Below are 63,338 nucleotides of genomic sequence, written 5' to 3' on the forward strand. Positions count from 1 at the left end.
TATCCTTAATTATATATAAAAGGTATAAATCATATATTGATTATACTATCTTAAAAGTATTAATATAATATTTATAATAGATACTGAATCAATTATTATTTATTTCTAGAATACCATATAATAGTTATACAATTTATAGAATAAAGCTTTTAAAAACATTGATTTTTATTAATGATTGTATATAAAACTTTTGAATCAAATTAAATATCAATTGTATATAAAATTAAATAATATTATTATTATTAATAATAAAATATATTAACTAATATATTATATAATAAATGATTATATTAAAATAGTATTCTTTTCTTAATCTTTTTATACTTATATAACTAATTGAAACTTTGAGAATACTTTATTAATTCCTTAATTTTTAGTCTCATCAATAAACTATAAATTGAATATTCTTATATTTCCAAATATATTTATAAGTTTAATAAATCGAAATAAATTATTCTTTATTAATCTATTAATCTTTTTTTGTTTTGATTTAATAAAAATTATAAATATTAGAGATACAATAAATATTATATAATATTTAATATATTCGATATTATTAATTTCATCTTTATTCAAAAGATAGAATATTAAATTTGATAATATTTTATATTTTTTATTCTTATTAAAGAGAAATGCTTGGATATTTATATAAGCTTATAGTAATTATATTAATAGAATTCTGATTTATAAAAGACTACAATTTTATAGGTCATTAATTTCATTTGAAAGGGGTTTCTCAATATCAAAAGGAAACTATATAATTTTGTAAACTTTTTACAAAGTTATATTATTAGAGTTTTCTTATAAAATAATTCCTTTATTCTTTTATTATACAAATTCAATATATTCAAATTCTTTTTGGAATTCATTCTATTCTTTTTTAATATAAGATTTAATTTAAATGATATAAAAATTTATTAGTTTATTTGATAATCTTATAATATATATTTGATTTTTAATATTTAATAAATAATGTGGTTTTATTCAATCCTTGTATTCTCTTTATATTCAAACTTTCGAATTGCTAGATAGATTTTATAGAATCATTGTAAATGATATATTGTATTAGTTTAAAGTATTTGAGATTTATTATATAGCTTGTAATTTATTGATTTTGTTTATTGCTTTTTTAATTGTAAATTGTTATTACAAAATTGTAAATATTGATAGATTAAAATTAGTTATTTAAGAATATAATTCAAAAGATAAAAATATTGAAATCAATTTATTTGGGTTTATAATATTATTTATTATTTTTATAATTATTTATAATAATATTTACTTTATTATTGAACTATTTAATTTGTTAATAATAATAGTGTATATATATTTAATAATTGTATAATATTATTTAATTATATTGATTAATTAATAAACTTTTATTAGAATATTTTTTGTTTTTGTTAATATAATTATTGTATATTGAATAAATTCCTTATTAATAAAATTCTTTTTAATATTATATATAATATAATTCGATAAATTAATATATATATTTATTTAATATTTCTTAAATATATCAAATATATATTTTATATTGATATTCATTAATCATTATACTATTTGAAATTATATACCTTTATTAATAATATATGGAATTGAATTAATATCGATATATATTATATTCATTATAATAGAATAATTGAAATTGATATTATCTTTTAAATTGAATTTAAATTAATTGAAAGATTTATTATATTTTTAATAATATTAATAGAATTTAATAAATTTGTTGATTTTTTTATTATAAGATATCACTATAACCAATTCATTATAATATTTATAAAAATCTTTAAATTAATAAATAATCAAAACAATAATATAAATATTACAATTGTATATTATAAATATTACAATTGTATATTAATAAAATAGTATTTATTATTATCAATAATTTGTTATATAAATTATTATACATTTATATATTACAAAAGTATCATATACTTATTTCAATAAATATATAAGAAGCTCCTCTCTATCTTATTCATTATTATTATATCAATAATATTATAATAATATATATTAAATTTATTTATATCTTTAAATAACAATAAAAAGTAATATCTTTGTATTTATAATATAGAATTCAATAATTCCCAATAATAAATCGAAATAAAATAAATCTATTAATTCAACTCTATCAATTTCAAATATTATATTAATAATTTCCATTTTACTTTTATTTAATAGTATATTATCAACAATTATTTTATATATTATATACTACTTATAATCAATTATAAACTATTCTATAATAATTATATCAATAACAATACTTTAGAATTTTCTTACATTATATTTACTAATATAAATCATTCTTTCTTTACACATTCGATATATCAATATATATTCGAAAATCTTATTATTTAAATTCATTATAAACTATTCTCTTCTATTTCTTTTATTATCATTACCTCCACTATCATTATTAAAACCACTATTATTATTATTCAGTTTTCTATTTAAATATCTATCTCAATATATATATTATTGATTCGAATTATATTAATGATAATATTATTTTCATTATTAAAATGATTATTGTAATAATAGATTATTTTATTAAATAAATAATATTATTAAGAATTAGTTAAGATTGATTTGAAATAGTTTCAATAATAGATTGATATAATTTTGATATATTAAAAAAGAGGGTGATTTTTTAGAATTATAATACTGGTATATAATTGATTTGTTTTTAAATACAAAACTTAAAAATTATAGAAATATCTTTGATTATAAAAATATCTTTAATTATAATTTTATCATTATTTCATATTCAATATTCATATCTTTATTTTTATTAACTTTTTACAATTATTATAATATAAAAAATAATTATAATAAAATATATATATTGAAATCTAAGAGATTAATATATAAATCTTTTATTTAACACATTTCGAAATCTTTAAATAATATATATAGTTTTTCAATTACAATTCTTTATTATATACTTCTTAATTAAAATATAAATTCCTTTTCAAAAATTGTTTCAATAATTTCTTTAGATATTTATATTCTATAAAGTAATTGAAATATATCAATTAAATTTTTATAAATTAATCGAGCTATATATTCTTTTAATTTATCGATATATATTTTATATGAATATAATTTAATTATATCTTTTGATTATAATATTTCTAATATTAATATTTATAAATCTTATATTTTATAAAATTTCTAATTTTTTTTATATTTGTATTTTATCTATTAATAAAATAACCTATTTATCTCTATAATAACTTTTTATATATTTCAATTATAATAACTAATATTATTCTTAATTCAATACTTAAAAAAGGATTTCTAAAATTATCTTTTTTTATTTAAAAGAATTATAAATAAACTTTTATCATTTGTAAATAATAAATAAATAATAATAAAAAAATTCAATAATATAAATATAAATAGAAATGTAATTTATAAAAGTTTATAAAGTTATATTATATATAATATTATTAGATTCGAATTAATATTATTGATTTTTATTTTTTTAATATATATTATAAGAAAGAATTGAATATAAATTAAAGTTAATATAAAAATCATTATTATATTGTCAACTTTTTTTAATAATATAAATATTAAACTATATTGAATTAATATTTATATAAGAATTACTATTATATTACTATCAATTCTTATTTATACGAAAGCAAATATCAAACTATATTGAATTAATATAAAAACTTATACCTTTTCGAAAAAATATCAATCTTAATTACAAATACATATTATATTTGAAATTAAAATATTAGATTTCTAATCTATAATATTATTGATTAATATTAATATCATTATAGAAATAATAAAGTCAATATAATATTATGATTTATATTGTTGTAATATTGCTTAGGGTTTTAAAAGCTAGGATTATAAAATGTATTGTTGTAATGCTGAAAGACACTAATGCAAGCGCTAGTATGGTTATATAATCCCTATCTCGATAACTATATATTATATTATAGATTTCTGTTTTATATCAATTCTTATAATTCTTAAAATCCCAATCCCCTTATTAATCAATATTTCTTACCCCCCAATCTATTAATAACCCTAACCCCTCAATTTAATAATAAATTAATCCCCTTTAATTAAATAAGTTTCTTAATTTTACTTTCTTTTACTTTCTTTATTTTCTTTAATTAATAGATCTTTATCTTTTTTTTATTCCTAAAATATTTTTTATCATTTAATAAAATAATAATTCTAATGCCCTAAAAATTATTTCTAATTTTATTTTTTATATAATATAAAAATTTATTTCTTTTTTAATTTATGTTCTTAATTTTATTTACTTTAATTATATCAATTTTTTTTTTTAAAAAATATTTAATAATTATATTAATTTATTATATTTTTATATCAAATCTCGTAACTCTAAAAACATATCTTAATTATTCATTTTTATTTTCAATACTCAAAAAAATCTATTAATCCCTAAAAATAACTAATATTTCTTACATATATGTATCTCTAATTCTTTTTTTTTCTACTTTTTTTTTAAAAAAAAAAATTAAAACTATCCCTAAAACTCTTTTAATATTTTATATATATATTCAATTTTAAATTCTTTTTTATTTATATATTGTTTCAATTTTATTATTTAAAATACTATCTCTTCATCATATTTATAACTTTAATTCTTTAAATAAATAACTTTCTTTATTTTATTTATTCCTAAAACAATCTTATTATTATTCTAATTAATTTAGTTTCCTTATTCCTAATTTATTTCTTTTTTCTTTTTTCTTTTTTCTTTTTTCTTTCAAACTTCGAAATAATATCTTATATTATACATATTCATTTATTCTTTTTATTTCATTCCTTTAAATGTTGAAACGAATAATAGTAATGAATCAACTAGTATAATAATAGTTTCAAGACTTTTTATTGATTCTTTTAACTTATAAAATTATATAATTTATATATATATGCGAGTACTCCTTTAATATATAATAAATCTAAAGGGCTTATTATTATATATCTTGAATTTATTATTTTTATTTTATAATAGGATTTTCTTTTTTGTATTTTATATTTCGAAAAATGATTGCTTCTATTCTATATATTTATTTGAGAATGTATATTGTATTGCTATATATTATATTTCTGATTTTGTATTATATTCTAAACGCAATTTCTGATTTTGTATTATATTCTAAACGCAATTTCAATTATTGTTTATATATTATAAATAAAATAAAATAATAATAAATAATAATAATAGATAATAAATAATAATAAATAATAATAAATAATAATAAATAATAATAAATAATAATAAATAATAATAAATAATAATAAATAATAATATTCTCTATATGTTTATTACTTTATTAATGAATTATTATTAATTCTTTAAAAAAGGTATGTGTTTATTTAATATAATACTATTGTATGAAAGTGCTTTTTTCTATTCTTCGAAAATAATTTTATTATAATCTATTATTTCAATTGCGATTATTGATTGATTAATAATAGCTTTTACTATTCTAATCATTTTAATTTGTTTTCAATACTCTAAGCGAATTACTATTTTGATATGGATTCCATTATTAAATACAATTATTATAATAAATAGAAAAAAGTCTGTCTATTAATATTTTCCCCGTTTTATTTCTAATATTAATCTTTTATATTAAATCTATATTTTTTAATATTTTATTTTCAATAACAATTAGAAAAAAATTATTATTATAATAATTTATTAATATAATTAATGTATTAAAATTATAGAATCTTTTATTCAAAAGGAAATTGAATAAAAGAGAATTTATAAGTTACAATTTATTAAAGAATTCTTTTTTTTATAATATTCAAGTTTAATAAGATTAATAATCTTATAAAGTATTTTATAAATTCCTATCAATTTGTTATTGATTATTCTATTTCAATTTCCTTATATCTCTTATAATTAATAAATCGAATTTCTAAAATAGCCTACCTGTATTGAATCTCGTTATTTCAAATCCTATTATATAATTAATCACTATTATAAATTCAAACAATGAAAGAGAATTTATAGTTTCGATTATATATTCTTATATAGTATATGATATTATTTTGTTATTGAGAGGTTAAGTTTTATTAGAATTTCTAGGTGGTAAGTAGAATTTGAATATTATATTTAGGTTTTTGAATTACTATTATACTTCCGTTTTTTCGAATCAAGTGAGTATTATTAGCTTTATAACAATTCAATAAGGATTTTGAAAAGGCTTTACGAAATTGAAAAAAAGTAAGTTAATAGAATTCAATGAATTTAATAAATTTGCTTTTGATAAAAGTAATATAATAGGGCTATATTATTGAATTATTAATATCTTATATCACTTTTGTATTATAAGCTTTTTTAAATCTCATAAAAGAGCTTTTAATATTATTCGGTAAATTTATATTAATAAGTTTAATAGTTAAATAGATTTGTCTTAAAAGCTTTATTCTAACCACTCTAATATTAAGTAATGTTTTAAAAAATAATAAATGATTATTAATATTTCAATAAAAGCTCGATTTGTTATTGATATTTATAATAATAAAAAGAAGAAAGAAGTGAATATTTAAAAGGAAAATAAGAAAGAAAAAGAGGAGATTTATTAGATCATATTTATAGATCTCAAAGGATATATTATAAATAAATTTTTCATTTTTATTTTTATTAAATATCATTCAATTAAATATTTATTCGTTTTTTTAAAAAAAAATCAAAAAGTTTTAAATTGGAAATAAAAAAGATAATAATTAATCAAAAGGTTTTAATAGTTTTTTATAAACTATTATTTCTTTATCTTTCATAAATTATTATAACTTGTTTTCAATCTTATTAACATTAAGATTATTTTAATTTGATAAAAAAGTTTTAATATAAATGATATTTTTATTTTTATTCTAATAAATATAACTCAATTGAATTTCTTTTTTTTAAAAAAGAAAATTCAAAAAGTTTTAAATTGAAAATAAAAAAGGTAATAATCAATTAAGAAATTTTAATAGTTCTTTATAAGTTATTATTTCTTTATTTTTTATAAATTATTATAGTTTTTTCTTTCAATTTAATATAAGAGCTTTAATTTCAGAAATATTTCAATTTTAATTTCAAATAAATATAATTCAATTGAATCTTTATTCACTTCTTTTTTCAAAATTTCAAAAAACTTTAAATTAAAATCAAAAAGGATAATAATCAATTAAAAAGACTTTTATTAAATCATTATTCTTTTATTGAAATAAATCAATATCAATTATTTAAAGATTCCTAAAAATAATAATCAAATTAATCCTTCAAATACAATAAACTCTATTAAATTACTTTTTAAGGAATTTTATCTATTTTTATTTTTATACTTATTCTTCTTTTATTTTTATTCTTATTCTTTTCTTATTTTTATTTTTTTTATAATTCTAAAAAATTTAATTGAATAATTCAATTACCTTATCGTTTTTTATTTAATTATTATTTTCTTTATTCTTATAAATTAAAACTTTTATAAAATAATATAAATTGATTAATTTAAGAAATTATTTAAATCTATTTCCAAAATTGAATATATAAAAGAAAATAAATTCTGATTTCGTATAAAAGATTAAAAGATTAATAGATCTTCTATTATAAATTAAAGTTAAAATGATAATTAGATTGATTTATTTTGTAAATCATTATTCCCTTTTATTTTCAAAAATTACTATAACTTTTTTTCAATTTTCTGAATCTCTTAAAAACTAATTTTATTTCAATTTAATGTAAAAGCTTCAATAGTAATAATATTTTAATTTTAACTTTTAATAAATATAATTCAATTAAATCTCTATTTATTTATTTTTTTAAATTTTCAAATATCTTTAAATTGAAATTAAAGAGAACAATAGTCAACTAAAAAGTTTCAATAATGTTTTATAGATTATTATTATTTTTCATTTTTATAAATTATTATAGCTTTTTTTCAATCTTATTAAAATTAGAATCATTCCAATTCGATATAGAAACTTTAATTTCAAAAATCCTTTAATTTTAATTTTGAATAAATATAATTCAATTATTTCTCTATTGATTTCTTTTTTCAAATTATCAAAAAAGTTTTAAATTGAAATCAGAAAGAATAATAATCAATTAAGAAATTTTCGTTGAATCACTACCCCCCTATCGAAATAGATCAGCATCAATACTAACCACCAAAAAATTCCTAGGAATAATAGATATCTATTTTTCTTAATTACTGTTTGTTTATTTGATTACCTTTTCCCTCAGCGACCTTTTCTCCTTATAAAGATATCATTGAGATAATGAGATTTAATACTAAATGCATAGCTGTGTACTTTATTTATTTATCGATATTAGATTGTAAGGAATAGATACTAGGTAAGATAGAGGCGGAGAAACGCCAACTAAATAGGATGCGAATGTCTAAGGCATATATATAACTACGCTTTGAACCCGTGACACATATAGGGTACTCGGATAGATATCTTTATATCAAAATTTAGTATAAAGGTACTTATTATAAGTTCTTATAAATCTATAGGGATTCCACACATAGGGGAGCGGATAGCCTCTAGCATTGAAGTCAAACTGTTAAAATTGGCCGCTACGATCTTGCCACTTAATAGCCCCTTTTCTTAGCACGTCTAGGTACTCCAATAGAGGTCCAAATTAGACGTTAATTAATTTAAATAAATAAACATATTAAAGCAGAGGGAATCGAAAGACAAATTACGCTCAGACTGCATTCAATTCACCTCGAAAATCAATGAGATCAAGCAAAAGATATCGTGCGACTAGAAAAAATTCATAGAGACTATATTCTTCTAATTGCACAAGTCTAAACCTCTAGGGCTATTACCTATACAGGAATCAATGGACAATCACCTTTCATTTCACTGCTTCTTCTTCCTCAACCGCTCCAAAAGGATAATCCGTATACCCTTCACTCTCACTCCCAGCCTCAACCACAGGCGCATAAACCGTCTTCAAATTCAACTTAGTCAGTCTTTTACCCAGCCTAATCTTCTCCACCAGATCAGGGTTACTGATAAACCACCTCCCGAACGTGACCGCATCCACCTCCCCGTTTTCTACCTCCTCAAAGCAATTCTCGCCATTGTAATTCCCATTTACTAATACTGGTGTCGTCTTCAGCAGCTTTAAGAAGTGTTTAAGATGAACATCCTCGATCGTAGCGGCCACTTTTCCTTCCTTGACAGCTTCGTATATATTTTGTATCTTAGTCTTCTCTTCGAGTAGAAGATCGGCCCGCGGCTGAGTGAGGCATACATATGCGACTCCACGCTTCTCGACTTCGCTCAGCACATACTGGAAGTTCGCTATTGGATCTGTATCCAATGGCAACCAAACCGTTCCCCATGGGCTCATTCGGATGGAAACCTTGGATGCCCCTATAGCGGCGATCACCGCATCGAGGATTTGGAGCGTGAATCGAGCTCGATTCTCTTTATTTCCTCCATAATCATCAGTGCGCAGGTTGGTGTTAGTATTGAGGAATTGGTCGAGCAAGTATCCATTCCCTGACGCCTTTGTTTCATTAGCTTCCAGTTTTATTTCCAAGGGGATACTGTCTTACAATCTCGACACAATCAAACCCGGCCTCAATCGCGCATTTCGCAGCATGAACATGGTCATCAACTGTGTCCTTGATATCCTGCAATGTCATCGGCTTGGCTGTCTCATGGGGATATTTGACGCCTCCACGCGTATTCATATTGAAATAGCCGATGTTGGTTGCGGAAGAGCTCAATGGCTGGCGGTCTCCGAGCGAGAATGAAATTGCAAATCGTCCGACCTGACATAATCTCAGATTAGCACCTGGGGCTTGACATAGAAATTAGGAGGAACTCACATGCCACAATTGACAGGCCATGAATGCACCCTTAGCATGCACAGCATCCGTCACCTTCTTCCACTACAGCGTAATCAGCACTGATCTCTAGAAACATCCAAAAAGCTAAAGCACAATTCCGGGAGTTATTTCACCAGATATATATCATGATAAAGAACTCCTGAGAAGTAAAAGGAACAGCTTGTGATCTATACATACAGCCCTCACATGCTCGGGTGCAAACATGCCTGGTACGCCATAGAAACCTCCAGCCTGTGTCACTATTAGCCTTCACTCATTCCTATCTATCACAAAATGATTTTCTCTAAGTTGATTAATATTCGGGACGGTAGGAGTGACGAACCATTAAACTTGGATGCATACCCTCAGTAATTAGCAGCCCTCCTTTCGTCGCTCTCTGAGTATAATACTCCGTAACGAGCGGAGTCGGCACACTACCAGGACAGCGTAGGCGCGTTAGTGGCGACATGATGACTCGATGTTCGAGATTCATTGTTCCGAGACGGAGAGGTGAGAAGAGTTTACTGCTCTCGCGGGGAAGGGGGGTGGAACTCATAATGCTGAATGGCGTGTGTTGTACGATTTACTGTAGGCGAGTTGGTGAAGCGTTGTAGTTTGCAAGAGTCTCAGATAGAGGGGGTGATAATGCGGTATCTATCATATTCTGTGACTTTATAACGGGGGATTCAGCGATATTAATACTATTCCAAAGCTCAAACTCTCGCAGCTTCAAACAATATGTTGAGGTCTCCTCACCCTTCAAGTGGGATTCTCTCAACATTCTCGGCTCTTGCTTCTCAACGCATCGATCTGTTGGGTACTCAGGTATCTCAAAACACTTTTCGACTTAACTTTGTCTGTTTGACTTTCGTCCAAGGCGGACGCCTTTCAAGCCTGCACCCAATGAGAGTAGGCGAAAGCCCGCCCTTGACCCTGCATCTGCATTCCCGTACTTGCATAAAATCCGAAAGCTTAGTTTTAGTGGGGTGGCTCGTTCAGTCATGTATCCTCAAAAGAACCCGACATGATTAGTGATCTCGAAGTTGATGTGAATTGTATACACGTATATAGTTGGCCCAGCCTCTATCGCTGTTCAATTTCCCCCGACGCCGAATGCTAGGACGTCTTGATAGAACTCTCGTGTTTAAGTTCAGTACTCCACTTTCGAACTACTTCTCTTTTAGACCATCTAAGAATTTATTTCGTTTTAAATATTACCTTCTAGTTTTATCTTTAATAATTCAATAACTTTATGTTCGATCAACATTAAATTTCAATATACTATTAATTAAATTACAATAGAGAAATATAAAGTGATGTATAGTAAATCGAGTTATATAAGTAACTAGGTTATTTATTACGAGGTCATACAGTAATGCGACATGTACCCACTGAATCGATGTATTAGTGTTTAATTGGGCTAATACGTTTGTAGAAAACTTACCCCTTGTGCACGGGGCTTTTTCCAACGGGAAAAGTGTATACGGCCGTTTTCCATACAGGAAATTGACCCTAAGACCCCACACGCGCCCCGCTTTCCAATGGGAAAAGTTTCGATAGGAAAAGTGTTTTCTCCCTGGCCCCTTTTGGGGTCTTTCGCAACCTCTCCTCCATCAGAAATGGCATCATCTTTATCCAGCATAGCGAGCGAACTCGCTTACAACGATACACATCGGGTTCTGATCTGTACACAATGTCAGATATATATCATCCCCAAAGCCCGAAGTATTAAACAACACCTTCGAAATAAACTCTATCATTTATTAGAGGACATATTCAAGACTCAATTGATCTATACTAATATCTTAATTCTGAAAATGAAAAAGGAATTGCAAAAACAGAAACCTTTTAATAATACTTTTTGATTAAAGTATTTTAAGATCTTTTGAGATTGTTGGAGGTTAAAACTTATATTATAATAAATAATAATAAATGTTATAATATAAATGATTCTGAAAGACTTAATCGAATTTAGCTTATATGAAACAACTCGAATATATAGTGAATTGAAGTCAAATTGTATATTGAGATTAAAATAATAATTAATTTGCTTATTTTTCTAGGGTTTCTTTAAAGAATATTCTAGGTTTCTATAGTTTATATTGAAATTCTAGTATATTCTATGCTTATAAATAAGATCGATTTAAATCAAATCTTATAGAATTATTTTATATAATAAAAAAAAAGTTGATTAATTAAATTTAATTAATTTAGTGATAATCTTTTATATGCTTTCATTTGGTTTTGTTTTATTTTATTTTATTATAAATCAATTTGATAAGAGATATGATTATATTATGATATTATGATATAAATATATAATATAATAATAATAATATAGTATATTAATAATTTATTCTATAATTAAAGATTATATTGATTGTTTTTGAGTTATAGAAAAGATAAAGTTTTATAATAAAAATAAGAATAAGATTTATTTGATATAATTGAAATAGTATTTAATTAATAAGATTGAATAAAATATATTAAATATTGAAAAGGATTCTTTTAAGAAATTTAGTATCATATAGAATATTAAAGAATTTCAATTTGAGAGAGTATTATAATTATATAATATTATCAAATTCTTTTTTTATTCAATCAACTTAAAATATAAGAAGATTTAGATTTTATATAAATTATTATCAAAAAAAAAAATTAAGTAAAGATTTTTTTAAAATAAAAAACCTTTAATTTGTTTATATTCTTAATATTATTAAAACTATAATACAAAATATTTTTTAATTGTATTCTAATATATTTCTTAATTAAAAAAATTTATTGATAAGTTATTATAAAAGCAATTTCTAAAATCATATAAGGTATTTAAAGATCTTTTGAAATAGTTTAAATTACATTTCAAATAAAAATTCAATAAAATTATAAGTGATTATAATTCTTATAATTATAATATAAAACTAATAATTGTTTTTAATATAAAACTTTACATTATAACAAAACTTATTCTTTTATATAAATCTTTATTCTTATTTAAATAATTAAAAAAACTAATCTTTTCTAAAACACTATCACTTTAGATCTATTTATTATATAATATCAATTATATGACTTTCAATAATACTATTATTTATCTAATCTATAATTATTATATAACTTATATTTACTATCTAATATATACTTACTTTTTAATTTTTAACTATTATTTATTTTATATTTATTATGATATTAATATTAACAAAAAATAAATACCTATCTTTTAATTTTTAATCATTTATCTAATCATTACTATCTCTAATTACGTTTTAATCCTACTATGGTAGCAGACATGATAGTGTGGAAGTTGTAGCATATGAATTGGTCACTCTTCTGTATCAATCGCTCTCATTCTTTATTCTACCTATCTAGGCAATTCATCAAGTGAGAAAGGGAAAGAAATCCGTCTGAAAGCCTGAGCCTGGAAAACGTCTCTCCTGTTCATGATGGAGAGGCTACAGATTTTAGACTTGTTTGACTTGGCTAGTCTCTAGCATTTCCTTGGCTCAGCATAATGCTTCTAGTGATTGCATATCTATGCAGTGACTCGTTTGATGAGGCGAGTTGTTCTAATTTCCATATATTAAAAGAAGTTGGGGTAGGTGGACGCATGCTGGGGAAGTTGGCTTGTGATGTATGATTATAATGATTGAGAGATGAAACTCGAGTTTCTGTCCATCCGCGTTAAGGAATCATGTATACAAAACTAGTTTAATCTCCAAATACTTATTATGAATAGTAAGCTCAATAATTGTTTGTCTTACAGCTTTCTGAAGGAGCAAGATCACTGCTTATTATTGCATAAGTTTCTTTTCCTTCTGCTATCGATGATTGAGATACCTCGCCTATTTTCGGCTGTCATGACAACTTCGACCAAATCTTTCCTACACAACCACTTACTGTGAGGGAGTCCATTTTGATTCAAGCTACATGATTTCAATAAGACAAAAAATTTGGTCTTTTGTTATTTCTTTCTTAGCAGTCATCACCTGATTATGAATATTCCCGTTTATCCCCATCCGAATCCTCAAAGGAAGCTAGTAGTAATCGGAAAAAGGCCGGTGTTAGGAGGAACACCAAGGGGAAGGAGACCACAGGAAAGAAATACTATAGGAGAGAAGATCATAGGGAAACAAGGAAATTCTAGTGTGAAAAGGAATAAGGCAACGTAATGTAATGTTTTGGTTCGGTTTCAGTTGTAGTGATTTATGAAGGGTTGGTTGGGGATTATTGTGGTACTAAATGATTATCATTCATGAGATTGGAAGTGGGTTGAGATAAGGTAGTTCTTGTGTCAGTAAAGTAGAGAAAATTATGAAAGAAGTCGTGCTGATAGCTATTTGCCTAGCGGTCGGTGATCGATTGCCTAACAACACAATCATCTTAACATCTTCGATTTCTCATTCCTGTTTCAATCTTCAATTCTTTCCCTTTCTTCCTCGCTTGCAACACATGCACTAGCAGTACTTTCACCCAACTCTCCCGAAACTCAGATCTACATGCTCAGTATCTCTGCGTCTCAGGGGCCAGTTGTCATTATTACAGACCTGAACCAAGGAGTACCACTGCAGAATACTGAACCACATTCTGAAATCCTCGGGTTTTTTGCGTTGTCTCAATTGCCAAGTTAGACATTAACTTTGTGTGTATGTTTCCTAACAACTTCATCTCCATCTCAAAAATTTCTTTTTTCTTCCTTACTGAATTTTTCGTCTTGTTTCGGTGATATTGCTCAGGAAATCCATATCGTTTTCCATTGTAGGCAGGTGAATGTGTGCTGATATGAGTTAGTCTCACTAATCATCAATGAATATTTATCGCTTTATTCATCGCTTCATTTACTTATTCTTATCTTGTGATTCTGAAAAACGCATATTAATGATTAATGTTTTTAAAAGAACCTTTATAAATACTTCAGTCTCCCTAACTTTTCAATCTTACAAATGAGGGAGTGGGATCCAGCAAGAAAATCCTTAGAATAATAGTTAGGGCCAAGAATACACGAGGCGGAAAATAATTCGGAAATGGATGTGGATAGTGATAATAATCATGGACAATCACAACCACAATACTCACAACATCAAAATCATCAAAATCGGCAAGATCTACCACACACTCCCCCTGCCACACCAGTCCCGTCCTTCTTTTCAAATTTAGATGAAGGTCGTGAATAGTTACAAGGACAGTTACAAGAATAGGCAAAACAAAATTTTCAAATGAGTTTGTATATGTATTTAGAGGGAATGCATCCGGTGGCTAGTGAGAATGAGGTTAAGGGGTTGGTGGTGGGGTATATTGATGGTATGGGGATTTTTACATAGGGTGGGAATGAAGGAGATGGGTGAATGGGATGAATTAGAGAGGAGTTCAGGTTACATGATATGATTTAGATTAGGTAACAAACTGAGATTGAATCGATGTCATATATCTTATATCTCGCTAATTTATCCTATGGTGGCAAATTTAATATTTTCGATGAAAAGAAATTCAATATAAATCTTTATATAAATTTTTATTTGTATATCATGATTATAATATATTCATTTCGTTATTAATGATATAATTAATTTATTAGTAATAAATGAAATCAATATAGTGTGAGATTCGTTTAATATTGATTTTTAATAGAAAAAAAGAAAATGAGGGTTTTGAAGAGTTTTAGAGATTTCAGATTTCAATAAATATTAGAAAAATGAATGAAAAGGCAGTAAGTATAAGAGTTAGGAGAAAAAGAGGAGTAAATATAAGAATTAAAAAAAGGAGGGAAATGAATATAAGAACTAGAAGAAGAGTGAAAGGTATTAGTTGAAAATTTAAAAAGGAAGGGGAATAAAAGATATATTATTTATATCATTTTCAATTCATTTTTTAATGAAAAGTTTTATTATTGTATTATATTATATAGAATATACTATAAAAATATAAATATTATATAATTTTAATTTATATATTTATAATGAATTCAATTACTCAGCGAATTTAATAAAAAAAAATATTGATTATTTTAAATTAGAATTTAAGAATTTTATTAAATTTCTTTAAAATAAGATTTTTTAATTATTTATAAAAAAATTATTTGTTTAATCAATAATTAAAAAACGCTTTTTTCAATTCATTATAAAAATATTGAATATTTTTTTAAACTAATAAAACAACTACTTTGTTAATTACAGATTCTATTATTACAAATATCACGGGTTTAATAGCATAGTCTTATAAATGTTTTAAGCATTTATACCCTATATAGTCGGTGTTTATTCAGTGTTTTCTTTCATTCTTATAAAATATTATACATTTCATTTAAATTCTATTCCTTACTTTATAATAGTATATTCTATTCTTTAAAGATTTCATTATTATTATTATAACAATTCGATTTGATAAAATCAATTCTTCATTTTTTTTATTGATTTTATTTTCAACTTTGTTTTCATTTTCATTTTCGTTTTCATTTTCAATTAATATATTTGATATACCTAATTTATTTTCAATAGAATTTAAATTCGAAAAACTTTATATTAATATTTACATATTGTTTATTGATTAACAATATTTTATCAATGAATTATTTAAGATCATTAATATTGATTTTTGTTTATCTTATATTTTTATTATATTAGAGGAATAAGAATACTTTGTTTATTTTTATAGAATTATCAATTATACTTTTAACTTTTTGAGAAAAGTTTAGAATCAATTAAATTATAATTTATTTATTGAATAAATTGTTATTATAAATCTTTATATTCAAATTGAAATATATTTTCAATTTAGTTTTCTTTTGTATAATTAATTTGATTAAGTTATAATTATACAATTGTTGAATAATATTTTATATTGATAAATCTTTTAGAGTCTTGATTCTTTTAAAGTTAAAAAGAATATTATATTATTTCAATAGAATGAATATTTTATATAAAAATAAGATTTTCAATATTAAAAAAAAGAAAATATATTATATAATATTATTAATAAAAAAAATATATATAATAAAAATAACAAAAAGATATTAATAATATTTTAAATAATAGATTTCTATATAAATTTATATTTTAATTTTTAAAAAATTTGATATCTTTTATATTATAATTAATATTGAATATATAATAATAATATAATTTAATAAACTTAAAATAAATAAAAAATCATTTTTTATTTTTTATATTACTTTTGATTATTTAAGAAAACAATATTATTATAATATAAGAAACTTGATTTTAATATTAAAATTTAAAATCTTCAATAAATTGAAGATTTTTATATAGACAGATTTCAATTTATATAATCTTAATGATTTCGATAATTAAATATAAAAGTTCTCTAATTGATTTCAGAATTATAAAAAGAATAATTATTATTTGAATTCTATTTATAAAGATCTTAAACAATTAATATATATTTAGAATAATCAAAACCTTCGATAATATATATATAATCAATTTAATCAATTTTGTTTTATTAATCTATAAATATTATTATAAATCAATAATGATTTGAAAAGGATTTAATGAAATTCTTGAATTCTAATTTGAATTCTAGTTTAAAATGATTAATACTTTATTTATATTAAATTTGATTAATAATTGAAATAAATATGAATATATAAATTTAAGCTAGATAAATAATATATATAAATAATATATTTTGTATAACATAATACAATAATAAAGTTTTTGATTGAAAAATAAATTGAAAATGATACTAGTCGTCGGGGAAAAAGAATTTTTCAGACTATGGATTCATAGAAGTTTTTTTATTTTTTTAATTTTTGAGATATATAAAATTTTAATTTTAATTCTTTAATCTTTATAAGAGCTAGCCCCTAGACCCCCGATCCTTGCTACACTTGAGATTTAATTATAAATAATAATAATAATAGTTTATAAATTTTATTAATCTTTTACTTCTAATATACATAAAAATATTAGAAATGTAATTAAATTTTAAAACCTTAAAATCTTATAATTCTCTTTTGTTTTCTAATTCTCTTTTGTTTTCTAATTCTCTTTTGTTTTCTAATTCTCTTTTGTTTTCTAATTCTCTTTTGTTTTCTAATTCTCTTTTGTTTTCTAATTCTCTTTCTAATTCTCTTTCTAATTCTCTTTCTAATTCTCTTTTTAATTTTAATTCAAATTTTAATTTAGATTTTAATTTAGATTTTAATATTGAAAAACGTTTAAGGTAATTGTGTTTTAGGTATTATATATTTATTTATAAATATATCTTTAAATCTATTTTTATCGATTTTTTCAATTCAATTAATTGATTTTATTATTATTATAGATTTTATTGTATGGCAAATTACTCTCATACCCTTCAAATTTTATTTAATTACTTTTATATCCTAAAATTCAGAAATAATTTATTATTATACCTTTTAAATTCTATAATAGAATCTATAATAGATTTTATGATTAAATAAATAGATTCTAATCTTTTGAAACTAAATTCTATATTTGAAAAAAATATAAAAATTATAAATTACTTTATTATAAAATCTATTTTATTATTGTTTAATATAGAATTTATATTTTTAGTTATAGAATCTATCCTTTTATTATTTATTATAAAATTTATATTTTTAATTATAGAATTTATCTTTTCATTGTATATTATAAAATCTATATTTTTAGAATCTAATTTAAAATAATTAGATTTTATAATTTTAGATTAGATTTTATAATAGATTCTATTATAGAATTTAAGAGGTATGAGAGTAATTTCTTTTCAAATTTTAGGGTATAAAAGTAATTAAATGATATTTGAGGGGTATGAGAGTAATTTGTCGTTTATTATAAAACTAATTAGATTATTAGAAAGCTTTTAATTGTTTTAATTTAATTATTTCTTTTTCAATCGAATTTTTTTTTCTTTTAAGGTTGTGTATTGAATTGAAAGAATTTTATAAAATCTATGATTTTATTTGATTGGAACAATTTTACCCTAACATCGGTGTATTATTTATGATCAATCAGAAAAGGTTTTATAAATCTGTAAATATAAAAATGACCTACTATATAGATATATGATTATATAATATATCAATACTTTTCTATTTCGTTTGCTTTTACAAATCCATAAATGATTTATCTCTTATTCCCTTTCCTTTTAAGCTTTCGATTAATATTTTTTATTTATATTATAGTTCTTATACTTGCGCCCTTTCTCTTTCTAGCTTTTACACTTACTCCTCTTCCATCTATCTTTTCTAAAACTCTAATATTCATCGATTCTGAAATCTCTAAAACCCTTTAAAACCTCTATTTTCTTTTTTTCTATTAAAAATCAATACTAAACAGATTTCATTCTATATCGATTCTATTTATTATTAATAAATTAACTATATTATTACTAACAAATTGAATATATTATAAATATAATATATATATAAAAATTTGTATAGAGATTTATATTGAATTTCTTTTCATCGAAATTATTAACTTTGCTATTACAGGGATGCATTTGTAAGTAGCAGGTAAAGTGATGCCTGAGGCACATATGACTTGGACGTTTTTCGACATAAGAATCTCTCAACTACTTGTCTTGTCTTTTAATTACTCAATCACTCAGTTAATAAATGTCTCGCCTTGTCTCTTTGTTACTTGTCTCTTCTCGTCCCTTCTCATCTCTTCTCGTCTCTTCTTCACTTGTCTTGTCTCAGTCACTCGTTACTCAATTTCTAAAGGTTACGAGTTTTGACTCTCCAAAGATAAATCGACTTTTACTATATATGGGATCTACTTTTACCTACTTAGATAAGCATAAACTACTGGCCAGTACTTACTTATAAAGAAATTAGGACTCACATATAAGGCTGAGTTATATGTACAGTTTGTATCCAGCCTCCTCTGTAGTGTAGATCGCGCGGCATGGGCCTTCACTGTAGAATTCTCAGTGCTCGCAATGGTGCGGCCGGATTGAATAAACCAGGAGATGGTTTGGATTGGGTTGCGTTAGGTAGTGACCCGTAATTGTTTGGTTGGATACGGTTGGGTTTTAGCCGAAGAGTCTCATAAATGATTTGGGTATTGTAAGGTATTATTGGATGGATTTTGGTGAAGGCTCATAAAGTTTCTCATATCAAGCCTCGATTTCAAGCCTCAATTTCGATTTTTATAAGAATTACCCATGAGTGTTATTGAGCTTTTTCTAGTCAATCAATGGGCTGAGTCATAAGCGACTTGATAGCCCTTTCTGGACTAACAATTTGATTTGAATCTTGCAAAAATAAGTATGTTGTTCAAAACCCACACAATGCGAGACAGGTTGTTGTCAGAGACACTTGACTCTGAAAAAAAAACGATGAGAATGAGAATGAAAAAGGAAAGAAAAGGTTAGAATAGAATAGAAATCCAATCAAAGTAGAATGGAGAAAAAAGAAGAGAAGAGGAAAGAAAAGAAAAGAAAGGAGTTGTCAGATTAAATAAATAAACTCTTCTTCCCTCCTTTTGACATCATATTATTGATAGATTAATACCTCAATACCTCAGTTCCTCGGGTTTTCAGTCTCTCCAAGATGTCTGGTTTTAACTATGAGGGTAATGGTAGTGGTAGTAAAGTTTTAATTTTCCCCCTCTCTCAACTTTGACAGTGAAGAGTAGCTAGCTAACAATTTTTACTGATCTGTATAGGGCCATCACCACCTCAAGACCAATATGTACAAGATGTAGTTCTACCGGATCGTTTGATTGATCTCCAAAACATCATTTCCGATTTAAAAATCAAAGTAAAGTTAAGGGACCATCAAATCAAATACTTGGAACAGCATATCCAGGAACTCGAGGAAGCGAACAAACCCAAAATTTCCGCTCTCGAAACTGAGAACGCGGTTGCGAAGCGTGAGATCGAGTTGTTAAACGATAGTCTCCGCGATTGCAAGCAAGAAATGAGTAAAGTCTTGCAAGGTGTATATGAACGCGAATATGGAAGAGGAAAAGTCGACAAGATAATCTTCGTGTTGGAGCATAAATTAAAGAACAAAGATGCAGATTTGGCCAGAATGGAATCAAAATACTTGAAGCTAGAAATAAAACACCGGGAGCTCGAGGCTATAAAGTTAGAGTTGGTCCATCAATTGAATGAACAGACGAAAGTAAATGACGATGCTGAGAAGAAAATCGACAAACTTCAACGACAGTATCAAGAACTCCTAGAAAATGACCTACGAATGAAAGAACTTGACAACATCAAAATACAGAACCTCAGCGATGACAGGGGTTACTTCCGACAACAGGTCAATACCAACGATAACATTATTATGACTCTTCGGGATGAGATCAAGACCAATCTTGAAAATATTTCTACTCTCGAAAGACGAGAAAGATCGTGGAGAAAATGTGCCGAGGCTTTATTTGAACGTTTGAATATGGAGAAAGATTTATGGATTAAGTTTCCGGTGAGTATCTATCCTTTCCCTTATACTTTAGAATCGTACTTATAATATTCCAAAGGGTGTCTCAACCGTTTCGAACTGGTGGAATATTCAAAACACGAAAGATGTTGAGTCTAATTGGTACAAGTTTCTGGTAGCAAGGGGAATCATTACCCCTGAATAGTACTCTGTACTGCAGGTATTCATAAGTAATAGCTGTGCAAGGGACACTTGTGGGGCGGGTTTACTGGAAGATTTCAGGGGGGAAGAGGGTCGAATTGAACAGCAAGGGAATTATTAACAGATACCTGTAAGGGTAGTATTTTTTATGTACAATCTAGTACTTGAATTTAAGCTTCATTGCCACAGAGCCACAATATGTACCATGCATGCCTGTGCATCGGGCAACAGAAAATAGAGACCTCTGAGGTTCTCCGCAGCTCGAATGTAGATATATAAAGCATAATTCTAATCATCTACCTTAAATTGATAGCATGTGCTCCTATGAGGTATCAAGTAGACAAGATGTACGTGCCGCTAGAAATGCAACTACGGAACTAACATGTACAATACACATGGACTATAAAATGCCTACTCAGGTAAAGAGCAATATATGGAGTAGATTGTACCTAACAAGAATAAAATCAACCCCACTTTTTAATCATTTATGCATTGATTGTTATATATCATTTACACATCATCTATCTAAACTACAACTCACAACTGAGTCAACTCCTAATCTCTAAAGATGACGGCCGTTTCCAATGCTGATATTGCAAAGATATTGTGTTTCTCTCCAACATAAAATGGGCCGAGCTTTCTAAGGATTAGCATGTTCTTCTCATCCGGGTCATGAGTGTCCAAGTCTTCCTCCTCCTCTTCATTTTCATTATAATCATTAACATAATCACCATCATCATCATCCCATTCGTTCCCTCTTCCTCCTCTTCCTCCTCTTCCTCCTCGTCAAACCACACCTCATTCCTCCCATCATTTATATATTCAACATATCTCATTATACATTCCGTTAGTTGTTGCGATATATAAATAGAGACTTGATAACCGATGCGAATTGTAAAAACTCTCGAAGTAGGAAAAAGACTGGCATACCTGGACTCATAAACTTTCCCGCCAGAGCCAAACCATAATTGTTATATCTGAGCCACTCTGCTGAAACTCGATATTCGTGGGTTTATAACGAATTTGAATTCGGCACAGTAGAGGGAAAGAGAATTGGAAGATACAGCTAGCATTCGAGAGAGAAGTGATTCTTTTTCTTCTTTTTCTTCTTCGACTTGAACAATCTTGCCTCTCACATTAGCTTTGCCTATATTCTCATTCTCATCGTTTTACTCATCCATCGGTTTTTTGAAAGCTATTATTCTTTTCATCTCATCATTCCTTTTTCGTCCGCTGCTCTATCATATACATATCCCACCCTCCTAGCATTGGGGACGAAAGCATCGACCTTGGCTGTGTACTTCCAACCACCGTCACCAAATTGATATGAAAGTCGTTTTGGGAGTATAGAATATATTCGAATGTCGTTATTTTCCTATGATATAAATTTCGTATAATAATGATCTAGATTCAAATGCAATGTTGAAAAAAACCGCAAACCATAGTTGTTACATGTGTTTCATTATTGTATTCATACTTCTTTCTAGATTCAGATTATTCATTATCATTGTTGATCGAAGATGAAAGTTTATCTTTGGATTTGACTCTAAAGTTGATACATATACAAAGACATATTTCCCCTTTAATAAATAAACTTGCATTATTCAAAGATGTTATTGTATATAGTGTGTAATCGACAATTCTTTCTTCTTACAATATTCCTAATAACAATAATGATAATTCACAAGTCATATAATCTACATAAGCATGAAATTTATTGAGAACTGGTTTTCTATTGATATATGGATTTGTAAATACGATAGTTTTTGATTTTAATATTTCGAAAGTTAATTCTAAAGCGATTATAAATAAGAAAGGTTTACTAGCGACGGGGGAGCATTTACAAATCCTGACTGGTATCTGATATCGGGAACTCGATTCTTTAAAGGACATGTAGGAAAGAGGTCCTGTTAGTGGCGTATCCGAAGCTAATTGTTCCATCAAAGGTTCCTGAATTTTTGTAAAAGTGGATAATAATAAGATTTCTGTTGCAAACTTACTTTTTACAATCTATCTGAAAACTCCTATTAACGATTCAATATTATATATTTACTTTCAAGTAAAATTCCTTTAACATTCTTAAGTGCTTTTCCTTTGAACTTGTAAATAATATATAAGAATACTTGATTATAATATTGATTTAAATGAGGGAACCTCACTCTCCCTAAGTTTTATTATTATTGAATTCAAAGAATTATTTCAATCTATTATAATTATAATCATTATTAATTCATTTACTCTATAAAGCTATATATATTTATGAATAAAAGCTACCACTTGTGTTAATGAATATAACTCCCTCTATATAATTATATGATTAATATCTCAATATTTTCTAATATTATCATAAAAAGAGAGATATGTTTTCTTATCTTTAGGCTTTGAGATAGTAATAGTAATAAAAAAGAGCAGATTATTAATATAGAATAATACAAGTTCTCTAATATATTCTCTTTTCACTTATCCCTTTCAGTGCTTCATAATTTTAAATATAGTTTGAAATATAATATCAATTGATATAAGATATGAGATATAAGGAATAATAAAAAACAGATATAATTACAATTTGGAAATCTATTCTTCATTTCAATTCACTAACTTACAAACTTCCAGGCTTATCTTATTTGTCTTTTTAATGATTCTTAAGTTAGATCTATTCACTACATTCGTATATTCAAGAGAAACAAAGAGAAGATAAAGAAGACTACTAGACTACCTTAACACCTAATAGATGCCTAACCTTATTCTTATCCTTATCGTTCATCTTTATTATCAACTTCAATATCAATCATTTTACTTATATCAGCTATACATAGCATATTTGAGGTGAGCCTCATAGCTTGTTACCTTGTATATACATCTAGCTTCTGAGATGTACACTGTCTAAAAAACAAGTAGCTGTTATAGATAATTTATTTATACTATACCCCAAGAGCGCAGGCTACGAAATTAGTCCACTAGTGAGTGCACGGACTCACGGGACACTCTGTATAACTTCAAAAAACCCAAAATGAGATAATATTATAATTAAATAATTAATAACTATTATAATTTCGATTGTATATATTTCTTATTAATATTAATAAGAGTTCTATTATTTCTTATTAATATTAATAAGAGTTCTATTATTTCTTATTAATATTAATAAGAGTTCTATATTTATAGGATAATTTTATATATATTTTTTGAATTTTTTTTTATATAATCTTATTTTATTTGTTTTATATAATCTTCTTCAATTTATTTAATGTTTTCTATTGTTTTTTTAAATTTATTGTTTTAATATATTCTAAGTATCTTTTATTGGATTTAGATTAAGTGAATTAAAAGAGTGAAATAAATTTTCGATATTATATATATTTCTAAGTTTTTGAGTAAAGTTATATTTAAGGAATTTATAAGAATTATTATTATTTTTTATTAAAAATTATTTATATATAGAATCTTTTATTTATAGTTTTTGAATTTTATTTATATAAATAAGAAGTAATTATTGAATATAATATTTTTGTATTATAGTATTATTTTAAGATTTGATTTTTTTGAGATGTGATTTTTCATTTTTTTATATAAGGATTTGCTTTTTGTAATTTTCAAAGCTTTTAGTTTTGAAATGTTTTTTAGATTTAGGAGTAGAAATAGGTTTATTTGTATATTTCTTTTTGTTATAATAGAATTCAAACTTTTTAGTTTTTTTTATTGAAAACAATTTATATTTTATAATGGATTTTATTACTTTTTAATAAAAGGTATTTTATTATATTCTTTGATTTATATTGAATCCTAGCTTTTTTTAATATCTCTTTTTTTTTATAAAGATAGAATTTATATATATTTCATTTGTATATAAAATATATTTTCAAAATCCTTTTATAATATGATATTTATATATTTTATTAAAAATAATATATTTTTTATAATTTTGATTATTAAAATGTTTTTTTAAATAAATAGTTTTGTAATGTTGATTTTGATTTATGAATTTCTTTAAATTTCTTTATAACATATATTGTTTTATTTTTAATTTGAAATAATCAATTATTATTTTATAAAATTCAATTTATAATTTATTTCGAAAAAATGAAATAAGTATTTTATAAATGTTTTTATTAATTGATATAGATTCTTTTAGATTCTTTAAAAGACTATAAATCTTTTTAAAGATTTGCTTTTTTAATATATTTCTTTTTTGAAGTTATTAATGAATTATAAAATTTGATATATTTAATTGAATGAAAATGAAGTGTAGGATTTCTTTTATATAATATTGATTAAATTTATTAAAAAAATATACTTTTTTTAATGAATTATATTCTTTATATAATTTTTTATTAATAGAAATAATCTTATATTTAATTGATTATATATTTGATAGCATTTTGGAATTGAATTGATTGTTTATATTTAGGATTGTTTATTTTGAGAGTATTTTCAAAAAACGCGTGTCCTGTGAGTCCGTGCACTCACTGGTGGTCTTAGCCTTTAATCGCACAACCCTGCAGCCCTACAGCCCTACAGCTCCACCTTATATTTTTACGACACACACTAGGCCAGAAAGTATACAACTCCGAAGCTGAATGCACGCATCACAATATAGTAAATTACAAGAAAACCAACCTGGTTTTCTTAATTTCGGAGTTGTATAATTTATAGCCATGCGATTAGACAGGTTACATATTAAATAAAATCAAGTACATAGTACTAATATTTGAAACAAATGAAGTATAATTAATTTAAATAAAACACTCATATAAACTCTTTTAATAATAATTATTGAATACATTGCTTTGTATAATTGATAATACATCATTATATATTTATATATATTGATAATATTAGGTAAATTAGAAAGTGAATAAATTCTTGAAACTAATCTAGACAATCTTACTTCGAAATCTCAATAAAAGAGAGAACATTCATATTACTCGAAATTTATATAATATTATATGTTCTTATTTATTTTAAATAGTAATTGCCTATTTTATTAATAAAACTATAATCTCAATCAAAACAAAGATTATAACTTTTATATAAACAAAAGCAAATATTAGTATAGGCTCAAAGTTTACCTAGTACACTTTCACATTAACAAACTTATTAGAAATAGACAGTAAGATTATACATATTTTATAATATATTACTATATAGTTAAACCTATATATTCGAAAAGCTTAAAGAAAAAGCTTTATAATAATGTATACATATCATATACATATCATATATATAATTTTCAATATTCTTTTTATAATAGAATTCTATTATTAAATCATCTAATCTTTATATATATATATATATATATATTTATAAAGAGTTTTATTAAGTTTTATAATAGTATTAATATTCAAAATCATCTATAATATTTATATCTTCAATAACTTTCAATAATCTTATAATATGTTATTATATTTCAATATAAATTTTTTTGAATTCAATTTCCTTTATCTATAATGTGATTTATTATCATGTAAACTATATTACTATGTAAGCTATTTTCATTTCAATTTACACTTTTCTTTTTCAATATATATTTTATTAATAATCTATAATGAATTCGAATAATCAGAAAGTTTGTTTATTTCTTATTATCGAAGTTATTTCGAAAAATAAAAAATTAAGTATTCGAAAAATCATTAAAATATATAATATTCTGTATATAATATTATAATATAAAATATTAATATAAATCTTATAATCTTTCAAAGTTAAAAAAAGATATCATTATTGAATATATATTTAATATAAATTCGAAAGGTTTTTCATTTAAATTCAAAAATGTAGAAGATATAGTAAATTATATTTTCGAATTAAAGAGTATAAAGAATATTGGAAAGTTTTGAATATATTGATTTATAAAATATCGAATCGAATTAAAGATATGTTTTAGTTGTATTTATAACTTTTAAAAAGCTTTTTATAAGGATTTTAAATTTATTGAAAAGTAATTTTGATTAATTACAAATATATAAATGAAATATAATATTTTGAATAAAGATTTCTATAATTTCAATAAAATAGGTTTTATAATAGGAATTATATATATTGTAATGATTGTTATTAATATTGAGAAATATAATAGAAATAAATTAATATAATTAGATAATTGAGAATAAATAATAATAATAATAATATATAGAAATGAAGAGAATAAAACTATTTCTTTATTTCTAAAAATTCAAAAACAAATTCATCTTTTCAATTAGTATATTAAAACAAATCTTTTTATAAAATAAATTATTGAATTTATATTTAATAAATAAATAAATTGTAGCACGTAGCGCCACGATAGCGCAGCTTATATAACGGTTTTCTCTATATCCCCTTTTATAATACAACACCGCAATATAAGGATCAAATTAATATGATTTAAAACACTCATCACAAAAACTAAATATACATAATATATTCTTTCTTTTTCTTATAATATACACTCTACAAAATTCATATCTGATATTGATCGACATTTTAACAATACAAATACCCTTTGTATACCATCGAATATAGATTGATAAAATCGATATCTATAATATTATTATCTTTGTAATATTTTTTCTTTCTTTTTATATACTTTGTATCTACTAATTATAATAAGGAATACAATTATATTACATCAACTCGAAACTAAACAAATACAACTCTATAATTTATATTTCTTTACAATTTTCCATCAATTATATTATATATTTTCCATCAAAACTCATATATCGCTATTATATCACTTTAAACATTACAAAAGCAAACCTATATTCGAATAAAATACAGTAATTTTATTTGTTTTTAATAATATAATAATATTTATTTAAATAATATTATTCTTTTATAAGAAAGTTTAATTATACAAATAAAACTATAATAAAACGATTCGTATATATAAATAACGAAAATGTTATCACGTTCTTTAAATCAAAAGAGATATAATATACAACACTATAATAATACAGCTTATATAACAATTATACAATAAAAACTTATAAATAATATAATCTCTCTAAATAATAATAAAACAGCTTTTACAACCTTATTATAATCTGCCCTATATAAATAATAAAATAGATTTAGAAAAATTGGAATATTTTTATAAATATATTAAAAATCAAAGAAAGAGTAAATATTGAATATTGATATTAAATAAATATGAAAATCACAAATTAACAGTTTTTCAAATATATTATAAAAAAATGATATTATATATTTACATTTACTATTATATTCCAATCATTTCATTCAATCATTTAATATTAATTGTTTTAACTGTTTAAAATATTCATATAATAATCAAATTGATAAATTTATCAAAGTATATATCAATTATATTTCGAAAATTGAATTCTTTATAGCTTTTAAAATTATATATAAAAAATCAATTACTTTTCAAAATATAAAATTAGAATTCCAAAAAACAACTTTAATTTTATTTAATTTGAAAATTATATTTTTGAAATTAAATATCCAAATTTACATATCTATTTTTTTGTTTTATAATCTAAATCAATAAATCTTTCAAACCTTTTATAATTTAATAAATTTAATAGTTTTTATTAACTTTATTAATATGATTGATTAATAAACTTAGTTAATCGAACTTGATATGTTTAATTAATTAATTAAATCAATTAAATTGATTGAATTTATAATTAATGCTGATTGATGTATTTTTATTCTTTTTTATTATTATTTTAGATTTAAATCTAAATCTTTTTTATAAATTATAAAGTTTAGGTATGTTAATTGTTTTATAGAAATGATTATTGTTTGTTTACATTTTGAGATTTAAATAATATATAATCTTTTTAAATCAATTATATCTCTTTGAATATAATACTAATATATATTGATATATTTTATTTTTGTTATAAAATTTATTCTCTTACATTTAATTAATTTTATTTATATTGTTATAATATAAAGTAGAAATAAAAAGTTTGTTTTTAGAATGTTTTCCTGAATCTTTAGTTAGCTTTTTATCTAAATAATTTCTTTTGCTTCTTTGTTGACTAACGTGATTTTAATCTTTATTATATTTTAAAAGATTGATTTCTATTTCATTGAAAACTATATTATAATACTATTATATCTTATAAAAACTATACTCTGAATAGATTTTATATTAACTACAAATCCTCAAATTGAATTTATATAAATCTAATATTTATACAAAAATATATCTAATTGATTCAAATAGATTATTCTAATGGAATATATATTAAACAGATATTAAAACAAATGTTTTACAAATACGAAATGCTTTTTCTTTAATATTTATATAATATGAATAAATTTGTCAGGGTTCTGTAATAGGGAATATATCGGATAGGTTTTCAATAAGGGATAAGGGCCTTAGGCAATTAAGTGTATTTCAATTCAATCAAAAATTAATTATATATTCTAATCAAATCTAAATATATACTGGATTTTATATAGTTGTTTATTTATATTAATTCCTTTTTATTAATTAATTCAATAATGTTTCGATTTCTTAATATTGTATTATTGATATTTAATTTTTCAAATCAAATTTGTAATTCTTTTGAATAAGAGTTCTATATTTATTTAAATTGTAAATCCTTGGTTTTCGTTTTGGGTTAGTTTGAGTTTGTTTTGGTTTAATAATTATATCCCTATAATATAATATTCTTTTTTGTATTTTTGTTTTTGAAGGCTTTTTTGTTTGATTTTATAATTCCTTTGTTTTATTCTTTTGATCTTTGATTTATTATATTTAAATCCTTTTTGAAATATAAATTTGTTTCATTTTTTATTAACTCATTATTTCTATATTTGGTTATTAGATTATAATATTGTATTGTTTTAATAGTTTCCTGAATGTAATTTGAGATTCTAGTTTGTTTTTGTTTGTTTTTTTTATTAATAATTTTTGTAATTATAGTAGTTTATAAAGTGATTCTTTTATAAAGCTTTTTTGTTTTCCTTATTTCTTTTTATTTTTTAATATTTCCTTTTATTTTATAATAATTGTTTTACAAAATTTGTTTATTATATTGCAGCATTTCTTTTTCATTGATTTTCTAATACAAAATTATTGTTTTTATTATATCAAATATTTATTTTTCAATTCGAAATATCTATATATTTCAAATATAAATTAAATATATATATATTATATTATATAAAATAATATTTATAATAAAATATAGGAAATACTAATCTTTTCTAATTTTTTTATTTTATTTATTAATTTTTAGATTTCCTTATAATACAGATTCCTTTTTCCTTTATAATTACAATTCAGAATATTATTACAATTATAAATTTATTTAATAATTGAATTATTATTAATACTATTCTTTCTATATTTCCCTTAAATTTTATCAATATCAATTCGATTATAATATATCAAAATCCTTAAAAATTAATTTAATATATTAAAGATTATATTAATTTATATAATAATATTATAACTCCTTATATTACTTTTATTAAACAACTTTATAAAAAGATAATTAATAAATAGAATTATTTTAATAATCTTTTTTAATAGTATTGAAATTTATATAAGATTTCTTAATATTTTCTTTAGATATTATAAATCCTATTTGTTTTCATTATTATTAATATCAAAAGAAAAAGGATTATTCCTTTTTAAAAGGCAATTCTATTTCGAATTGATTTTTTGATATATAAGTTGTAAATATAGAATATTTGATTTTATTGAAATATAAATTTCCAGATTTTGTTTAATATTGTTTTTGAGATTATTGATTTTCCTTATTCAAATAAATAAGACTTATAATAATAATTCCCTTATAACTATAAAGATTCTCTCATTTTTTATAGATTAAAAGTATATTTGATCTTTAAATTAATTTAAATTAAAGATTTCTTTTTATAATAAATATTAGATTTTCTTTAATCTTTTTTTTTTCATTTGATTGTTTCGAATTCTTTCCACTTTTGTTTCTAATTATACTATTTGAATATCTCTTATAAATTTTTTAAATTCAAAAATGCTAGTAATTATATATTGTAATCTTTTGATTATTCTTATTATTGAATTAGATATTCTTTTTCTGATTTCTTTATTTTATATATAATAATCCTTTTTATTTTCTATTCCTTTTCATTTTTCTTTTTTAATTTTAGATATTCCTTAATAGAATAATAATTTAAATTTATTTTTTTTATTATTTTGTATTTCTTTAATAATGAAATATAGAATATATTATATAATTTCTTATATAGATTTAAAAATTTTAATTGATATATATATTCTTTTTTGATATTCTTTATTCTGAATAATCTTATTATATAGAATTCCAATTTTCATTTTGTATTTTTTTCTTTTTGTATTTCCTTATTTTTGATTTGAATATTTTTTATTAAGAGTAATACTCAATTGTTTATTACAAAATGTATTTGTTTATATTTTTTATTATAATATTTCTTCTAGTTTTATTATATTTTGTTTTATAAATTCATAAAATCATTTTGAAGCTTTTATAATTGTTATATTTTTTCTTTTATATTTAATATCTCTTTTATAAAATCTATAGTTTTATAATTCTATAATATTTTTGAATTATAGTTATAATATATAAAGAAAAATGAATATTTTAGATTTGAATATATTAAATTATTATATATAAATTCTATTATAATTAATTTTAGATTTCATTTTCCTTATTCCTTTTCAATATATACTTATAAATAATATTTCAATATTTGATTTTACTTTTTTATTTATTTATTTATTTGAAAATAAAAAGCTATACTGAAATATTTTTTTATTTTTATATAAAAGCAAAAGATTAATCAAAAAGTATTAATAAAAACTATTCCTTTATTGAATACAATATCCTTAAATATTTCAAACTTTGAAAATACCTCAAACTATAATCGAAATACTAATTCTATAATATTTAATATTTTATAATATAGAATATATTTTATTATTTTTATAAATCTATTTACAATTATTAAGATATTATTAAAAGATTGATTCTTATCTTCTTTATTTTTGATAAGTAATAGATTTATTATAAAATCTATTAATATTTCAAATTAAAACTAGATTGAATGTAATAAGTTTTCTAATTGTTTATATAGTTTATATTATTGTATTTTGTTATATTGATAGAAATTATATTTCTTTATATATTTTCTATATTCTTTTTATATTTTTTATTATATATAATTTCGTTTCAATAATTCTATTGTTTTTTCTTTATCAAAATACTTTATAAATATATTATTATAATATAATTGAAAAAGCTTTACTTTTAATATAAAATTATTAAATATTAGAATTCAATTATTCATATATAATATTTCATTTTTTAAATTACATTTCTTTTTTGAATTGATATTTACTTTAAACTTTATATATTCCAAATTCATTTCCTAAATAACCTAAATGATTTCCAATAACAGCTTTGTTTTAATCTCATAAACAATTACAATTGCAATAATCATTCTAATTTAAACTCTTAGAATAACTGATATACTTCTTATTAATAATTATAAATTATAATCAATAAAATTCTAATCCTTTTCATTCTCTTTCTTTTCTCAAATATTAAAACTAATTACAATATTAATCTACATTTATTCAAATAATATACTACTATTTGTAAACCCCCTAAACCCCAAACTTTTAATACAATCTATTATATAACTAACAATTAATCCCTCTAAAATATTACTAGAAATAATTTTAATAAACTTTATAAACTTCAATTCTTTATTAAAACCCTTTTCATAAATTTCTATTATTTTAATATATATTTCTTCTTTTATTTTCTTTTGAAATATAAAAAACCAAATAATATCTTTGTTTTTATTACTATTTATATAATCTAACTTTTTATTAAATCTATTTATAAAATTAATAAATCCCTTCTAATAATAAATATTGAAATTATATTGAAATAAATATATTATATATTTAATTTATCTTTAATTCAATTATTAAATTAAAATAAAATATTTCAAATTATTATAATTGATTATAACTTCAATATTGAATTGTATTCTTTTTAAATACCTTTTTTATTTTTTAAAACATTTTATAATAATTAAAAGCTTTTAATTATAAATAATATATTAATATTTTATTGATTACATTTTCCTTAACCAGAATATTATTAAATATTAATACTTTTGCTTTTCATCTCTTTTAAAATCAAATTATTAAAATAATATCTTTTCCAAAACTTTTTTAAAAGTATCGGTTTTTATTTTGTATATTAAATTAAAATTAAAATATTGAAGTATTGATACTTTTTGAAATCTCTTTTTTAATATTAAAAAATTAACCAATCTTTATACTATTATATTGAATAATTCGGATTTCTTTTTTTATTTTATTTTTATTAATATATTGATAAGTTTAGAGATTATTTAGAAATATTGATATATAAATTTTCAATAGAAATTAACAAATCTCAAGAATATTTAGATTTCTTAAAAGGATTTGGATTTTAATTATTTGGAAATAATTTATATTTATTTTGAATTTGTTATTATTTTATTTATTATAATAATAAATCTTAGAAATTTTGTTTTTATTATATTAAATTTATATTTATTTAATTTAATAAATAATTTATATTGTTAAAGCTTTTTCAATATTTTTTTAATATATTTATAATAATCTTTTTTATTTTTGAAATATATTAGAATATTATTTAAATATATTATTATAAAGTTATTCAATAGTTTAAATAAGATTTGATTAATATATAATTGAAATATAGTTGAGGTATTGATTAATTTGAATAATATTATATAATATTTGAATAATCTATATTGTATTTTAAAAATTGTTTTCTATTTATTTTTAGGTTTGATTTGAATATAATAATATATATCTTTAATATTAAATTTAATAAAAACCTTTGTATGTATTAATTGATTTAATATTTTATTAATTAATAATAATAAATATCAATTTTTTATTATTATTTTATTTAAATTTTTATAATTTATATATAATTTAAGAAATCTGTTTTTTTTAAATATAAATAAGATTAGGATTTTTATTGAATTAATTAAATATTAGATTTATTCCTTTTCTAATATTATTTCTAAATATTTTTATAATATTATTAATTAAGATTTAAACAAATTATATAATAATAAAAACAATGATTTTTTAATTATTTCAATTTTATAAAAGAATTCTTTTATTTCAATTAATATATTAGTTTTTATATTATTAAATATATTTATAAATTTCTAATACTTTTTTGAAACCTTTATAATTATATTTTCAATTAAATGAATTCGATTTTTCTAATTATATTAATATTATATTTAATTTTATAAATAATTATATTCAAAAATAAATCGAATATATATTTGATTTTTTTTTAATAGTTTTATTATTATTATTATCAATTTATTATTTAATTTTTTAATTATTATTCTATCAAACTTTTCTATAATTAAAATTTCAATATTAAATGTTTTCAAATCTTTTTTATAATTTTATCAACTCTTTTTTCAATCATACATTCCCTTTTTTATTTATTATAAAAAAGATAATCCTAGAATAAGCCTTTATTCATTATAATAATATTTATAAAAAATTATTTGAAATTCTTTTACTATTTTTAATAAATCAAAGATTTTTATAAATATTAAATATTCTTTTTGAATAAATATTTCTTTTTTAATAATTTCTTTTACTTTATATAATCTATTCCTAATATCTTATAAATTGTATTATCTAATTATTAATTTATTGATTATATTTAAATTGATTAAAAAATCGATTATTCTTTATTCTCTATATTATATTATATAATCATTATTATAAATCTAATATTTGATTATTATCTATTATATATTTGAATTAATAATATCAATATTATTTATTAATCCAATCTATTTTTTAATCTTTTTATAATTCAATTATAATTCATTATTTCTATAGTATTGATTTGTTTTTTATTTGAATATATATCCTTTATAACAATATATTTCTTTTTTTTGTATAAAAAATAAATTAGATTTTTTTTAAAATTAGATTGAGTATTCCTAAAACTAATCACATTTTTGATATATATTATTTTTAAATTGAATATTATTCTAAATTGTATATTGATATTAATTGATATTATTCAATCTTTTTAATTCCTTATTATACTATTTCATTCTATATTATTATAATAGTTTTTTTAATTATATTCGAATTGATTTATTATAACAATTGCTTCTTTTATTATAATAGAAATTATAATAATTTCAATAAATTTATTCCTTAAAGATATTTTTAATTCTTATATGAATTTATCTATACAGATTTCTTTCGAGATATTTTTCAATTTATTTTTGTATTTAATTAAAGTGGCTATATATTCTTGAATATTTCTAATCTTTTATTGCAATTCAAATTATTTGAATAAGGTTTTTCAATATCTTATTTGAAAGGTTTGTATTAAATTGTATAAGAATGTAATGAATTTTCTTTAAATCAATTCCTACAATAATATTTTTGTATTTATTTAGTATTTAATTGGGATTCTTTTTAAGAATATAATAGTTTAAAATATTTGATGTAATTCTTTTTTATATATTAATAATATAATCTTGAAGATGTTTTTATATTCCTTTATAAATTTGTAAAGCTTTTTTATTGATTTTTTGTAATACTTTTTGGATACTATAGGTTTTTTATTTCTTTTTTGATTTGTTATTTCCTTTTTCTTTTTTTTATCTTTTTCTTAATTTAGCTTTAAGTTATAAATCGAAGATAGGCTGTAAATAATCTATTTTCAATTTACTTTCTTCTTTCTGTTTAAAATATATATAATTTATTCTAATTCTTTCTTTTGTTTTTTCAACTTTTGGAGTTTATTTTCTTTTTTGTTTAACCCTAATCCTTTAGATTCTATTATTTAAAATATTCGGAGATTTTCTGATAGCAATAATAGTATATTTGAAGTATTGTTTTTATTTAATATATTAACTATCTCCTTTTCCAAAGTAAATGATATAATTAGTTTATTAGGATTTTATAATAGGGAATATATCAAATAGATTTTTAATAAAGGATAAGAGTTTCAGGTAATTAAATATATTCCAATTCAATTAAAAACTAATTATATACCCTAATTAAATCTGGGTATATATTAGATTTTATATAATTGTTTATTTATACTAATTCCTTTTTATTAATCAATTTAATAATACTTCGATTTCTTAATATTATATTATTGATATTTAACTTTTCAAACCAAGTTTGTAACTTTTTTGGATAAGAATTCTATACTTACTTAAGCTGTAGATCCTTGGCCCTCGTTCCGGGCTGGTCCGGGCTCGTCCCGGCTTAGTAATCGTGTCCCCGTGACAAAATTAGTCTATAGTATATATATTATTTAATTGTATTTAATTTGGAAAAGTAATAGTCTTATTAACAATTTGAAAATATAATATTTTATTATTTTTATTAAAGAATTTATTTTTGTTTATATTTCGAATAAAAATAAATCTTTTATATTAACAAAATCAATTTCAAATTTATATGAAAGTTTTTTATATAATTCAATTGATATACTTTAAATAATTGATTTTATCGATTCTATTTTATTTAAATTTCTATAATATTATTTATTAAATACAAAATATTTATTAGAATTTATAAAATGATATTTTTAATTTAAAATATAATCTATTTTTAAATTTAATTTTTTTTTTTTGAAATATATTGATAATTTTATAAAGATTTCTATATTTATTAGCTTATTATTTAAAAAAAGAGTTTCAATATTTATATTATTAATCTGTCAATTTTTTATTATAACTTTAATTAACAAAATGTATAATATCAAGTATTTTATTATATGAATAAATATTTTTTGAAGATATGCTTTAATAATTCATTTTATTTCTCTTTTAATTGATCTATCAAATCTATCTATTTTATTTTTCAGAATATATTTATTATTCAATAGCTTTTTACTTACAAATACAATTTAATTTATAATCTCAAAAATATCATTATTCTTTGAACTCTATAATTCATTTCTATTTAAATTTAAATATCCCCTTATATAATATTTTTGAATTCTATTGATTTTTCAAATATCAAATTAGAATTACCAATTAGAAAGTTTTCAGGATATAAAAAACAATATATAATATAGTTATATATTAGATAATCTAATTATTGAAAATACTTTCAATCAATTTTTACAATTTTTGTTTAATATATTTTGAATTGAAATAGTTATAAAAATAAATCTGACTTTTGAAATTTCTATAATTATTTATATTCTTTATATTAATTCAATTATTTATAATTATTGATATTACAATATCTATAAAAAATAAATTATAATATATTATTTATTTTGGGGTTTGAATTATTTATTGTTTGTTAATATATATTTTTTGTATATTCTTTTATATTTATTATATATTTCTTTTTGTAATATTGTTTTTATTATTTCAAATATATCTGAAGATGTTTTAATTTTAAAATCTTTGAAGAAGTATTTATATTTATTAAAATTAATATTTACTATTTTGATTATAATTTTAATATAAAAATTGAAAAAGTAATATATACTTTTCCTTTTTATTTTAGTTATAATATATTATTTTTTAAATATTTTAAATTCAAATATCTTATAATCAAATTTATTTATCGAAAGTTTATTATTTATACTTTATAATTAAACATTCTTAGCTTTTTAAAGTCAAATTTTCTCTTACATATAACTTTATATGAAATGATTACTTTTAAAAATATCCCCACTTTTCCAAAAAAAAAAAGAAACTTAATAAATAATTTGTCTTTAAAATATATAATATTTTTAATAATAGATTTCTATATATTAAATTCGACATTTGATTTATTTAATAATATTTTTAATATAATACTAATACTCTAAATCTTTTTTTAAAAAAAGTTATCTATCAACTACTTTTTAAAATATAAAAACTTAAATATTAATTCTTTTTTTTCAAACTTTTACTTACAATCTTATTTTGAATTCTTCTTTACTATTATTTGTTTCAATAATAATAATTTAATCCATATTATTTCTATTATATTACTAATAATTATAAAGCAATACTTGCTTTTATTTTTAAAAAGATTTTATATATTCGATAAACTTATATATAATCGATATAGTTTTATAAACATATAAGTATTATATACTTATTGAATTTTTTTATTATTCTATAAGACAAGATTCGTATTTTTGTATTATTAATAGTTCTTTTTCTTTTTATATATCTTAAGTTATTTGAAATTCTATTAGATTTATTTATTTAATGTTAATTAAAATAACCTAATTATTGATATATAATTTCTAATTTATTATTATTTTATCGATCTCTTTTGTTTTAAAGTTTGTATTAATTATATATATTTGTTGAATAAGTAGTTATTAAATAATATAACTGTTATTAAATTATTTTATGATCATTTCGAGTTTATTATTTTTTTAATAAGATATTGAGTTCCTATCAAAAATTATTTTTTGATTTGTTTTAGTAAGTGTTTTATTAAGAATAAATTGAAAATATTGAGATTCTTTAATATATTAGATAACTTTCAATATAAAATTAATAAAAATTATTTTAAATATTATATTGTATTTGTAATATAAATTTAATTTACTCTTTTAACTTTTTGAAATGAAATTTAATAAGTAATATTAATATAACTTTTAATAAAGTTAATAAAATAATAAAACGATTCTGAATTTTAATATATATTTAATTATAGTTTCTTAATAATAATTAAAAGATTCTTCTTTAAATCATTTTGTTTTAAATCAAATGAATTTTATTTTATAGTTTATATAATTGAAAGATTTAATACATTCAATAATTGTTTTATAAATTATAATTGAATTAAAAATAGATTATTTCTATAAGTCTTTAATTGTTATTAATTTCTATAATATTAAATATAGATTATATTCAATCTTTTTCAAATAAAGATATATCGTTATTAGATTATATTATATTATATAATTAAAAATAATTCGAGTTTTTATGAAGATAAATTAAAGTAATATAATGTAAAATGAAGATATATTTCACAAATTTTTATATTTATATTTTATAAATCTTTATAGTTTTGAAATATAAAATAAGTTTATTCTTTTATCATTTTTAAAAAAAAAATGTTATTTATAGCTTATTATTAATTTTAATATATTAAGAAAAAACTAAATTTTTTTTAAAAAAAAACTTTGAATTATAACAATAAAAGATCTATAAATCCCGGAATTCTTTCAAATCTAAATTTTTTTTATTCTTTAAAAGATTATAAAAATTAAATTTTAATTATTAAATAAAAGTTTATTATAAAATATAAAATAAATTTATTAATATTTTGAAATTATTAAATCTAATGTTTATATTGTAAATGGTTTAATTTTATGATATATTATAATTTATAAATTCAAAGATTATTGAATTTAATATGTAATATTAAAAACTTTATTTATTTTAAATAAATATAAATATTACTAAAGAATATAATTGAAAAAGATTTTAGTTAATTATTAAAAAAATATCTTATATAATATAATAAAACGATTAGAAATTCAACCTTTCTTTTTCGTTTTTAAAAATAAATAAATTTAAAAAGGATTAATTATATTGTTTATATAAGAATTAAAAACTAATTTTTAAAATTCCTAAGTTCTTTTAATAATACAAAAGTTCAAAATGAGTGATTTGAATGGAATATTATTAATTGAGTAATATATTTCAAAGTTCATTTTGATTTTTCAGATCTTTAATATTTAAAATTTCTATAATTACATTTATTATTTGAATTTGTATAGAAATAGACTCTATGATATTATATGATAATCTTTAATTAAATTAAATAATAATGAAAAATCTATTTTTCAAATATATTACATAATAATAATATATTAATAGTTATCTTTTAATAAAAAAATATTTAATTAAAATTGAAGTACTTTTATAATATCAAAGTCTATTTATTTTACTATTTATTTTTATATAAAATTTATTAAAGATATTAGTTTTTATTATAGAGATATATAATATTATTATTGTAAAGAAATTTAATATAATATAGATTATAAAGATTAATTGAAAATTTTGTTATTAGAATTATAAAAACAATATTATAAGAATATATCTTTATATTCTATATTATATCCCTATTCTTCAAAATCGATATATTTGAATTCAATATCTTCTTCATTAATACTAACTTCTCCACTATATTCTTTACTATCAGTTACAATTCTATCTTTTTGTTATTCAACAGCAAATTTCTTTTCATTTCCCATTTTACTTTCTTTTAGAGCTTCACTATTGCTATATTCCTTGTCGGCTTTGTCTGCACTGGCATTATCGTTATTGAATTTGATCTAACCCAGCGATTTCGTCGCGCACATTGCATCCGCAGTATTGTTGACGTCTTTTTTACCTGATTGTAAGACGGCTTCCTTGACCTCATATTTAGATGCAAAAATTAGCGAATCTAGAAGCACAGTTTGAGAACCCAAGTACCCAGTCCATTTCTTTGCTACCTAAGCTTGTATTTGGGTTCGTTCTCGCGCGCTCTAATAACTGACTTGTCTGATACAGCCTTTTCCCTTTTTCTTTTAATTTGAAAGTTGCGACGATTCCATTCTGGAGCAAATACTTAGGATCTACCCTAGTAGAATCTACTCCGTAGTCCATACCAAATATCCTCATGTGATAAAAGAATAACCCGTTATCAATTTCCTAGCCAGCATCTTTGATGATTCTTGCGGCACTGCATGAAAAGGCTTGCATTTCCTAACAGATTCCCCCATCGCAATTTTCTCCTCCGGCTGCGGTGTGTTAGGGCAACCTTCGACGCTAGCTCTCCCGTTACTACTTGCAGTCATCCCGCTTCTGCGGACCCAGTATCCACGAAAAAGATAATTCCGTTTTCTCCTTGAAGCACAATGCGTTTGTGAATTCCTCGGCTTGAGATTCTCCATTGCTTGTATTGATCCCGCCTCCGTTGACCCAATCCCTATGGAAGAGAAAGTGCCAAGGTATTAATGGCTTCAAACACTCTCACAGATTCTGTGGAAGTACCCGCTTGAAGTGTCGGGAGACGTGATGCTTGGTGATCGATCTCGAGCTTTGCATAATAAGGATTTAGAACAAGCGTGAGATAACCTTGACAGAAACGTTCAAAGTCGTTGCTTCGGTCTCGAAGATGACGAAGAAATAGCAGGGAATTCCGAAATCGCAAATTGACATCTAATCAGCAATATTATTTACATTGTTGAATGGATGCTTGTTTATATGATCTTCCATCTTTCCTCACTCCCTGAAATGGACGTCTGAGCTATTGCATCAGGATAGGAGATTGAGGGTTTCTTGGATTCGAGATAATGGAATAAGAGCTATCAAAAATTATCTCGCAGATTATCTTAGAAAAAGATAAAACATCGAGATCGATATCACTCTTCATTTTTATTATGCTCATTCCTATTTTAATAAAGATCTTTCATTTGTTCAATATAGTTTCTATACTTTTACATTATATTATAACTCTGAATCGAATAATTATATCATAAACAGATTTTCAAGATTGACATAGTTTTTTCTTTCGAATTCCTCGGAAACTAATTTAATTTGTTATAGAGCATACTATAATAAAGATATTCCGTAATAAATTAAACTTATTATAAAATAAACTAGAATATTATTTAATAAATTATATTTGAATATATTCTAAAATATAATTTAACAAATTGAAATCAAAATACTATATAATAAACTTAGAATATACAAATTCATTATATAATAAATTATAATATATATATAAACAAAATGCATTTGGATTTATTATTCTGAGATTATAATCGTAGTATTTTCTTATAGTAAATTGTATGCAAATAGGCCTAGAGCTTATTTATTATTATGTATCGTTTATGTAAATTGATTGATTTAATTAATTTAAAGTAAATCCATTGAATTGATTAATTCGATTCATTTTTAATGAAATTGATAAATCTAGTGAACCTAATGAATCTAATGAAATTAGTAAAATTAAAAAACTTTAAAAAATAAATGAAGATAGTGAAAGGGGTGATTTTATTAATTTAATATATCTAATATATTTAGTTAATTCATTTTAGTTAACTTAATTGATTATATCAAATTGATTAAATTAACTATATAAATCATTTTGAAAATACTTTGAAAATATTAATATACTATTACTTACTTTTATAAATAAATAGAAACTTTTCAACCTTATTATCACTTTCATTCTTATCTTTATTTTTATTTTTATTCTCATCCTCATTCTCACCATATTCTCATTCTCATTCTCACCCTCATTCTTATCTTCATTTTTATTTTCATTTTTACTCTTTTCTTTCTCATTTATATAAAAACTATTTCAATATATATTACTAAACTAATAAAATATTTATAATCAAAATTATTGTTTACATAATAATAAATAAAATATTTCTATTTATTTTTAAAACAAGTATATCTATTTAAATAATATTTTACTTTACAATTATAAAGAATAAACAATAATAATAATAAAAGGATTACAAATTTAATAAAAAATAAAATTAAAAATGGGATAATTAATAAAATAATTAAATTTCTATATTAATAAAGAAATTTAATATAAAGATTTGAAAGATTATTAGTTTTTTCATTATTATTAATATAATTTAATTCTTTTTTTTTATAAATTCTATTAAAAATACTTTTTTTTAAAAAAAAGTAAATAATAATTAAAAACAATTTTTTTGAAATATAATATTTCAATTTCAAATATATAGTAAAAATAAGACGAAATGATTAAAATATTTTGAAAGTTAAAAATAATAAATGTTTTAATAAAATATTATATAATATATTCATAATAATAGTAAGAGTATTAAAAGATTATATTATTGAAGTATTATTAATAGTTAAGATCATATTAGTAAAATAAAATTAAAACACTATTAATTATTTATATTTAAATCTAAAGTATTTTCTATCAAAAAAATCCCTGTTATATTCAATATTTCTATCTATTAATTTTCTTTCAGAATTCAATTATTCTAGTATTAATATTCTGTAAATATAATCTTTCAAAAATAAATTGTAATTTAAAAATAATATTATTTATTTTTAAATGTTATAACTTTCAATAAAACTTTAATTTATTCTTTAATATAATTATAAACCTTTCATATTATTAATTTTAATTTTATTATTTTATTATTTTACTTGATATAATTTTGAATTTGAAATATTTAACATACATTATTAATCAATTTATTCTTATATTTATATAACAAAATAAAAATAGTATTTAAAAAACAATAAATTTAATATAATAGAAATATTCAAATAAAAGAAATGAAATAAATAGAAACAAACCTTTAAATTCCTTTTTATTATTATATCATAAAATTTATTAAATAACTTACAATTTCTTTAATACATTTACTTTTAAAAAAATGAGATTAAATATTTTTATTATATTAATCTTTAATAAAACAAATCTATATTTATTTATTTATTTATTATAAAAAAATGTTTTCAATTAATAAAATCAATTTATATACATTTTCAAATTTTAAATATTATAATTAATTAATTAAAAATTCAAACTTTCTTAAAAACATAATACCAACAATTTATAACTATTTATTTATACTTATTATTCAAAATATTATAGAATTAATAATAAAATTTTATTCCATTATAATAATTTAAATATAAGTAAATAGTTTTGATAAAATGAAAAGCCTTTCTATTATTAAAAATAAAATAATAAAAAAGATTTCTATTACTCTTTAAAAAGATTAATTGTTTTTGAAAATATGTTTCGAAAAAAGTTGAGTTTTTAATATTATATAGTATTTGATTGTTAATTTTCAAATAAGGATTATAAAGAAATTAAATAGTTTTATATTATTTATATATAATAAAACAATCTTTTGATTTATATAAAAAATTATTAATCTTTTTATTAAAATTAAAAATAATATTTGATAAAAAACATTTCGTTTTAATTGATACAACTATTTTAATATTCAATTAAAAAGCCATTTCAAATAATTTCTGAAAATATATATAATAAATAAAAAACAGTTGAATAAATTGAAATTGAAATTTTATATAAAATAGGTGAAATTGTAATATGATAAATAATAAAAGCTATTATAAAATGAATTAATTTATTTTGAAATAGGTTTACATTTTTATAAATTAATTTATTATATAATACCCTAGAATATATTGAAATCTAATTTATTAAATAATGTTTTAGTACATTTTTAATAATAAGCTTAGTTTATTACGGAATATTCATATTACGGTATGCTCTGTAATAGATAAGATTTTTTGATTACTAGATTCGAAAGCTCCGAAGCTAGCACTTCTGCAAAAAAAAAAGTTAGTCAATCATTTCTCCAATTGAAACCCCACACAAAGTGAACTGTACATACCGAAGGACTGCTGGGTATCAATCAATGGTTTTCGTGTATGGTCCCACGTAATCTCGTAATTGATGGCAGATAAGATTTTGGTGAGAGGGGAGAAGGGTGTCTCTGAGGGAGATGGTGATTGTGATGGAGTAGGCGAAGCTCCCATTGTTTGAAAACGACGTTCATTTTCTTCGTCGGCGATTTGATAACATGGAGGTGGTGGTATTCTTGCTTCTTCTATCATCATGCCCAAGTTTCTGTAATATTTCCAACGCTTTTCTACAATCAACAATTTATCTTGCATTATGCTTCCTACCACGAGTTCGAAGTCGCTGCCAAATCCTGGTGGTGTTATATATGTATCGCTATCAAAAGATAGTGCTGGAGATATTGGAAGTGAAGATGGAGATGTGGTAGAAATTGAGGTTGAACTTGGACTCGGAGTGGTGGGATAGATGGAAAGTTGATTATCGGTTTTGTTCTTTTCTTTCATTGTGGAGTGATGAGTAGGAAAAAAGAAGAAGTAGGAAGCGATTGAAATGCGATGCAAGGCGGTGCAATATGTTGCGGTATGTATGTGGTATGCATTATGTGGTATGTAGTACGTGATATGGTATATGAAATTGATATATGAGTCTTGATACGGAGTAACAAACTCAAATGGATGATAGTGATGTGATGGCGATGGCAATACTTCAAGACAGTGAGAGATAATCGCACGTGATTTGGACAATTAACATTCGTGTGTCGCACATTGCATGAAACCTTATCAACCAGGTCCAGTTAAACTCACATTACCCCGCCTATTCGTAGGAGAAAAAACAGGCCGGAATTGACCACTTCTCAATACTTTCAATAATCAAATTTTTTTCTTTAAATTTGAAATAAAATATATATATATATTAATAATTATTAATATATTTAAAAGGTAAGAGTTCATATTGTATTTTCAAATTCAATCATTTTATTTATAATTGATTTATAATTCAATTAATTGAAAGATTCTAGTAAAGCTTTAAATGGTCAATTCCGGCCTGTTTTTTCTCCTACGAATAGCCCGCCCCCCCTTTACCCCGCCACATGGACAAACGAAAAAACAACTAATCGAGCGTGTTGTTATCCAATTCACTCCATTCGTATCCACTCGCAGTTCAGAACTAGACAAAATCATTCATCCATGTATCTATGCTCACGATAAGCAATTAAATTCATCTTTGCTTCACTTGACTTGGTAGATTTCAAGTGAATTGCAATCAGCGTATTTACACACACTCTTTGATTATGTTAAGATACTCATAAATTCAGAGATTCATACACTCGCACATACACACATACAGTAAATTATTTGTCTGCCTTCGCAATTTTATAATTCAGATCTGTCATCTTATCGTTAAGATGAATGGATATCAGTCACCCACGAGTATTCTACATCTGGTACCCTTAAATGGTTTCGCTAAAAAGGCTTTCAACGACGTGGCCTCCATAATTCATAGTAATCGACAACTTCCCATTGAACAACAAAGTAAAGATCTACAACATGTTGCAAAATTTATGGAGTTCATTCCACCAACCACAGATTCTACAACAGATAATTCAAAGGTTAACGATGGTAAATCACGACAAACTTCAATCCCACTATCGGAAACGAGCTTAACATCAGAAACCACCGCTATCACTATGGATTCTCCTCAATCGCCTTCATTTTTACCTAAGAGTTCTAATAGAGTTCAGTACGAAGGATACTACGATCTCTCGTTTGATAACGATCCCTACAAAATAACTCATGGTTGGCATATTGGCAGAGATCGTTGGCTGAAGGATGATCTCACTTTTGTTAAACCAAATGGATACATTGATTTGATGATAGCACCCCCTGTGGTGGCAAAGTTAATAATTTCAATGAAAAGAAATTCAATATAAATCTCTATACAAATTTTTATATGTATATTATATTTATAATATATTCAATTTATTAATAACAATATAATCAATTCATTAATAATAAATAGAATCGATATAAAATGAGATCTATTTAATATTGACTTTTAATAGAAAAAAAGAAAATAATAGTCTTAAAAAGCTTTAGAGATTTCAGGATCGATGAATATTAGAGTTTTAAAAAAGATGGACAAAAGGGGAGTGAGTATAAGAGCTAGAAGGAGAAGAGGAACAAATATAAAAACTAAAAGGAGGGAAAGAGCTAGGAGAAGAGGGGAAGGTATTAGTTGAAAGCTTAAAGGGAATCGATTATTTATTTCATTTTCAATTTATTCTTTAATTAAAAGCTTTACTATTATACTATGCTATATAGAATATACTATTTATATACATTATTTATCTAACTCCAATCTATATACTCATATTCAATCCAATTACTAATCGAATTCAATATAAATAAAGTATTGATTATTTTAAGCTAGAATTCAAGAATTTCATTAAATTCCTTTGGAATAAAAATTTCTAATCATTTATGAAAAAAAAAGCCCCCTAATAAATACTTTAAAAATGCTTTTTTCAATACATTATAAAAATATTGAATATTTTCTGGGACTGACAAAGCGGCCATTTCGTCAATCGCGGATTCTGCCACCACAGGGACCCATGACATCTCCAAGATGGCCAGATTACGAGGCACATGGGGTAAATTTTCTTCAACAATGGTCATTTGCAGATTCGAGCTACCAGGTTAGAATACGAGGTGTATGTGAACTCAACTTTATTGTCAGGAAGGAAACCTGTTGGTCTTGATTTTAAAGAGCAAATATTGGCCTTGGGCCCCCAAACGTATGTCTTGAGATTCGCCGAGGTTGAAGACTCTGTCTATCAAGCAAATCTACAACTGTTTGCATCGAAACATATGAAAAATTCATTACCTCCTCCACAGAGTCTTTCAGCACCGGCATCTTTTGATATCAATGTTGACCCATGGGTTATTAAGCGCATGGTAGGGGAAGGTGCCTCGAGTCAGGTATATGGTGCCAAAAACATACACACCTTAGAAGCAGCAGCAGCCAAGCAACTTGTCCGAAACGAAAAGACCTTCCCAATCATCGAGCGCGAGGTTTCGTTCCTAAATAGACTACCTTCTAGTCCATACTTACTCAAGAAATGTGCAACAATTTACGAGAGAGGCGATCGTTGGCTCACACAACCCGAGTACCGACCATCAGAATTGGTTTCTTCTAACATAACACCTGAGAAGATGTTTATAGTCGTTCAACCTTTAGCTCTGGCAACACTTCATGACATTCTTGACCAACTACGCAGAGAACACAAACTTCATGCTTTCTGCCAAGCTCTGAAAGGCCTTGAACTAATGCATGCTCAAGATCATCCACTAGTTCATCGTGATATCAAGCTTGTTAATATCGGTCTTGTGTCATGGAAGGCAGAAGGTGACATCCCAGGCTATCAAGCTCCTGAAATGACACGAATACAACATAATAAATTTCTCGATCAATGGTCTGTAGGGATTGTAGGTTTGAATATGTTTTGCGAGGGCTTGGGAAGGTATCCCAATGCACCTTCACAGAGAAATCACGATATGCGGTTGAAGCATTTGTAGAGCTTTGATCATAACAGTGTTGAAAATCTACTATTTTTGTTACTCCAATGGCAATATGATCAGCGTATATCTATTGTAGATGCAGTACACCATCCTTGTTTTCATGGGATTCAAGAATCCATGTCCTCTTCATCGAAGAGAAGAAGGAAGTAGTCTTGAAATGAGTTCTCTTAGGAATTGTGGATGGAAAGCAAGGTGGTGGGGAGCTGGGAGAATGGAGAACATGTAGGATGTCTATAATTTTCTTCATAATGTTTCTAGTTCACGAGGTTTGACGAGACTTTGCATCGGTACATTCAGCGCTAGCGTCTTATATCGAATCAACCGGAACTCAATCAGGGCTGAAAAGTGGGATTTGAATATTTCACAAGCACATCATATCGTTAGGGTCACTGAGGAGTGGAGTGTGTCCAAGATTTTATCTTTGGGCCGTTTTTTTGGCGGGGACAATCAATTTGAGGGACGAAGTGGAACTAGTTCTGAAAGAAATACAGTGGTTTGATCCCTTTTCAGCCATGTAGTTTTATCATATTTCTTGAAGATTGGCGTGAGTTAAATCTCTTATCAATGAGTGGTATCTTTGGGACAATGACTTCGACGGGTGAGAGGATATCGAGACGGACTTCCAATAATGATTGCGGTAAGCTATTTGAATAAGTCCCTATAATAGTAAAATCCGTGATATATAAAATGAATGCTTTGTTTATGTGATAAAATCCTTAATATTCTTATAAGATATTGAAAAGAGTGTTTTCCAAATATTAATTAAATGAATTTTATTTCAAAGAGATTTAATTAATTTCTTGAATTTTAATTTAAAATGATAATTTATTTATATTGAAATCAATTAATAATCAATTTCAATATAAACATATATATTAAAATTATATAGTATTTGTATTTATAAATTATATTTTTTATATAATATGATATAATATAATATAATATAATAATAAGATTTCTAAATGAAAGATAAATTGAAATTAAAAATAATATAAATAATTTTCTTTTTTTTTCTTTTTTAAACTTTCAATCAATATCTTTTATTCACTTTATAACTCTTATACTTATCCCTCTTCTTTTTCTTTCAACTTTTATATTCGATTTACTTACTTTCTTTCTTTCTTTCTTCTACTGCTGTAATGGATTCATAATAAAATTTTGCTTTGGTGAGTTGATGTAAGTAGATTAAGGTGAACGTAGAAATTGGGAGGAAGCTTTGAGAGCGTTTCTAGATGAAACGGTCTCGAACTCGAACCCAAATCTTTATAGTAGTAATAAATACTCAAATGAGAACTTCGGAGTTAAATTAGGTAGAGATCCTATGTCTACAGTAATTGCGTATTATTCAGTGGATTTTAAGAGACAGAAAGCCTACAATTGAAAGATCACTTCATATTCCGGTATTTGGATCACGTTCTCTGTGGCAAGTAATTGAACTTGGATGAGACGGCGGGAATATGAAGATCTCTCTTTTCAGAAGTCCTTATTATGAAGTTGATTTATTCGAACTCAGACTTGACAGTTGATACAATCTTAATATCTCTTCAAGATCCGCAGGGAGGAATGGGTTTCAAGCCAGGTCGTACATGTAACTGCAGCAGTAAAACACACCAAACATTTTATTCAATCGACTCTAATAATGTGCTCTCTACAAAAAGGGACATCTGTGAAAGCAAAAAGAAAAGAAAGGGGATAATATCGTACGACTAAAATTATAAATACGATATACAGTCAAATATCAAACATAAACAAGCCGCGCTATACCAACCATCGTATTGTATAAATTGATGTAAAATAAGAAATAACGACTTCTTCCCACATTACTATAAAAGAAGCGGAGAAGAAAAAAAAGTAATAAAATCATCCCCTGTAATGACAAAGTTAATATTATCGATGAAAATAAATTCAATATAAATCCCTATATAAATTTTATTATATATATTACAATAATAATATATTCTATTCATTATTAATAAAAATAACTATTTCATTAACTATTTCATTAATAATGAGTAAAATGGATACTTTTTGAGATTTATTTAGTATTAAATTTTGATAGAAAAAAAAACGAGGGTTTTGAAGAATCTTAGAAGTTTTAGAATTCTTTGAATATTAAAGCTATAAAAAAAGTAAACGAAAAGAGAGTGATTGTAAGAGTTAAAAAAGAAAAAATACAAGTATAAGAATTAAAAGAAGGGGAAAAAACAAGTATAAAAACTATAAAGTGAGTAAAATTTATTAATCAAAAGTTTAAAAGAAAATAAGAAGTAAGTTAATCACTTATTTTATTTTCAATTTCTTTTTTAATTAAAAACTTGATTATTATATTATACTATATAGAATATGTTATATATATATAATTATTATTTAGTTTTAATTTATATATTCATATTCAATTCAATTCAATTACTAATAGAATTCAATATAAATAAATTTTTAATTGTTTTAAATTAAAATTCTTTCATTATATATGAAAATAAGTTTCATTTAATTAATACTTTAAAAATGCTTTTTTCAATACCTTATAAAAATATTAAGCATTTCATGATAATAATAAAGTGTTCACTTTATATATCACGGATTCTATCATTATAGGGATCTTACGTCTTTTATTAGTCTCATCTAAGTCATTCAACTCTTTTCATCTTAACACATCAATTTAGTTAGGTTCTCATGGCACATCTAGAATAGTAGTCCATACTAGTTACTCTAGTATGATGTTTATATCTTTTCATTTGAGAATATATTATTATCCGTTCTCTGACTTGAGACGATACATAAAGGATTGATGTTTAGGAATATTGGCAATATAGTAGAGCAGCTCAAGTATGACTTGACATTCTCGTCAATGTCTATATTAATACATAATGTTACTTACTTGTTATTCATATTCATATTTAATAGTGTTTCTGAACATGAATGGAACTATGATTCAAAGGGTCTTTATCACTTTGAGATCTAGCTCTCTTTATGAGACATTACTATTTACGTTTCACCGTCATCGGTATGCAATTAATTAAATTCAAGAATTTATTGGGACGAAAGAGATATATTTGAGTTCACTATAACTACATACCTCAGGCATGAGTCAAAGTGTGGTAAAGTTTTACTACATTGTCAGTACATATCTCAGGTATGAATTAAAATGTGGTAAAAGTTCGAAGCATTCTTGTAATGCCTCAGGCTTAAGATCATGATGTAGGAAGAAATTGCTACATTGTAGGCCTGAGGCATTCAGAGAGAAAGAGTACTGGCTGGTACGGGTGGTTGCTGGTGAAACAAACTTTTTATCTTTGACGCTATAAGAACAATAATACGATAACGATAGTAGGAGCAGTGTAAGAGTTGCGGATACTTGAAGATGTGAGACGATGCTTATACGAATCATCTGCCTCTCTTGATCCTTATCAAATTTTCAATTGAATTCTTTATCTACGTCGCCGCCATCGGCGCCCTGCTTACCATTGTGTTGATCGCAATTCTTGACTCCGACTCGAGTCGCAACTTCGACCTGGAATACCATCCTCGCAACAATTGAATGTTTAGATCGATACTTTTACGATATGATCAATCAATTGCTTCTCCTTCTACACCTTTGATTTATCTCAAGGTGAATCATTTAAACAGTTATGAATGCGACATCAAATTCTACATCTGATATCTTTATACCAAGTCAACCAATTGATTCTCTACTGACTGGAACGGTAATTCAATCTCAGCGTCGTCGTCGACTTTCTCAATTACCGCCTTCTTCACCTCCACCCCCACCGCCAGCACATTTCCTTCCTCCTTCGCCATCATCTACCCTTTCTCCCTCAGATCTCCAATCACCCTTCCAAAAATTCCTCAAGTCTTACCAGACCTTTGCGCTTAACATAAAAGAAACCCACACGTACTGGCTATCTCTCCGCACTCAATATGTTGACCAAATCTCCCATCAAGATCGAAAATGGACCTCTCCATATCTCTCCTTTGGACGATGGCTCACTCAAACATACCACGAAATCACCAGGGACATGATCATCTCTATGATTAAATACGAATTCGAAAATGAATATACAAACAAGCTTGGAAGGAAAGTTAAAGCAGAAGTAAGGAAACTGGCAAAGAGGTTGGAGGTGACTATCTGGGATTTACATTTTGCCCTGGGAAGGGATGTGTTGGTGTCGATGAGAGCCTTGGTTGCACTGAACGGGCTTTGCAGAAAGATAAATGAGACGGAAGGGAAGCTGGGATTGCGACTGGAAGGCTTGATTCCCAAATTGGAAGAGCAGGTTTGGTTAAGATATCAGGCTAGGGCTCAGCATGCTTGTGCGGATATGACTAGGTTTGCTCCGGCTGATGTTTTGAAAGCTTGTGCCGCGATGAAAGTAAATAATCTTGGGGCTGGAGGGATAAATGACGACAGCGAGGAAGGCGAAAAAGAAGAAAAGAACAGAGAAGGAAATGGAGAAGGGGAGATTTTGAACAAGATACAGTCTACGAGTGAGGGTCTTGCAAAATCGGATTCAGAAGGTTGGGTGCCAGAGTTTCGTAAAGAATATTTACCAGTTGGAGATTCAGATAATATAAAAGAAACTGTTGATAGTAGAGATGCTGCGAATGGTACGATGAAGATAGAAGGTTCGGAGAACAAACAAGGAGGCTTCACAAATGACATATCGGCTTGCTTTCCAGAGTCAATTATTATTGGGAAGATAGAGAAGGATGGGTTGGGGGAAATGGCGATGGGAAAGGGAACCGTGATGAGCGGGCAAATGAATGGACAGACGAGTGGCCAGAAGACTGCGCAACAGAGTGAGGATAGCCCGAAGGATAATGATGAGAACAAAAGGAACAATGAGCTTTCAAAGGAGGAGGATGACTACGATGACGGATATGGATATGATGGTTTTGACACCTCTACTGATGGGGATGAGAGTATGGATTTCACAGAAGTCGCGGACAACACGATTCACGAATTCCAAAAAGCATTTGGATCTCATATCCAGGATCGTCGATCATTCGACTCTAATGCACCAGGAAGCAAGGCACTGACTCCTGTTCCGACTTGTCACCACGATAAAAGCAATGTTGAAGAGGGATTTGAAAATATCCTGGATTCTATCTCTGGCCCGAACTCTTCTGATGCAACACCAACACGACGCCATTTCACAATGAGAAACAAGAAGAAGCGAACAAACTACAGCATACCCAAGATAAGCAAGGTAGCTGAAGATCAATACATTCATGAACCTGATACACCAGAAGTTCCTCGTCATGCCATAGTTGAGCGAGGGTACGAATCAGACAGGGAAGAAGTCATTTACAAAACTTCCAATACTTTTATAAATTTGGTAACCCCCGATAACACTTCAACTCGACGTGTATCACCACTCCAATTCCAAAAAGCACAAATCCCTGATTCTAATCACAAAAAACTTTGGGGTCGACCTGGGGATCTGATTTTCTGCTCAAAGACTTCTACTAGTGATACAAGTGTTGTTATTAGCCTCGATAAGGAAGTTCCTAAACTTCAACCAGGGCAATGGCTGAATGATGAATTAATCAATCTTTATCTTTTCTGGCTCTACAAGAATAATGCCCATACAAACATCTCAATTTTCAATAGCTTTTTATATTCGCAATTGATGAGAGATAGCAACTCGATGAGAAATCGTACCCTGTCCAAAACGTGGTTTGAATCAACTGAGTGGATCATCATTCCCATTTGCGAAGCATCGCATTGGTATGTCGTTATTGTGGGAAACTTCTCGATGCTTCAACCAGGTGCTCGATCGGATCCAAAAGCTCCTTTCTTGATTGTTCTAGATTCTATAGGTGGGAATGAAACTCAATATTCGGCAATGAAAAAGAGAATTGTGAATTTTTTAAAAGGAGAAGCACAAATTGTATGGGGACCTAGTTTCAAGGAGTTTGAATTCCTGCCCGTTAAACGATTTCTCAAGCAGTCCAATGGTACAGATTGTGGGTTGTATCTATTGGAACATGTGGAACGATTTTTGAAACATCCCAGAGGGTTTTTGGAGGAGGTTCTGGGAGTTGATGGGGATTTGAAGATGGAAATGAGTAATCATTTTGATCCGCTTAAGAAGAGAAAGGATTTAATGGATTTGATTTTTATGCTGAAGAAGGATCAGGATCGATGGGAGGACTTTGAAGAGAGGAAGAAGGGTGGATGGGATAATTCAAGGATAGATGTTCAGCGAGAAGATGTCGTCGTTCAAATTGGAGATGATCGATCCTTGCATCACAGCCAGATTTCGGAATCGCCAATGGGAAATTTTCAATCTTTACACCGCATTCAGGCCTCAAAACCATCGCCTTTGTATACCAGCACTCAAAACCCCAGGATATCCCATCCGTCCGTCAAAGTTACTGACTCCATGTTGGTCTTAGCATCTGATTTTGAATTTGGCCCTGGAAAGGAAATATCATCACCTAAAACTCAAAAAGAAGTTCCCGCGATATCTCTTGACAAAGGTCAAATGATTCATGACATATCTTCCCCTGCTAGGCCCATGACATTGAACTCTATTCATACTTACTCTTCTCTAACTCTTGATACGATTACATCCAAGTTAACAAAGCAATCATCAATCTTTCAACATCATCTCCAATTAGTACAATTTTCGGGTCACATATCTTCAACTATGCGTCCTACTTTCAATGAACAAAGTATTTGGAAAGAAATGCCTACACAATCACCATCCTCGTTAACTCCTTCGATGTTATCCTTGAATCCTAATATTAGCGTCAAGGAATATCGCAAGCGTAAACGTGAAGAAGAGGAACGTACAATTGAACCCTTTTGCTCCTTGGTAATAGAGAAGGAAGAAGAGTTGAGAAAGGAATACAAAGCTTCTTTGAAATTGACAGAAGGGTTGGAGGATTTAGATAGAGAGGTGAGCGCGTTTGAAGACGTGTTAAAAAAGACAATAGAGAAAAAATCAGAGGATATGAAGCAGTTAGAGAAGCTTTGGGACAGGCTGCATGAGGATGAGGTTGTTAGAAATATGTTCGGAGATAAATGGGAAAAAGATGTTGGAGAAAAAAGGGCAGGGTTGCAAAATGAGATGATGTTGTTGAGAGAAGAGCTAAAGGGTTCCGAGGGAGTGAGGAGAGCGATGAAGGGGTGGGTAGACAACTCTCGGATACTTGTTGGACTGGTTGGAGGGGATCTAATGAGGGCCGAGAAGTTGAGGGAAGAGGTCAGGGGGTTGGTGGAGGAAGAGCGAAAGGGTGAAGGCAGAGGAGAAATAAGGTGGGGGAGGAGTGATTAGAATTAGATCGTGGTGTTATAGCTATGGTTTTGTCAATAATGGAATGTACTTTTGTGGCCGTGTAAAATACCTATATGCGAAATGGGTGTATCAGTGTTGTGAGTCAAGTCAATTGGTTACAAGAGAATAAGGATTTACTTTTGAGAACCTCAAGATTCATCTAATGAAATGGTGTGGATAACGACAACTTACCAGAGCAAAAGTCCAACACTGATCACTCTGCATGAACCTTTGCTTTCGTTAGTAAGGGTAGATGTGGAAAAATCGGAATAAATTTCTCACATTTCTAATACTAGAATCAATCTGCGCTGGATCAGTAATGCAGCAATCTTTAGCGATCCCAGACCTACTCGTCCGAGGCCAATGCCAGTGAACAATTGTTTTGATAGAGTTATAATAGCATTACTATCTTATTTGTTCGAATCAGCGTCTTACTAAGACACAATATAAGGGCTTACGTCCCTGGCACATACCTTTCCTTTTGAAATTCTTTAGTTTTTATAATAAGAATTGAAATGTTTATATCTTACGAGATGTTTCAATGAGTAAGTAACAACGTTGATTATGATATTTGAGCTCATTTTTTGAAATATAAGGATTCTCTTTTGATTTATGAATAAGATAAGTTACTAGCCGTCGGGGAAAAAGAATTTTTCAGATTGTGGATTCATAGTAGCTTTTTTCTTCTTTTTTTCTTTTTTTCTTGTTTTTGAGATACATATATTTTTATTTTTATTTTTATTTTTATTTTTATTTTTATTTTTATTTTTATTTTTATTTTTATTTTTATTTTTATTTTTATTTTTATTTTTATTTTTATTTTTATTTTTATTTTTATTTTTATTTTTATTTTTATTTTTATTTTTATTTTTATTTTTATTTTTATTTTTTTAATCTTTATGAGGGCCAGCTCTCAAACTCTCGATCCTTGTTATGCTTGAGATTTAATAATAATAATAATAATAAACTTCGCTAACCTCTCATTTCTAGCTCGTATAGAAACGCTGGAGGTGCAATTAATTTTTAAAACCTCAAAACCTCAAAATCTCAAAATCTTATAAATCTCATAAATCTCTTCCTAAATCTCTTCCTAATTCTCTTCCTAATTCTCTTTCTAATTCTCTTCCTAATTCTCTTTCTAATTCTCTTTCTTATTCTCCTTTCTAATTCTCCTTTCTAATTCTCCTTTCTAATTCTCCTTTCTAATTCTCCTTTCTAATTCTTCTTTCTAATTCTCCTTTCTAATTCTCCTTTTTAATTCTCCTTTCTAATTTCTTTTCTGATTCTCCTTTCTTATTCTTTTTCTAATTCTCGTTTATATAATCTGATGACTTACTAATCAAGGATATTGAGATTTCGATTTGATAATTGATTAGATTTATAGTAAGATATTTATATTAATATATAACTTTACAATTAAAGTTTAAAAAGTAATAGAAAGTAATAAAAATACTATATTTGAAAAATGTATAACAAATTCTAATAGAATATATCATTAGTAATTAGTTCATATATCTTCAAAAGATTATATAACGTGGTTTATTAGTGAATGGGTTATATCAGTGAATGAATCATTTGAAAATACATTAAAATTAGACCTTTTTCAATATTCTTATTTTGATAATTAATCATTATTTTGAAAAAAGAAAAGAACTTTCAATGATAATAAATGATTAGCTTTTTATAAATCTAATTTTTTATAAATATTTTTATTATATTCTAAAAAAAGTAGAAATTGTTACAATTTTCGTTACAAAAAAGTTATTCTTATAATAACTATTATAATAATTTGATTTTTCAATAAATAATTGATTTTTATAATATTTATATAATTAAATCTCAATATTTTTCAGATATCTTCAAATTATATTATTGAATAAAGAAAGTGTATGGTTATACACAAACAAATTTTATATATAAAATAAAATGACTCATTCACTAATATAACCCACTCACTAATAAACTACATTATTAGATTGAAATTGTTTTATAATAATTTAACCTTCTCATTAACTAAAACAATCCTATTCTAGTATCAATATATTACTTATAATCAATCAAAAGGGGTTTTATAAATTTGTAAATATAAAAATGATCTATTATATAGATATATGATTACATAATACATGAGTACATTTCCATTTAGTTTGCTTTTACGAATTCATTAAGAGATACAAGATTAAATGACTAATTAATGTATTTTTACTATTATAATTATATATGTCTATAATTATTAGTCTAGTTTTTATATAGACTGACTTCTAGTTCTTTCGCATTTTTAATTAATTAATATAGTTAGATTAATTTGTAATATTGTATTTTTTTCTTAGTTAAATAACTCGAATTTTTATTTTAAAGATTTTCTTTTATTTAATTTTTTAATAATTAAACATATTTATAAATAAGAGAGTAAACTAGTGAAATAAATATATTGTTAACTATATAGAATTCACTATAGTAATCTAAATATAAATCGGAAAAAGAAAGGTATTTTTTACATATATAAGATTCATATATTATATCTTTCGAATAAAACATATATGTGTATTCATTTTAAGTTTTAAAAAAAGCTTAAAATTAAATCAAAGATTCTTTAGATAAAAAGAGTATATAATATGAGTTTTATAAGTTTCTATTAAAAATTATTAAAATGTAATACTAAAAAAAGATTAAAGATAATATTTCAGTTCTATTCCGATATTAAAAATGTTTTATTAATTTATATATAAGTTTATTCAAAAATTAATTAAGATAAAAATTCTTTATAATATTAAAAAATAATTAGTAGAATTTTAAAAAATTAAAATAAAAGAATATAAAAGAGTAGTATAAGAAAGTATAAGAGAGTATAAGAAAGTATAAGAGAATATAAGAAAGTATAAGAAAGTATAAGAGAGTATAAGAAAGTGTCAGAGAGTATAAGAGAATATAAGATTAGTTTTTTTTAATTTATAGGAGAAGGAATTATAAGTATTGAGTAATAATGTTATTTGAGTTTCAAATCACGTTTTCCATATATAATACTAGTATATTAGTATGTTTATATGTATTCATTCATATTATAATAATTATAAATTATAATTTTAATTTAAATTCTTCTAATAAGGGACTAGAAACTTTCTTTAAATGAATTAAATCATAATAAGTAGTAAATAGTATATAAAAAGAATTTTTATTATTACTTTCAAAATATATACTCTCTTTAATTATCAAAATAATTATAATATTATTAGATTGATTTCAATATAGCAAGAAAAATAATTAATTATAAGAATTTTAAAGTATAATTCGATTATTTATATACTTATAAGATTATATATAACGTTATATTTATATTATGATTTAGTATGTTTTTTAATAATAGAAATCTATAATTAATTTAATCGGTTAAAATGATTCAATTATGTCTAATCTAACTAATCTAATTATATCTAATTTGATTAGTATAATTATATTAATTATTTTCGGGATAGGGATCATATAATCGTGCTAGCGCCTTTCGACACTACAATAATACGTTTCGTCATCCTAGCTTTTAAAACCTTAAGTAATATTATAATAGTATAAATTATAGTACTATATTGACTTTATCATCCCTATAGTAATACTTATAATTATATCTAATCTAATCAATCTAATCAGTATAATTGATTTAATTATATCAAATTCATTACAATTACATTATAATACAAAGATTATAATAATCGAGAAGAAATAGCTCCTTCTTCTTCTCAAACCACTACATTGTTATTCAGCTCTTTCAACACAAGTATTAATTAGAACTTTACTAATCAATTATATCAATCTCCTCAAATCAAGTGCCCCCCCTAAATCAATTAATCTCCCCAAATCAATTGATTCCCCCGAATCAATCATGTCAATCTCCTCAAATTGAACGACTTCTCCAGTCAATCATATCGATCTCCTCAAATTGAATAATGAGAGGTTTCCAAAGTAAACTCCTTGATTCCTCTTCTTCAATTTTTTCTTTTTATCTCGCTTTATCTTACTTGTCAATTAAACAATCCTACCCTTCATACAAGAAACCCAAATTCCCACCTCATTCCAAATGAAGTCGACCCCACTTTGTATTATCTCGCTCTACCCTTCTTTTTGTCTATATACATTTTGTTGTGTGTGAATTGAGAATCATTAATAGGATATACAATAATCTTTTTATAATAGAAACAGATCAGCCGCTATAATAGCAGCACTATTGATAATGAACAATAATAAACGACTAATAACAATTAGTAAAAGAAATTGATATCTATACATTGCTGTGACTTTCAGCATTGAAGAAGACAACTTAAGATGTGAAGAATGTGAGGTTAAGTTTTGGGTGCTTAAAGGTTATATTATGTAGACTTAAGTAATTGAAAGACTTTGATGTAAGCGGTGGCGGTCTTGTTTAAAGGCAAGCGCGAGTGGGACTTGAAGGTCTGGCGAATAGCTGGGGCTGAATTTTCGAGGATGAAGAGAAGGACAGATAATGATGTTAATGATTTTTAGAACAATATTCGATCGTGCATGTACTTGGAGCATCTGTTTGGTGGCTAGAAGCAATGCAATAGATAGCTACTCGGTATATGACCTCGGCACAGTACTTGGTGAGTGGACTTGATGTATGGACTTCGCAGCAAGACGCTACTTGGCAGATTGGTACTTGGCGACGGACTTGGTGACGGACTTGACAATGGATTTGATAACAAACATGACGATGGACTTGGTGGCGAAAAGTGACTTGGTAAATTAGTACTTATGCATGTATTAAGAAAATAGTAGGAGCAGATAGTGCTGAATGGGAAGAGTTAGGGTTTGAATGTACAGTACTAACGCACTCCTATTAGCCGGCCGGATTTTATCTGGAATTCATTAACACCAACATTCAATTCAATTATTATTATTAAATCAATCATTCAATATTTTGTTTTAAATTTTGAATGCGTTTTTGATTTATATATATATATATATTAATAATGTAAAGTTTTATTAAAATATTATAATAGAATCTTTTAATATTTAGTATGTTAGTTATTTGTTGTGATATAGATTTTTATTTTATCTTTCATATTTGTTTTCAAATTTATAAATATATTATTGTTTAATATATTTCAAATTGTTTATAAAGTATTCTTTAACCTTATTTAATATATTTCGATTTATTTTTATTTGTTGTAATATTTGGAAATATTTCAAAAATATATACTTTTAGATATTATCAAATATACTTTATAAAATTAAGATTGGAATTATAAAAAGATTAGAAATCGATTAAAGGAATTTTTTTTTAAAATCACTTTAATATTTTATAAATATAATATATAAAAGTACTATTCTATATAAATTAATATCTCTTATTCAATCTCACTCAAATAGAAATTAGCTCTTTATTAAAAATTTCAAAATAAGAATTGATATTATACTCGAACTTTTTATTTTCGAAATCCCTATTTATAATATAAAACTTACTTTTTTCGATATTATAAAAGCCTTTTAAAATTATAATCTTTATATTTTTATTTATAAAATAGATTTGAATTATATTTCGTTTTAATTTTTGATATAAAGTATGAAAGATCTATTTTTGATTTTTTGATTTTTTTTGTTTTACAAAGTATTTATTTAATTAAAAGATTAATGTTTATTCTTTTATTATTTATTTTTTATAATTTAAATATTAGGCTAGTTTTTTAATTGTATTTTTTTTTATAAATTCAAACTTCTTTTTAGCTTTTCAATTGTTTGTATTATTCTTTTTAAAAATGTATTATATTATATTTTTATTATAATTAAGAGTATATATATTAATGGTTTGCTAGTAGATGGATTTGGGGAATATTTAAATATAATTTAATAGGGTGTATTTGTTTTGAGGTGAATATGATTTCTTTTTAGTTTTTTTAAATAGAATGATTTCGTTGATATATTGTAAGCTTTTTAATACAGTTTATTGAATAGTTTTGTAAGAGATTCTGAGGTTAATTGTGATTTGTATACGTTTAGTATTCTCTTTAGTCTTTTTAATAATTCTATTATAGTTATATAAATTCAATTGCATTTCAGGAATATTATTAAAATTAATTGACTTCAATAGAGTATATTGTAGTAGTATAATTAATAAAATAAATTATAGTATTGAAGAATAAAATATATCAAAAATGAAAAAAACGTGTTTCGACTAGTGGGAGTATATGGTGATTGTAGAGTTGTAATTTATTAAAATGTTGAACAAGAATGTGTATATATAGTGAGTTATTAAAGAGGAGAAATTGATTATAAATAATATACTAATGTTAGGATAAAATTGTTTCAGCTAATACGGAACTAAATTATTAATTAATTATAAATAATGTATTCATATTAGGATAGGGTTGTATTGATTGATGAGGAGGTTAAATTATTATAAAACAATTTTAATTTAACACGTAATATTTTGAAGATATATAGATTAATAGTTAAAGATATATTTTATTAAAATTTATTGTAAATATAATATTTTTATTATTTTTTGTATTTTAATTATAAAGTTATATATCAATATGTTGGAAATATAGGATATACAATATATAATATATTATATAACTGATGACATATGTGTATATATATATATATATATATTTCATTTTGTAATCTAGATTTTATATTTATAAAAGGTTGATATATATAATTATTAATATATGCAATCATTATTCTATCATTTTTCTCTTTAATATAATATAGATATCTTATTATAAATCTAATCAGTAAGCTATTAAACTTTGAGTATAGTGAGTATCGGGGGTCTGGGCTGGCTCTTATAAAGATTAAAATATTATACATTTCAAAAATAAGAAAAAGCTTCTATGAATCCACAGTTTGAAAAAATCTTTTCCCCCGACGGCTAGTGAGTATAACTCTATAATGATAGAATCCGTGAGTAACGAAGCGGCCGCTTTATGAGCTCAAGAAAATTTTTAATAATTTATATTAAAAAAAGCATTTTTAAAGTATTGATTATGAGGCTTTTTTTTCTTTCATAAATAAGTAGAAAATTTTATTTCAAAGGGACTTTATGAATTTCTTGAATTTGAAAGCTATTTTTAATTTTTAATTTAAGAATCATTAGAATATTTGTTTATTTTGAATTCAATTAATAATCGAATTTAATAGGAATATATAGGTTAAAGCTATATAATATTTATACTTTTATAGTATATTCTATATGATATGATATAGTGGTAAAGCTTTTAATTAAAGAATAAATTGAAAATGATGTAAATGATTTATTCTTTATTCCTTTTTCTTTTTAAACTTTCGACTAATATCTTTTATTCTCTTTCTAATTATTATACTTATTTCTTTTCTTCTTCTAACTTTCACACTTGCTTCCCTTTTGTCTATCTTTTTTATAATTCTAAAACTCATCGAATTCTGAAATCTCTAAGACTCTTTAAAACCCTCATTTTTTTTTTAAAAAAAAAAAAAGTCAATACTAAATAGATTCTATTTAAAATAACGAATATTTTTTAATAAAATAGCTATTTTATTAATAATAAAGAGAATATATTATAAATGTAATATATATATTAAAATTTGTATGGGGATTTAGATTGAATTTCTTTTTATTGAAAATATTAACTTTATTATTATAAAGTAAATGTTATAATAAAGAGAAGCAATTCGATATATGTATTTAATGTATATAAT

At 23.7% G+C, this 63,338-nt stretch overlaps 3 protein-coding genes across 3 annotated transcripts; 1 reads left to right on the forward strand and 2 right to left on the reverse strand.

The window, feature by feature from the left end:
* Positions 1–8,776: 8,776 nt before the first annotated feature.
* Positions 8,777–10,539, reverse strand: BCIN_18g00020 (hypothetical protein). Its single transcript, XM_024698267.1, has 5 exons — positions 10,204–10,539; positions 10,059–10,112; positions 9,861–9,923; positions 9,585–9,803; positions 8,777–9,535 (listed from the first exon to the last, which is right to left on the reverse strand). Exons 1-5 carry the CDS (start codon positions 10,414–10,416, stop codon positions 8,876–8,878), a joined length of 1,209 nt encoding a protein of 402 aa, XP_024554084.1. The 5' UTR covers positions 10,417–10,539; the 3' UTR covers positions 8,777–8,875.
* A 34,057-nt stretch (positions 10,540–44,596) lies between these two features.
* Positions 44,597–45,435, reverse strand: BCIN_18g00040 (hypothetical protein). Its single transcript, XM_024698268.1, has 2 exons — positions 44,820–45,435; positions 44,597–44,752 (listed from the first exon to the last, which is right to left on the reverse strand). The coding sequence occupies exons 1-2, from the start codon at positions 45,289–45,291 to the stop codon at positions 44,685–44,687; spliced, it is 540 nt and encodes a 179-aa protein (XP_024554085.1). The 5' UTR covers positions 45,292–45,435; the 3' UTR covers positions 44,597–44,684.
* Positions 45,436–51,671: 6,236 nt separating this feature from the next.
* On the forward strand, positions 51,672–55,932 carry BCIN_18g00060 (hypothetical protein). The gene has a single exon (XM_024698269.1). It carries the CDS (start codon positions 51,996–51,998, stop codon positions 55,647–55,649), a length of 3,654 nt encoding a protein of 1,217 aa, XP_024554086.1. The 5' UTR covers positions 51,672–51,995; the 3' UTR covers positions 55,650–55,932.
* Positions 55,933–63,338: the final 7,406 nt, after the last annotated feature.

The sequence above is a fragment of the Botrytis cinerea genome, chromosome 18, assembly GCF_000143535.2.
Source record: "Botrytis cinerea B05.10 chromosome 18, complete sequence".
NCBI lineage: Eukaryota > Fungi > Ascomycota > Leotiomycetes > Helotiales > Sclerotiniaceae > Botrytis > Botrytis cinerea.

What these genes read in the sequence shown, in the direction of transcription:
- BCIN_18g00020 (XM_024698267.1), bottom strand. Translation starts at nt 10,416, where the DNA reads ATGAGTTCCACCCCCCTTCCCCGCGAGAGCAGTAAACTCTTCTCACCT. An exon ending in GTATGCATCCAAGTTTAATG is followed by an intron (nt 10,113 to 10,203) that starts GTTCGTCACTCC and finishes ATAGTGACACAG; the next exon opens with GCTGGAGGTTTCTATGGCGT. An exon ending in GGTTTGATTGTGTCGAGATT is followed by an intron (nt 9,536 to 9,584) that starts GTAAGACAGTAT and finishes AATGAAACAAAG; the next exon opens with GCGTCAGGGAATGGATACTT.
- BCIN_18g00040 (XM_024698268.1), bottom strand. Translation starts at nt 45,291, where the DNA reads ATGAAAGAAAAGAACAAAACCGATAATCAACTTTCCATCTATCCCACC. An exon ending in TGATACCCAGCAGTCCTTCG is followed by an intron (nt 44,753 to 44,819) that starts GTATGTACAGTT and finishes TTTTTTTTGCAG; the next exon opens with AAGTGCTAGCTTCGGAGCTT.
- BCIN_18g00060 (XM_024698269.1), top strand. Translation starts at nt 51,996, where the DNA reads ATGAATGCGACATCAAATTCTACATCTGATATCTTTATACCAAGTCAA.